The sequence below is a fragment of the Tympanuchus pallidicinctus genome, unplaced genomic scaffold (genome assembly GCF_026119805.1).
Source record: "Tympanuchus pallidicinctus isolate F22 unplaced genomic scaffold, pur_lepc_1.0 scaffold5, whole genome shotgun sequence".
NCBI classification, from domain to species: Eukaryota; Metazoa; Chordata; class Aves; order Galliformes; family Phasianidae; genus Tympanuchus; species Tympanuchus pallidicinctus.
This window is the reverse complement of record NW_026294769.1, coordinates 15,742,138-15,806,659: the sequence shown is the minus strand read 5'-3', so window position 1 is coordinate 15,806,659 and position 64,522 is coordinate 15,742,138. Positions and strand designations below refer to the sequence as shown.

Genomic DNA, 64,522 nt, shown 5'->3' with positions numbered 1-64,522 from the left:
GTTAATATAAAACATTGATCTTATTAACTTTACATCATGTACCTTTTAATTCAAATAATATGAGCAGAATCAGAATCGAACTATTCATGTCTATTTCTTCTGTAACGCCAGAACCGAAAAAGGAGTGTTTCCCTTAACTCCTGGATACTACTGTTACTTATCCTAACACCATTTTGTAATCTATATTCTCAACAGGAGCGTATTCTTGTCTCACATATGAGATGCAGCTGTCCTTACTTCAGAAGGAAGGGCTTTGTCTTCTGCAGTGTAGCAAACATTGTCCTTTTTGATGACTAAGCAAGGGATTTTGAAGATTAGCTTCAGAATCTTCTTTATGAACGCCCAGTGCTGAACCTTTTTAAGAGGAAAGGAATTTGAAAGACAAACCTTGAACTTTCTGGCTTCTGGCCTATGGTCATGCACAGTATGAGAAAACTAAGTTCAATAACAACAGAAACAACAACCAAAAGATCACTTTTAGTTTATTTTCCAGTTTCGCTAAAATACCTTTTCTGCTCTCTGTGTCCATCCTGTGCCATTCAATATGTAGTTAACTATATCTTCTGCTACTGAAAGATACCATATTGATACAGATTCACGGAATGGAATTTTAGATCATCTAGACCTATTAGACTCCTGGAGATGCCTGAATCTACAAGTTGTTTAAGAGGTAAGCATTTTTGATATTTACATTTTCTTAATTCACAAATGACAAGAATAATTGTCACACACACACGCAGAGAATTTGCTTGATTTCAGCTTCCAGCAATTGATTCTTTTTGTACCAACTAAGCCCTTGAAAATACTCCTTCTTCATGAAGATAGTATGGTCTAATCAAGCCATATCACAAATAGTTTTTGGGTGAGTTTTCCAGGTCACCTGCTAAAAGATCTTCTGTTGTTTCTGTGTAGCTCTTGTTTCTTTGACAAGCAGTCACAGAATCACAGTAAGGCTGAGATTATAAGGGACCTATGGAGGTCATCTTTTTCAGCTTTCCTGCTTCTGCAAGCTCACCTAGACCATGCTGTCCAGCACAATGTCCAAACATCTGGTGAACGTTTGCAAGAATGGAGACATCCCAACCTCTCTGGCCAACCTGTGCTAGTGCTCTATCATGCTCACAGTAAAAAATGCTTTCCACATATTCAGATGCAACTTCTTGCGTTCCAGTTTGTACCTACTACCTTTTCTGTCACTGTCACAATGACTGAATTATGTTAAAGATGGAAAGAGTAGTTCTCTTTTCAGTGTATAAGTATGCAATATGCAATAGGGAATAAAAATAACAAAATAGACGCCTCTACTTCCGTGCGATATTCCCTGGTATCTACAACTTGAATTCACCATAGCTGGCCCTTTCCGTGAATCTGTTACTGGGGACTGCTGCTCAGTTTGTTAATTATTGGGTTCTACATTCTTTCCATAACATAGTTCCCCAGTCTGTACCTCTAGTCTTCATATTAAAGTATATGATAAACTATGGTGATGTGCTAGTACGTGACCTCATATTATTTGTACTATAGTTAGGAAAACGTAGGCTTGGGTACAGAAAATATGCTAGTGATTCTTTCAAAAATTATATACAACTATTTCAGTAAAGGTCACAAGATTTTCAGAAATGTCTTCTGCTGCAGTGGACTGGTGGTAACCCAAGCCCAATATTTTTTGGAATTGCTTGCGGTCTGTCAGCACAGACTAAGTTATTGAGCAGGGACATGTGCTGAGACTGCATGGGCTGAAGTTTCTGTCTCCAGTGAGCAGAGCCTGGGCAATTTGTATGAGTGACAGATCTGATTCTCAGAGAAAGTTCAAACTTATGCTAGCTCTATGACATATATATATAGATATATGTATATACGTACTTGTACATTTACATATACATATATATATAAAGATAGCTTAGCAAAATAGCTTGACTTATGAAATCTTACAGGTGCTCCTAATTAGTACATTTTTCTGCCAGATAACTTAGTTCGCAGAGAATTAGAGTGCTCAAAACATAAAAATATGATGCTTTTTTCCTTCTCTACATTAGTATGTGGCTAATATGTAGCCTGGCCTTACTGAGAGAAACTACTAGACAGTCAGAAATGCAGAGTTACGTTATATCACACTTATGCAATAGAGTTGTATTACATTTTAATAACTTTGGGCTTTGTACATTTTCGTTTATTTACTTGACATTGCAATGGAAATTTTGGTATTTATTTATACACTGAACATGTATGTATGTATGTCCCAAACCCTGTGTAGTCAATCCATAGGATTGATAAAGGAAGGAAAGTAATATAAAATAAGAGCATCAGCTAAGGCTTTCACTTCAGACTTAAATCGTACCCTTTTATTTTGAAAGTACAGGAGTTTGAGATTGATGTTATATGCCACATTTGCTACAATAAGTACAAGAGAAAGATAAAGATGGAACTCTTCATTATATTTTAACATTATTTTGTGCATTAGAAATGGGTAGACCTCTAAATGGCTGGTTTGGGGAGTAGGGACCAAAATGCCGATAAGAACATGCAAGTATGCACACAGTTGGTTTCTCACTTGGTTATGTTAGCAGTTTTTTTTTGAGAAAGTATGCTCTACTCGCACATACAACACAGCATTTACTATAACCAACTAAAATCTTTGAAGATGTTTAATAAGAGTTATGACTTATGATGTCATTGCAGTAACTGAGTTTTTACTTTCTTGATTTTCATAATTTGAGGATTTCTTTTTCCCTTTGGCTTTTTAAATTTTTTTTTTTTCTCTAATTCACAGATTTCTTATATCTGTTAATCACTGTATGATCAGAATTCCCTGTATTGCCTGTTTTGTTTGGGACTCAATGACTGATGCCTGCATGAGTTACTGAGTGTTACTGAGCTACTTTGCGAAAATGAGTGGTATGACTGGTTTGGGGTTTTTTTTTTTTTTTTTTAAGCAATGAACTGCCATGGTGGTGGAGTCACTACTTCTGGAGGTGTTCAAGAAACATGTAGATGTGAGACTAAGGGACATGGTTTAGTGGTCATGGTGGGGATGGGTCAGTGGTTAGACAAGATGATCTTAGTGGTCTATTCCAGCATTTATGATGATTCTATGATTGCATGGTATGACATATCTGAAAAAGGAGGATTTAACTGTTTCTGATGTGATCCCTGGCCTTTATTAGTACTTTATTTAATACTGTTAGAATTCAAACCCATAGTCCAAAATTTTACAGTTGTGCTATACGTATGAGCAGGACAGTGCAAAACTACATGGGGATGTAAATACTCTATTGCTCCTGGTGAAACTAAGGCTCATAAAAAGACTTTGTAGTACTGACATTATGGAACCATGGTAAGAATCCACAGACAAAGATCAGTTTTCTTGAAGATGTATTTAAATCCTGACAAGTCAGTCCAATTGCAAATTGTCTTCACATGCCAGTTATTATCTGGTGTTTTGTTTGTTTTTTTTTTTACTTAAGAATTAGATATGATAAGGAGCCTGAAGAAATATCCTTCTTTAAAAATGGTTATAAAATATGTTTTATTTATTCCCAACGTAGTTATTTTAACAGACAGTAGTCCAAAAAGTCTTAGGATGCTTTCAGAAAGAGTGTCAAATAGGAGCACTTATGAATTTAATTTACCTTTCAGACAAACCTTGACAGACATTCTCTGAGAGTGAATACTTAACACTTAGGTTTTGGTGTGACGTTTAATCAGACTAACCTTTCTAATCAGCGTGTGCTGAGTGGTGCTGTTATAGCAAATTGATTACCAATACAGAGAATGCTGTAATGCCACATTCAGAACCTGGTAGTAGGGTCATGAAGCTTAGAAGCTGTTGGGGAAAGGTAATGGTAAAAGAAGAGGAAAGGATGACGTGCTTCCTAGAAGGCTGCCTGGCAACATCATCCCTCTTGATTCACACAGACTTTACAGCTCTTCAGAATTGGACAGGAGTTTCCTACCTCCGACATGTCTTTCATTGCAAGGAACTGTCCTTGAAAATCTTTAGGATGTTAATTCATAAGCTTCTTGCTGTTTTGATGGTAGACTTGTCTTTTTCATCAGGGAACAACACTTGTGTTCAACTGGTGAGCACATAGGAGACAAAACCCTTGAGTAAAGACTAAAACATTCTGCATTATAAACAGAGTCTTCAGCTTGATTTCATCTTTTCTGCCTTCACTGATGTCAATCATTAGTCTTCTATAGAGACTTTTCTCAGTTGTTGATAAGGCAAGAGTTAACTGGTATATCAGAAGCTTTTAGCAGAATAGAAAGTTCTGAGAAAAAGATTGGTATGTGAAGTCAGAAACTCAGAAATAGGTGATTGCAAAATATTTTGCAGCCTTAAGGAAACTGTTACTATCTCATGATACCAGTATCCAGAATTCACCTTGTTATTTATTTTAAACAAGTCTGCTTGAGGTTGGAAAAGCAGGACATTAAAGATGAAAGATTGTCTAGGTTTATATCTTTTTCAAAGAATTTTTCTTTATATCTCATGCTACTTATTCATGGGGGAGAATGTATCTTCTAGATGAAAGAACTTGATCTATTTCGTTCATGATATTTCATGTCCCTGTCATTCTTTGGTGATGATGTACATTTCATTCATGTACATGTAGTAGATGACAAATGGTACAGCTACAGCATGCCATTATCTTTACATCCCAGCAAAAACAGACTCCACAACAAAGTGTGGAAGGAATGACGCAATGAAACAGTCCAGTTATCTTCCACAGCAAAGTGCGTTCGATATTGTGTGACAGATCAAAGTCAGGTCTGTATCAGCAATTGTAAAGCACCATGTTCTGTCCTACCCTACCTGGTAACTGTGCTTTATAGCAGTGGTTGGAGAGCATCACATAACACAAGAACAGGAGTTAGATTCATTCATGCCAAATGAGTGGTTGCACTGAGAGCATGGCAAGCAACTGTTTCTACCACGGAAGCTGGATGGTAAAGCTTGAGACAGATGTAGAATAGCAAGAAAATATCAGAACCAAAACAACTGTATAGTTTGATGCAGTAACAATTTGACTATCCATTACTGCTTTTGGTTGCATAATCAGCACAACACAGCAGTGACTCCTCTTCATGGCAGTGCAGGCATTGCACTACAATGATTCCTTATGCTTTGCTGTCCATACACTGATCATTACTTCTCTTTCAAGCATTTTCTCATTCTATCACTGATTCCATTCAGCCAGTACATCCTTTATAGATGGAAAAACAAAAGGGAAATGTTCTTGTTTTGAAAGAGAAGCCTGTAGTTAGCATGCTGAAGAGTGATTCCATATTCATTTTACAACTTCATCACTTGTTCTGTATATAGCAACGTTACATCCCATTCGCAAAAGAATCATAGAATGGCTTAGGTTGGAAGATACCTTAAAGACTGTCTAGGTCCAGCCCCTCTGTACCTCCAGGGATGGGGCAACACAGCTTCTCTGGGCATCTTGTACCAATGCCTCACCACTCTTAGAGTAAAGGATTTCCACCTAACAAAGAGTATAATTTTACCTTCTTTTAGTTTAAAGCCATCCCCTTTTGTCCTATCACTATCAGACCATATAAAAAGTCAGTCTCCATTCTGTTTATAAGATCCTCTCAAATACTGGAAGTCTGCAATGAGGTCTCACCTCACAGAAACAAACTGTATGATAAAAGTTAAGCAGTATAGTTTCTGACTTACAGATATTTACACAGAATGCTCATTAACTTCTCAGCAGAGTATCTAGAAACTGAAATCTTTACACAAGAGAAAGTGAAGACTGGAGATACCCCTCAAAGTAGATCAGTCTTCTAGTTATTTCACAAGTTCTTTTTATTTTCCATCTTAATACGGGACATCATTTCTTAGCTTTATCAGCCTTTTATTTTCAAACACATAATATTTTCAAAAGTCATGCAAAAATATTCTATTCATCATATAGGTACAGAGACAGAATATAGATAGGAGAGTATGTAGTTTTTCTTTTTTCACAATTTATAGGGCACTGGTTAAATATTTTTTTTTGCTACTTAATAATACAAAATAAAATACTTGCACATGAGATATGGTGTAGAGTAGCAACCACTTCAGTACAAGCAGAATGAAAACTCAGGCAAAAAGTGTAAAAAAAGCATAGTGTGTATTGAAGAGGTGCTAAAAAAACCTGTGAAATGGAAAATATCTATTATTATGTAGATAAAGTAATATATGTTACAACACCCTAGAGAAGTAACCCATGTGTAAAACCAGGAAGAAAAACTACTTGCAGATAAAGGCTGTTTTGCTAAGCCCAGTGAACGTTTAGCCCTATATTTGTGTGTGTGTTCCTGTGTTTATCCACACAAGTCACCAACGGAAATGACTTCTGTGTAAAGTGGAACAACAATTATGCAGGTCATATCCTCAGATTTTGGTCTTCAAGGCTGAATAAAGAAGTTTGGAGCTAAACTTGAGTGGAACCAATAATACAGTGGACAGAAAGGTTTCACTCATAGACTATAATAATTAATTTTAAACATGAACAATATATTACCCAAAGTTTATCTTGGAATAAAATGAGAATAAAAAAATAGAGGTTGGTAATGAAATTGCATATTAATTGGGATAAAAATATCATATAAGGAAGTTGAAGGATACTTTCTATTCCCTGTGAAGGAAAACAATATGAAACAAAATAAAGCATTTTGCCATGTACTTTAAGCCAGATGTTTACACTGGCTTATTCATTATCACGTTCATTATTGCATTTATTTTGCATCGATTATTCATAATGATTGACTATGAATGTCTTCCTGTTTAAATTTTATGGATGGTTTATCCCTTACTATCTTCTATCATCCATAATGTTGTCTTTTTGGGGCATAATAATGATACTCTTTATGAAATAAGAAACAGATAGATGACCTGATCTTTAAAATGCTTCAAGAAAATAAAATCACTTTAAATGAAACTGTAAAAATAAATGTAACCTATTTCAATGACTTTAGAAACTGTTCTTAGAATTTCAATTAAAATAAAAGTTTCAGTATTTTAGATCCAATTAATAGTTTAATCGGTTTTAAACGTGACAGTAGTAAACAGAATTTTTCATTCTTATATTTATTTATTGTTATCTAGAGACTAATCACAGAACTTATAATAGATAATTTTTGAAATAAAAGAAACCACACTGGAGGTAGGATTGAAATGACAATGATAAAGGGCTTGGGTATCAAAATTAAACATTCATACATCTGTTTCCAATAAGCTGACAAGAAACCTTTTCTAACATTTTCTAACAGTCTATCTTTCGGCCACCTCTCTACCAATGAAACCAGAATTAAAAGTATATTTTCCATAACTCTGGTGATGATATATGTTGTCCTGTAAAAAACCAAAACAACAAAACAAGGGACAAAGAGTAAGTAAGACATGAAACATTACTTCAGATTATTCACAAAACTGTTTTTCACAACACTAGGGACAAGGAGCTATTTAAGTTACTTTGTTAAGTAACTGAAAACTTAGAGCATTTTAGGAACTTTGGTGGTTCCTTGCCTAAAATAATAGATTTACAGTCAGTTTATGACCTCTCCAGCTTTTACATACACTGTTTGTCTTGCCTGTGTTCTGTTAAACAAGAAAAGTGTTGTGACCCATAATTGCAGGCAGATTCACAGCAGGTTTTGAGGAGCTTTTTTTGCTGCAGTGTCCAAGCTATCTCCATCTGCTGCTGTCTTGTGTGCTTCCCACAGGGGGACCTGGCTAATTTTTCAGTCAATTAGCAGAAGGGTTGCTTTTGTTCTCCAAGTGCACCCCCATGGGCTCCTCTTACACCCTGGACATAGCATTCAGATGCTGGGAGTTTTCAAAAAGCATATCATGTTATTTTTTTTCTGCTGACCTTTGTGACATTGTTGGACAAATGCTGTCTCTTGTAATCATAGGCACCTAAATTAAACTGTGTAGACTAACTTTGGAATGCTTTTAATACGAATATTAATAATACATGTAGCAATATCTTTTCTTGAATGATTTCTGAAATCTTGTATGGAAGCCTAGTGTTACTTTTTTTTTCCTTCAAGAAGGAACCATTAGATGTACTAATACTTCATCATTATAATTATTTCCTATATATTTCACCCTCTTAATTAAGAAGTTTTCTAACAATTGCTGTGCCATGCATGTTCTAAGAGAGAACATTTAATTGTTGACTGCAAACCTCACACATCTCATTTCAGTGAAAAGTTCTTATACACTGAATGAAACAAAGAGCTTTATGTGGCAGATTTAATTGTTCGCATGCATGTTTATATCCTTGTGTAGATAGAGGATGGATAATACAAAAATTATATAGTGGTTAGATAATAACCTGATAGCCAGGCTCCTTGTGTATTCTTTGTGTTGCTTTCTATGAATTTTAATCAGGGTTTGGCAAACATGCACTCTTTGTAAGATAGAAAATGCTGTTATTTCTCTATAATGAAATATTACTAGATCTCTGGAAAAAAAAAAAAAAAAAGTCAGTTTTTTCTTCTGGAAGAATATAGTTCGGCAAACAGAAAGCAATATGCTTTAAGTCCCCAATTTATGCACATTTCCTAGGGAATGCTATCTTGCCTAGGCATTCCTGAGCCTAATCGGCTTCAAGAAATTTTGAACATCAGTTTGCATATGATATTCTCCATGTCCTGTAGAGACCATTCTTTACAGTGAGAGCATATAGAATTCTTTTTAATTGCAGTGCTGAGTGCTTTAACTCTGATTTCCATCTCTGATGCAAATGTGGATCAGCGAGGGTATTTTTTCTTCTCTTCAGTTCCACAATCAAGCTGCTACTCTTTGCAGTAGGATATCGAGTGAGTTCGTTTTCCAGTAACCTTTCATCTGCCCAGCCTCTAGGCTATATCTTTCTATAGCTAATAAATATACTTTTTCTCAGTGTTAAGCAATAAAATATTCACTGGGTCTGAGCTGGGGTTAACAGATTTCTGAAAATTTTATTGCGTGACAGCCTGTCCTGCATAATCCCCTCAGCTGTCTCATGTTCTGGGGCAGAAATGATCTTATGTGTCACTCTAATAGTCTAGAATTACACTTGTATCACTGTCACCAGCATATGGGGCTGTGTATACCCCTAGGCCCAGCTCCCTCTCTTTCACGGCATTTAAAATGATAACATTTGGCAAAGCCAGTTTTGACAGAAAGTGAACTCTCCTTTCCGCGTGTGTGACAAAGCTGGCCACCGGAGGCCTGACACTGAGCAGCCAATCATCGTACTCTTTACTGGGTAATGATCGCAGCTTTCGCTCCCCTTAATAACTGTCTCGGTGCGATGGGAGGCCTGAGTGCACGCCTGCACTTAATTATACAGTCTTCATCTTAAGTGCCTTATTCATGTGAGGGCTTTGGCTGTTCAGGCGGTAACATAGCTTTTCCTTTTTCCACGCTGCCACAGCATACTGATTGCTGGACAGGCGATAGCAGAGGGAAGGACCTCAGGGAAGTCATGGGCAGAAAAGCAAAACACTGTATACACTCAAAAGCAAAATAATTTTACAGAATTTATCATCGTGATGAACCATCATAATAAATCTCTGAATGTACTGCACTGCTAAAGGCAGCTGTTAAAGGTGGTATACCTCCTGCTTACAAAAGCTTGAGAGCAGAAAAAAAAGAACTCATGGCAAAAGAAAAGAAATTAAAAATGAAGAATTAGCTCTCTTAGTGTGATGCCTGAAAGGTCATCTTTTAACACAAGGAAAATAAAATGTAGTAACTCAGCAACATGGTGCTCAGATGAGCCTCTAAGATATGTCTGCTAAACTAGCAGGTAGACAATTCTGCAATGCAAAACTTGTGCAAATAGCTGTTCTTGGCAGCAGGTAAGATGAGGATGTTAGGCACCGCTAGGCAGATCAGATCCATATTTTTTTTCCCATCCAGTCAATTTTAATACAGAAGTTGAATTTGGAGAATATTTTCTTCCTGAAGTTTACTTTCATGGTTCTAAATTGCTGTGCTTGTGCAGGAAGACTTGACTCATTTTCCCATTTCCCCTTTCCTTCTCCCATAATGCATCTTGTTTGAAGCTTGGACCATTCTCACTGGATAATTTTACTCAGCTGTGTTTTGATCTGATCTTAATGTGTATGAATTTCAGACTGGCAATTATAAAAGAAGAGTAAAGCTTCTTTTTTTCTTCTTTTCTCTTTTCTTTTCTTTTCTTTTCTTTTCTTTTCTTTTCTTTTCTTTTCTTTTCTTTTCTTTTCTTTTCTTTTCTTTTCTTTTCTTTTCTTTTCTTTTCTTTTCTTTTCTTTTCTTTTCTTTTTCCTTTTTTTTCTTTTTCCTTTTTTCTTTTTTCTTTAATTTTTTTTTAACCCCCCAGTTTATTTGTTTGTTTTTATCCAGTGGTCTTAGCACAATTTTATTTTCAACCTTTTTCAGTATATTTGTACATAGCTCTGTCTGATTTTTTCCATGCCAAGGAAATGACCCCTGTCATTTTACTTATTTCCAGGCGTTGAGTTTGGAAGCATCTGGGGAGGTTCCTCATTTTTCTTGAATTCCTGTTTTGAAAAAGGAAGAATTGTCTTTACTGAGCTGTTTTTCATTACTAACAGACAGTGAAATGAGCTCCATAGCCAACTACTTTCAGGGTCTCATTTGAACTTGGAAAAATGAGACATGTCCAGGATTACGACAATTTCATGGAGGTCTGGCAAACCGAATCATCTCAAACGGTGGAAGGATAAAAAAATTGTTGTAGAAAATTAACTTGCAAAGATATTGAGTAATCATCTGAACTGTCTGAAATCTGATTTTAACCAAATTCCAGATCTTTTTTGTTTCAGAAAATTCTTTTTCTACAATGGCAATCTCTCAGGGCTTGAAACCCAACCTGAAACCCAATGATATGGCTGCATGAAGTACGATACTGAATGACCTCTTTTGTAGGACTATAGAGATCTCATTAACATTAATAACATTTGTGCAGAACCTTAGGACAATGTGAAGCAGAGCCTTAAAAAACATGCATTCATTCACAGATGTGCACTGAAATTTTAAAGACGTGTACTGGATTGTTAGGAATATGCACACTGAATTTTAAGCAAATCCCTGAAGTTACTGGTGCCACTGCTTAGCACTACTTTCTGTGCTATATGTGCCGATTTTCATGAAGAGTTTAATGCAATGGTATGAACTATCAACCTGGCACAACTCAGCACATAATTCTACCCACTGATACACAAGGAATCCCTCTGCACACTCATTAATTCTCCTTATTGTGATTAATAATCCTCAGCTAAATTGTGATGGTGAAACTAACATATGCATGACTCTGAATGCAGATTCCCACTACTATGCTACCCTGTCAAGCTTTGTACAATTTTTACTGTTATTGAAAAAAAAAATGATGAATTCAGACCATTACTCTTTGTGATAAAGTCAAACATTCCTTTGTCTTATAGTGGAGAAAGTAGTAACTTTAAGTTAAGATTATGCATCCTGAACTTGTCCTTTCTATCACCTGGTGCCTGTGTATGATTGTGTGTGTTCATCTAGATACATGTAGGTGGCTCCAAAAGTAATGTTTCCTATTTATTTCCATGGGAACTACAACAGATACAAAAAGCACAATAATATTATTTGACAGAGAAAATTCTCAACTACAAAACTATTTTTCAACACAGTCACAGTCATTAACTACACATTTTCACCAGCAATGAATAAGACCCTGCATGTTGCACTTGTAAAAGTTTGCAAGGCTGTCAAAATGTGGCTTGTCTGTCATGCTGATGTTGCCACTGCTGAAGCACAGTACACACTGACTCACTATGCTCACATCCACTAGTTGATCTCAGCAAATGTCAATGAATGCCAAAGGATACAATTTTTTCCACATGGAGCAATTCAGTGCCACACTTTTGGTTCATCTGCATTCCCATGTCAGACAACAATTTGTCTGGCCACCTCTCTGCTGCAATCTGTCACATGTCACAAAATGTAATGGAATACTGGTGGGAAGATCCTACTGCCATACCAACATCTACCTCTGATATTGTGGGTGAGTACAATAGGAGGCATTACTTTCAGAGCAGCCCTTGTAATTTTGGATTCAGTTTTTGAAAACTGGGTTTTCTAAAGAATCTTTGCTATGTGACATAATATCTCTGTCTTTTTCAGAAGCAAAATGGAGCCTTTTTTTTTTCTTCATCTCCTTAGACAGTGAATGTTTACTTGGGGTCTGTTGTTTACTGCTATTGTTTACTACATGAATAAATAGAACTTGGAAGCTTTGTAAAGTGTTAAAAGGAGAGGGAAGAATGTAAGGCAATTAGAATGAATTTTACATTTGTCTTTTTAATATTGTTTTTTTTTCTGCTATTTAGTATGGACGCAAAAAAGTGGCCGAGAGGAAATGGAATCATTTGATTGGGTGTGTAGTCAGAAACTATGATGTCCAATGACATGTAATTGAAGTTACTATTTAAAGAACAACACAACATGCTTGAATATTGGTACATGGAGTATCAGAAAAAGCTAAAAGCAATAGTTTTTATATTAATGAATGATCAAACAAGAAATATAAATAATCCTCAGAAACAAAACATGAGATTACACAGACTTCTTACAAGCTAATTTTTAACTAAAATAATGGTAGGAGGAGTAAGCAATCATTTTTGGAATAATGAATTAGTAGGTTAGTATAATATACTAAACAGTTTGTTTTGGCTTCTATACACTGATGTAAACAATACTAAACAAAAGATTGTTGTAAATTCTTGTAAATATTGGCTTTAAAAATGTAGTGTAGGATACGCTGATTAAGCCTAAAGAAGCTGAGAAAGAGATATGTGAGAACCTCTGATTTTTTAAATTTTGTTTTTAAATTCAACTGCGTATCATTTCTAATTTTCTGGAAAACTTTCGCAACATTTTATGGAATTTTTTTGACGCTCAGTTGATACTGAGGCTTAACTCACACTATGGTGTTCCCATTAAACTATCCATAGCTTTTTAAAAAAGTCAGATTAACATAAATAATATCCAGATAGTCTGAAATTTAGTATTAATATCAAAGCGTGATTGTGTTGCAGTGAGATTTTTACAGTTATTTTTGACTCATTAAGTGACGGTGCTTAGCAGTGTAATTCAATACCAGTTCTATTCTGTTGTCTTTTTCCACGTCATGTCAAATCCAAAATGAATCTCAATAAAGCAAAAAGAGAAAGAAAAAAAAAAAAAAAAGCCTTGAAGGAAGGAGAGGACCTATAAAAATAACTAAACAGTTATATCTGGGTCAAACCTGGGACAAAACTTTTAATATTTTAATGAATCAACCTGAATTCACCCACTGAATTTAGTATGACACACGCTTTCATGTGTCACTGGGTCTGAGCTAATATACTCTGCTGAAAGATGAAGCATATGGTTTGGACTGCCTTGTGCTCATACCTCTGTTCTGGACTAGAGCTAACTTTTGTCTGGGCAGGCTGAGAATGGGCAGATTGAAGCTGGCTCTGTTTTTATTCATTCATGCGTACATGCCTGCTGAAAACTTTTAGGAATTAGAAATCATGTCAGTTACATCATGGGAAAAGCGACACTATTGGGGAGCTCCAGACTAGAAGCCAGTATTTACCTGACAACATTTTTCAGAAAGCACAATCATATTTTGAATGGACCACGAAGATGACAAAAAATGTTGTTATTCAAGTTTTCAAGTAAAAATAAAGTCAAAAAGGCAGAGGCTGCATGAGAAAGGAGGAAAAAAAAATGAAAGGAAAGGAACAGATAAATGCTCCTAAATTAACATTACTCTTTCATCCATCTGGGAAACTTCACATGTCTTTCCAGCACCATGTGCATTTGCAGGAAGAAGAATAAGCAAACGGTAAACATCTGTGAGAGGGATAGGGCAGTTTTCAATTAAAGCAGACTTCAAGCATTCAAATCTGAGTTGGATTTCTTTAACCTGTGCTCTTCATGGTCAAAAAAGCACTATCACTCACTTCCTGGCAGAAAGGGTCACTATAAGTCTCTCAGCTGATCTTTGCAATTTTGCATGAGTAAAATCCAGGAGGAACAGACTGTTTTTTAAAGTATTCTTTGCTAAAGTCTTCAGCATGTATATTCAGCATTTATGCTGTATAGCTGAGGGTCTGGCACCACTTATGTACTGGATGGGTGTGATCCTTCCTGTGATTCTTCTTGTGTAAAGAAGCTCTTTGTATCCAGGCAGATTTCCCATTTCCATTTTTTCAGGTCTGAAGAATCATAGAATTTTTAAAGTTGTGCCTGCTGCATTTGTCAATGACTTTTACCTAATCTGAGGTTGAGAGAGTGTTGCCTAACAATATGGAAACTCTTTCAGGCATTCAAAGCTTTTCATCTGAATTTTTGGTTTCACTTTAGTTCAGAATGCAATGTGAAATGCAGAGGTCTTAAAAGGTGCAAACTGAGCATCAGTAATTTTCTCTCAACCTCATTCAGACTGAAGCTAGCAGGTTTCAAAGACCTTACCAAAGGCTTGTCTGATCCTATATTTGTAACTTAGTGCAGCATTCGAACCCACTTTCACACTCTCTGTAGCCAAATTAAGAGTGCTTAGACAATGATGGATGGCAAGTTTACCACACTCTGACTTTAAAGAAGTTGAAATAAAGTACCAGTTGGAAAGAAATAATGGAAATGTGGATGGGCTGTTCACGACACATGTAAATGTAAATAACACATGTCAGTGACAGTGGAACTGAAAAGAAAACCTTCACAATTTGAGTTTTTGCAGTCCTCATATAAAGTATTGGAATTCTAAGCTTTAGACCAATACATTTCTTTACCAGAAAGGAAGCATTTCAAATATGAAAAGGGAGTTAACATAAATCTATAATAGAAACATAAAGAAATAAAAGAATTACTGTCTTTACAACCACCTCTAGGTTGCCCTCCTTCAGCAGGTAAGTTGGACCAGATGACTTCCAGAGTTGCCTTCCAACCTCACCCATACTGTGACTCCGTGATTCTCAGATACAGAAATTTAAATACAGGACTCTGATAACAAAAAAGAAGGAAACTCTTTTGAAGACAATAAATTTGGTTTTCGTGTACAATGGTGCAATATTGTAGGAGCAGGAAAAGACATGCCTCTGAAGGTCTTTGTACCTTCCCCCTCTATTGAGAATCACTCAATCACAGTGACTGTAATCATACCACTAGTCTCCTACAGAAGAACCTAGAGGAAAGGACCCTGCTTGAGTTTAGTGGCTTTGAAAGTAATGCCTCCTATTTATTTCCATGGAAACTACAACAGATACAAAGAGCACAATAGCGCTATTCAATAGAGAATATTCTCAGTTACAAAACACTATTTTTCAACATAATAACCACTATTAGCTATGCATTTTCACCAGTGATGAACAGCAGCCTGCATGCTGTGCTTGTTAACTCTGCACTAGAGGAGGTGACCCACTTCACTGTTGCCACTGCTGAAACACACCACTGATTCACTGTGCTCACATCCACTGCTTGGTCTCCATAAATACTTAGCAAGTGCCAGTGAACGTCAATAGATACATTTTTTTTCCACATGGAGGAATTCAACGCCACACAGTTGCTTCATCTGCAATTCCATGTCAGATGCCATTTTGTCAGACTGGCCATTTGCTGCCATCTCTTCCACAGCAGGAAAATGTAATGGAATGTTAGTGGGAAGGTTCAGCCTCTACTGCAGTACCACCAACATTCACCTCTGATATTGTAGGCCAACATAATAACATAGGAGGCATTACTTTCAGAGCATTCTTTGTTCATTTGTCCAGTAAGAGTGACTGGCAGGTGATATGCTGGACTACTGTGTCTGCTGCTCAGCTTGAGCATGTATTCTTGTCACCACCATTCTTCATTTTCAGCAGTAAGAAATTTGAAGACAGGTTCTTGTTATATGACAGGTACTGAACTCTTACTTCATGGTATACCTGTTGCTAGGAGCCTTTGCTCTCAATTTGTATAAATGCATTTTTTTTTTTAGGTTAAAGTCAGTGAACTAACTACAGATTTTCTGACACCATGTGAGTGGGATCTAAATGTTCCTTCTAATTGTAATAATTCTAATTTTGTTGCAAAACTACATATCCTACCCTGATGTCAGATATTCAGAGGAGTGTGACTATTGACATAGCCAAGCTCTAATCTGCAGTTATCTATATATCTTTCCAAAAAATAGTCCTGAATGTAATATGTGGTAAGTGTTGGAAAGAAGTGAAGAACCCAGAACTATCAAAGGGAGCATCATTCTGAGTTGCTTAAAATTTTTTTGTGAATAAGGAAATGAAGTAAAACATCACTGTTTAATTTCACTGACATCAGAAGTGTTCCATGAAAGACTGAATTTGTGCAGAAAGAGATAGACAAACCGAAAGACAAGACAGAGTGAGATAACGAGAAAAGAGTGATAATCAGCAAGGTAGATGGCATGTCTAAAATCATAAATTCTTTCAGTTATGGAAATATGTATCTATACATAAACAATTCTACAATATCTTAAATTTTAAGCCCTGAAAACCATCATCTGGAATATTTATATTTTTTTAGCAGCAAACCAAAAAATGCTCAAGCTGCTTTAATAAAATGAATTTTCACAGACATCTGACCTTGAACAAGAGTTGATTGATTAGATTTGAATCCAGCTGGATAACAGCAACTCGTTTATACAATCCCAGATTTTTATTTTTATTTTTATTATTTTTATTATTTTTATTTTTATTTTTATTTTTATTTTTTTAATCCATATCCTTCATCAGTTTTTAAAGTATGGTTTTAAAGACCATGCTGCCATTGGAGAAAGAAAATATCTTGCATGTTTCAAAGTTCAGAGGGCATTACAGAACTATTTGGTATGTCTTCACTGAACTAAGACATTATGTTTTTTTCAAAAAAGCCAAAACAAGACCTGAATTGCATTAGGAAGTACAGCTATCTGTCATAGGGACTCAGTATAGAAATTCATGATAAGGGAAGATTTATTTTTCATTCTATATTTAAATCGTTTTCTTTTTTGAAAGTATAAATCTTATGTTTTCTGCCTTCTGTGCAAGTGGCTGTGATCAATTTATCTCTGCTTTGGTTCTGGACAAAGAGTATGCATCTGTTGCAAGTTCATTTGAATAACTTGATGCATGTATATCCTCATAAAACACTAATAGACATAGTGTAGCCACACTACACAGGGACACTAATATGTTTGCTAGATTGATCAGTAATAAGATTGATCAGTCTTTTGCTTGGTCAAGTTAATCATGGTATTGATCAGTTTAGCAAACACATCACTTTCCTTGTGTGCTATTGCTATACAAACTACCTTCCCACCACCATCAGCTGTACACCAGGAGATTCCAGAGAATGAGAAACAGCAGCATTTCCTACATTAATTGGTCCTATTACTTCAGGCTCATCTTCTGAAGATAACTATCGCATTTCATGATTAAAGAGGTTAGAATTTTTAATTCTGTCTTGCAAGTCAGAGTGCCACTGTTAAAAACCTGGGAAAATTTCAGAATCGTTTTTTTTCTGTGTATAAGTTACTCACCTCAGACTCTTCCTGTAATTAGTTCCTCTTTCTGATATTAAATATTTGAGATTCCCTTAACCCTTATGCATGCTCTGAGAGAAAGTATCACTTTAGAGACTTTGGGCTTTCTAAGAGAAATCATTAATTGTAGAGAATGATTTAAAGCAATTGGAGGATATGGGTCTGGAGGTGTATTATTAGCACAGTACATGAAGATTTAACTTTGGAACTGTACAGCAAGATACATACTCAACAGTATCAATTCAGCATTAAAGGAAATTTCACAGTTATATCTTATACATGATGGCAAAAAAAGGTTATTGAGGATACAAATAGGTGTATAATATTTAAGCTACATCTCTGCACTTTTTACAGAGCTTGTTTACTTCTGCATCTTGCTTTGAAAGTCTGAGATTCTGCCAGTCTAACATGTCAAGATAATTGCTCTCAAACACTTTTTGCAGCTTGAAGCACAATGTAATGTAAAAAATTTTTCATACAAAGCATTAAAAGAACTATTCTTCTGAAACTACAAAACAGCAATGGAAATGGTTGCTGTTTTCTGGTGTGTATCTTAATGTAGATACAGCAAAAAAAACAGTCTTAAACCCAGACTTCTCCCTCTAACCATTAGCAAATATCAGTAGTTGGAGGAGGATATATATGGTGGAAATACTCACAAATATGGGTTTTTATATTGCATACTGTCAAGAATATATGTCCTTGGAACCCTAATATTAATAAAATACACATAAGCAGATATTCAGCTGTTGGAAACTGGCTTTGCTCAATTCATATGTGTCCCATACAGTTCTTCATAGAGAATACCAAAAAATAGTTCTATAGGATTAGTTTAGGGATGCAGACTCAGAGATTTCAAGGAAGTTATTTCTTAAAGACCTAGGCTATAAAGACCTGGGCTATAAAATCCTCAGCATATTGTATAATGTTATTAACATTTTTGGAAATCTCATTTTCACAGTGTTATAATTGGTAATTGGAAAAAAAAATCAAAAGATTTGTCATTTTTTTTTTTAACATTTGAAAATATCCAGTGCAAAATTGAAACTGAAAATCAGGAAAGTCTGTATTTTCCACTGAAGTTAAATGAAATTGACGCTGTAGATGACCAGATCAGATCAGGGTGTTTGCTTGGCAAACAAAAAAGAACACCTCGAAGCCACTAGCAATTATAAAAATGCCAGACTAAATCAGTTTTTAAAAGTCAAAGCATTGAGTCTATTTTAATAGATGCCACCAGGCTATTCTGGATAAATTCTTATTAGATAAGGGTGAGTCCCTAAGATCAAGGAATTTTTTTAGGGATTGGTGAATTATCTGATTTTTCTATGAGTAAAAGGAATGAGACTAAAAGCCCTGGAGGCACAGTCTTGTATCTAGTCTTTGGAATAGACAGAGTTCTCTTGCTGCCCTGTTTATGTACTTGAACTTTAACTGAAAAGATGAAAGAAGAGCTTCATCTGCATTTGTACAGCAGAGAGGCTAATGACTGAACAACAGCTAAAGTGAGCATTTTCACAGAAATACATTTTTAAGTTGAAAGAAAATAACTTGCTAGTCTCACTGCTTCACTTTTAATCTTTCCTTAATATTTCCTCATATCTTAAGCAGAAAATCCTTGTGGGAAGCTGTTCAGTACATTGTATATGAGTTGGATACAGGACAAGAAATGTCTTCTTTAGTCTCTGACTGACACACAGGGATGATTTTTAAGTACACCTTCCACAGACATGATGCTTTTTCCTTCTTGCACTGTGTGGCAACTGTCAAAAACACGGAGGGTCCAGGACTACAAAGAAGGTCATTTGTAATGAGGAGAGAAGGTGGAGTCTAAGCTGTGGGTGTCATACTGGCATTGCCAATAACTACAGCTTAGAGAAAGAAGGGTCATACTGCCGCAGGGCCCTGACTGTAAATGGTGCTTCTATTGCTTTAAAGACTAGATAATTTCATTCCACTTAAGTCAGCAGACTAGAAATATATGTAATGATCCTCTCTTCACCCTCCAGGGTGTGAGCAAGAATGGTTCCAAGACCAAGTTTTCTGGCTGCCACAAAGATTTAAAAAGAAGAGTTTAAATCTGTGTGCAAGAATATTGGAGGTGCTATTAATGCTTTTTTTGAGCTTCAGGAATGCCCTTTGACATCCTCCATCTCTATTCCAAGAAAGTAATACAGCTATTTCAACTTAAATAACTGAAACCAATTCTTACTTTTGCAGCAAGTGTGAAGAGATGATTTTAACACTATGTTGCCCACATAAAGCAAAATTTAGCGGCTGATGTAAGGAATGCCTTGCCACAGTGCTCCTGATTTTTTTTTTTTTTTGGTGCTTTTTTTTTTTTTTTTTTTGAGTGACAGGAAAGTTTATTATTTTTTCTTTTATTTTAAATGTGGTGAGTTTTTGTATGCTTTCTCCATTTCAGAAATATATATATATACACATATATATAACTTAGTCTATTATTAGCACTTTGGGATATTGTCTCCACAACATCTGCAATAGAAACTTTAGCTCTGCCTCTGCTTGTCCCTCAAAATATGATTCAGAGTATGACAACTGGATCTAAGCACCAACATAGAATTAGTGAGAGGGGATTAATATAAAACTAGTCTACATCTTTTCCCCTAAATCTCCTATAATATATCAGAGCTTGCAACTTACTATGCACTATATGGAAAATAGAAAATAAGAGTCAAAGAGTTAATAAAGAAAGTATAATAACAGATACAGGGACTAGCAGAAAAGTGAGAATATTTAAAATATATTAACAATTAAAGGAATTGTACAATGACAATTCAATCTTATTAGTTTTGCTGCAGTAATACTAAAAAAAAAAAAAAAGAAATTTATTACTTGATATTTCTGTCCCTGAAATAAGGAGTTTCAGTTTTCAGTTACGTGGGTTTTGGGAGAGCAGCATCACAAGTTTCTGCTTAATATAAAGCTCAAAATATTTAAAACAAGTATCTGTGCAACCTTTGATTCTGTTCAGTAGATCTCCCTTGCAATCCAACCAGAGAGCAAGGTACACCCTCAAGTCCAGGGAAAAATAGAAATATCATAAAGGATATTTCTGCCACCCAGTTTAAGTGTCTTTTAAAGTTCACAATGATTAGCACATCAGTAATAACTTCTTTATCACATCATACAACCACATTCTGCTTATACAGGAATATCAGCTTCAAATAATTTAGTTTAAAGGGAAATAGGGTAAAAGAAATAATAAAATAAATTAGATGTCAGATTTATTTTTTTTTTTAAATTAAATATGGTAACTAGAAAATATTGTAATATCATAAAAGAGTAAGAGAGAAGATTTTGTGAAAAATAAGTAAATAATGTGTAATTGTGATCACCTCTAGAAATACTCTGGACAATGTGAAGATCCAATTTTTGGGATGATTGCCAAGAGTTATACACTCTTAATGAAAGTAACGAAAGAATGAGAAAATTACATGATTACAGAGATCTCAGTGCAAAATAATCCAATGTTTTTCATAAACATTGTGAAAGAATACATTATGTAATTGGATTGATTTTAGAAAGCCAGAAATGAACATAGGTATGATTTTGAAGAAAAGATTACAATCACATTATGAAAGCAATTATATTTTAATTATATGACCATAAAGTGTGGGAAAGTGCATATTAAGAAAGTTTATGCTTTTTCATTTGTTACTTATGGAAGTATTTATGTTGAGGAAAGACTTATTCGCTTTAATTCATAAAACATTCCATTATAGTTTTCCTGAGATGTCTTCTGAGCAACTGTAGAAGTAAATCCAGAATTATATATTTTCCAAAGTTTTAGGATGTGTGTTGAAGCCTCGTTCATATGTTATGCAATATGGAATGTTCTAAGTGTCCAGAAAACAGTTTTTTTAAGAACCAATTGCATAGAAGGAATATTTTGTATGTTCTGAAGCTTAAGTAGATTAGTGAAAAATGAAAAACACCATGTAAATATATCTATCACATCTTGTCACAACTGAAAAAGTAAATCATTTGCTAGATCTTTGCTGATCCATAACAATTCTAAGCTGTGTTTTGACATAGATTGAAAGGTATAGTTTAATAATTTTATTCTACTTATAGATTGAACGGTAATATTTCTGTATTTCACAGGCTAGTTGAGTAACCTGAACTACTCCAACATATTAATTAATATTAGGAGAATCCATGAAAAAAAATATATACATCTCTTTAAAGTGGTTTCCCAATATATATTTTACAACCTTCTTCTATTTTCACTCATGGATTCTCTCATTCCTTCTGAAAAGAACATACAAACAAGCAGAAAAGACTCCAGGGATTCAGTCCCCAGCTGCTGTTCTTACAATTTTATTTTAACAAAATAATAAAATAATACTTAAATTTCATTTTTGGCCCTCATTAATATGTAGTCATTTTTTGGATTTTCTTTTCTTCCTATTGGAATAATCTGGATCTTAAATTATTGCCACTGCTTCTTCTTTCAGCCCTCCATCCATCCCTTTCCTCCTGCCTCTCCCACTGTAACCAATTTTTGGAAGGCTTGGTGGCTAATTGGAGCCAGCTGTAGAGATTTTCCTCCCATGTGACAGTTTACTCTGTCACAACCCACCATTCAAAAATTCACAAGAAGATTCAGGCAGGAGCAGTGAGTAACCCTTGTAGTCCTCTACAGAAATTTCCCCAGATTGTTTTCTTGGCTTATTCTGTTTTTCAGCAAAGCAACCACTAATGAAACTACTGCCGCCTCTCATATTAACCACACATAGTTCCCAATCAGTCTGCCATCTTAACTCTACATTAGTTTTTTCCTATGGAAAGCATTTTTGCATAGCTGAGGCATTTTTCTCATGATATAACGCAGTCTGAGCCCTCCTTGGTGACAAATATTACATCTGGCAAGAGACCATTTGGCCACCTTCATGTAGAAGCTCTGTTATACAAGTAACTCTTTTAGTTCTTGTCTAGGAAGAAGATTTTTTCATGGTACCTGTTCACTCTCTCATTGCTCGCTGGTTGAATGGAATTGTGAGCATGTAATAATAATACATCTTCCTAGGCCTCAAAACAATCTACATATTTGTAAAGGATTATAAGAGTATAAATCCTCCCCCCCAAAAATATAATTAATAACAGATACTGCATTGAGACATCATAAATTTCTACATTCTTAAATCTGTCTATGATGTTGAAATTAAAAATATCAGAGGAAAATGTGAAATTTTACTTTTTTATTGTCTTGTAAACTATGAATTTTTACTTTTGACAATGAGGATTTAAGTCATTTCATATTTTCTAAGATATTAAAAATATGAGTGCTATTATAAATAAAAATTTAAATATCTGAAATGAATGTATTTATAGTGACACGTGGATTCTATATTATAAAGGAACAGTTGCTTGATTTTCACATGGATCTGTTAATAACCTAATAATGTAACTTTTTTCTATCAAATTTTTATACAATATAAACTAAGAGCAAGAAGATCTGTTCTGATCTGTTTAGCAAGAAAGTGCTGTGTTTCAATCATCATGCGCACCTCCATGGAAAGAGATGAGTATGATGAAGAATATCCAAGGGAGATACTTCTTGTTTGTAGAAATAGGTTGGATTCCTTCCACATGAGTCATAAGAAAACAATTGTGTCCCCATAGCATTGAGTTTAAAGCCCAAAAGAGACAATTAAATAATCTGACTTGTTATATGTTACAGTCCAAACAACCCAAACAATCATGTTTATATAAAAAATATCTACACTGAAGGCCCAAAGCTGGGTGGATCATTCAGTACTGGAGTTAGTGCAAGCCAGGCTACCTAGACTTTGGTGTGCAAACTGTGAGGGGGAGAGAAAGAAAGGATAGCATCAGCGACTGTTTTCACTGGGGATTCCTGTTTTATTACCCCTGCAGGGTCGTTCTAGCAATTATGTATCCACTATGTTAAAATTTAGTGTCAAATTTCTAATTTGAATTTAAATCATTTCTGATTTTAGCTCACAGCCAATCTTTTTTTTCTTTCTTTTCTTTCTTTTATTTTTTCTTCCTCCTCCCCCCCCCCCCCCCCCCCAACCACTTACATAGTGTAAGGCTGTAATCCTATGATTTTTGGTGGTGGTACAAGATAAATTGCAAATATAATTGGGCTACATGTGCAACAGATAATCTTTTTTTTTTTTTTTTTTTTTTTTTTTTTTTTTTTTTTTTTTTACCTCATCCTTTACTCATCTTATTTAGGTTTGATGATTTAAAATTTTTATTGCTGCTAGGTGTAGCTTTTCATTTACTAATGGACCATCAGTCAAACCGTGCATGTATTTTCAAGCCAATTAGCAAGATTACTTGAGTCAGGTATACTAAAGGGCCTTAACAATGTCTTACATTGACATAACAACATCAGTCTGAAAGGTAATCAAATCTACATATATATATTTAAAAGATTATCTGCATGAAGATTTCTCTTATTTGGCCACTTTGAAGAGTTATCTTTCTCTCCTGCCTATTGGAATTACATGATCATGATCTCCAATAAATAGAATGAGTTCAGAATTAGTGATGTAAAAACTGCACTTTTGACATAATTGCATTCAACCATCCACCCTCTTCTTGTGTAAATACGGTGAACCTGCTAAATTGCAAAGTTGAGACAAGTTATAGGCGTTAGCTGTGCTCTGAGTACTAGTATTAAACGTCTTGCTGAATCCATAAGTCCACATGCTTCCTCAGAGCTATTCTACAAATAGGATGACAAAAAGAGCTTTTATGATATGATATGATATGATATGATATGATACGATATAATATGTTTTTATTTTATTTTATTAAATAAAAAAAACTTTTATTTGGGTAAGAGTAACTGATTATGTACTCATTCTTAAAGAATCAACAGTAGCTAATGTATTATAAGAAATGATAAAAGCAATTGGGAAAAGAAATGCCAGGATAACCAGAAAAATAACTGGACAAAGGTGATGTTTTTGCCCTCAGCAAAGAAAAGACAGCATAGCAAAGTGTTGTAACAATCATAACATCTTCCAGATTCTGCCTAAGAACAAAGTCCTTGTCTATATGATGAAAGATCACATGAAGTTAAAGGGCGGATTCAGAGAGAAGAAAGGCACATATGACTAATCACAACCATCTGTAACATTTTTGATAAAAGGAGGGCAGTATAATCATACATGGATCATTTTTTCAGCTTCTCAAAAATTATGACACCATCTGACTTGACCAGTTCTAGGCATCCAGATGTGGGAACTCTAAGCTCTCTCATTGAACTCATCACAAATTTCTGTCAGCAACAGCAGAGAAGAGTGTGAATAGAAAGACTCTACAGCAAATGGTTTTCTGTCAGACAGAGGATGAGAAAAGGATTCAGCATGTATGTAGTACTTCTGGAACAAGTGTGGGAAAAATTTGTAAGAACAGAAATTGCTAGGTCTGCTATTTTTTGACATCTCTACAATAACTTCAGATACACTAATGGAATGACAGACCAACACTGTAAATGTAACTTACTCCTAAATGTGATGAGAGTAGAAAGAAATTAATTGAGCGTGTTTGCTGACTCATCAAAAAGGAAGCAGGCAAAAATCTTTATCTAGTTCTTCACAAAGTGAATGACTAAATATTGAGGATCTGAAACATGACTTCTCCCTCATCTTTCCTGCATGTTTTTATGTATGTATGCATAAAGATTAAGAATACTTCTTCTATGGAGTCTTAAGAATACTTCATTCTTCCGTGGAGTCAGTCACAAAAATGCAAAAGATTTTGGTATCTTAAATTGTTTATAGCTTTGATTTCTGAAAAACTTCTTTTTCTTTTCTTCATTTTTTCTCCCCCAAATTTGTTAATGAGTATTCATCATGGAAATTTAACTACTGCTGATAGAACATCAGTTCAAACTTAGTTATAGCTGGAGATCACAACATTTCTGCTGTAGTGTCATGTGAAACTATAGCACATGTGGCATGATTTCTTTTCTCCCAGATCCTCTCTGCTTTTTAGTAGGTATTCAATTTGAACACAGGGTCATCAATGTATTCATCTCACAGACCCTTGAGAGTACAGTAAGAATGTCATTCTGTAGGGGCATAGTGGCTTTCTTTGTGGATATCATCAGGTGTTTCAGGTTTTTTTTACTCAACAAGGCTTTCTTTTAGAAGGGATTTGTCTTTTAGGTGTCAAGGAAAAGCAAACATCTTCCACACTGTAGGCAAACCACACTCTTTTTCACACAAGTTGATGTCAGTAGGGTTCACAGCACAGAGGAAAGGATATTACTGCTTTAGTGACTTACCTACAGGCAGGGTAGAAGGGTGAGCTCAAAATCACTCTCTTACTCTTACCCTTCACATACATGATGGAGGAGATGACACTACTACTTTCTGACTGTTCAACTTTGCCAGTAGCTTAGAGGTTTTCTGAGATTATGGAATACATGAAATATTTCACTCAGCAATTCTACCTAAGATGGCAGAGTTTGCCATTCACTGCATTCTTGACCTATAAGAATTGAGAAATTACTAGAATGGGGTGTAACTGAAAGTGCATAGTGAAAGAACCATAGAATCATAGAATTGCTCAGGTTGGAAAAGTCCTTAAAGATCATCAAGTCCAACTGCAACCTAACCATAGTACCCTAACTCTAACGGCTCACTGCTGAATCATGTCCCTGAGCACATTTTGATGATTTATAATTCCAAGAATTCGGTGTAAGAATGAGTTTATCTGTTAGGAAAGGTATCTAAGGGTATATAAAACCAGGAAATTATTTCATGAAGTATTTCAATGCATTTTACATTAATCTTTTTTTTGTATATGTGAAATAAATATGAATAAAATATGATGCTTGAAATCTTCACTAAACAACTTTTTATTTTTTTCTTGTTCTTTCTTTCTGCTTTCAAATTAATCATAACTTTCCTTTGGTTACTTTTGAGGTCTCAGGGAATAACAGGAATGTCACTAGTGAAATTTTAAAATTCACAGGAATTATGTCAGAACATTATATTACTTAATGGAAAACAACCTATGTGAAAGAATATCTTTTCCTGAGACAAAACTTGTATAACTCTATTTACACTGTTTTAGCTAGATTGAAGAAGGCTTTCACATATTTTGAGCACTTTGGATTTTGAACTTCAGTAGGTAGGTCAAAAAATAAGTTTTCTGTAATATTTGCCTGAAGATTCAAAGCAGAATTGTCAGCTATTGTCAGGCTTTTTTTTTCCCACTATTCTGTTTTTCAGGGTTATTCCAATGAGGGGAAGAACTTAAATATCATAATATATTATTATTATTATTATTATTATTATTATTTACCTCTGCACTACAGGGTTTTACAAAGAATATCCATTTTTATTCTTCTCCTTATTTCAGCTGGGATTAAATTGACTTTTCCTTCATAGTGCTTAATAGGATGCTATGTTTAGAAGAAAAATAGTGTAGACAACACACCAATGTTTTGGTTGTTACTAGCAGTGTTGGTTAGAACCAAGGATATTTCAGTTCCTCAGCTTCTCACACTGTCCTGGTGGGGGGGAGGGGGCACTGAGGGGGCTCAAGGAGTTGGGAGGGAATAGAACCACAGCAGCTGACCTAATCTGGCCAATGGGATATTCCATACCATATGAAACGAAGAAAACACCTTGAAAAAGTTTGGAGAGTTGGTCTGATGGGCAGCCACTGTTTGAGGACTGGCTGGGTGCTGGTTGGTGGGTGGAGAGCAATTGCCCATGCTTATTTCATCTTCCTTTTCTGTCTTAGTAAATAGTTTTCTTGTAATTCTCTCTCTCATCTCACTGCGAGGGTGGGGAGAACAAGTAACTGTGTGGTGCTTCCTTGCCTTTCCCTTTTCCCTTTTCCCTTCTCCCTTTTCCCTTTTCCCTTTTCCCTTTTCCCTTTTCCCTTTTCCCTTTTCCCTTTTGCCCTTTCCCTTCCCTTTCCCCCTTCCCTCCCCTTTCAAATCCTTTACTCTAGCAAATAAATGGCACTGGAGGGAGAGCAGCTGGTACAAACACATCGGTACTTCTGAGTGCTGTATTCTCTTAGATTAAACTTAGGAGTAGCACAAGGAGTTTACCACACTGAGAAATTACACATATATTCTCCCCACTAATAATACAGCTGTCAGTTCTCATCACATAATTAAGTTCTGGGATCCAATAAATTTTCCAACAATACTTTCTCTATTCCCTGCCAAGTAAGAACTATTGCTTTATGGGAGTATGATATTGTCACAAAGCTTAAGCAGTTCATGTACACCATAAGATACATTTTTGTATTTATGCCTAAAATTCTAACAGCAGCAGCTTTCCAGGACTGGCAAAACATATTAGGTTTAGCTGTTCCAACAGTAAATAATAAAAACTGTTATTATAAAGTAATGCACTTCAGGTTGACACAAGTTTTAGGAGTACCTGTTATATAATACAGTATATATTCTAGCTGAAACAGGTAGTTTGCATAATCCTTCCAGAACACAACTGAAGGGAAAAGTGACCATACTTTTCACATTCTTGACTGCTTCTAAGAAAGCCTGAATCTGAAAAAAAAAGAAATGCAGTGCCCCATTATTTCATTTGATTTCTGCTTTGACTGAGTTTTTGAGCAAATCTTACTATGTGTTTTACACCACCAATCTTTAACATGAGAATAAGAGAATAAGGAATAAGACTTTACAATTAACCTGATTGCTTTCACAGTGTTAATGCCAGATTCAAAATATAGGAAAGGTTTTTAATTATCACTACTCAAAACAATAGCAAAGTTGTTAAATTCTTTTGTTGTTAACAAAGAGATCCAAAAATTACAGAAGTAGGAAAATAGCTAGGAAAATCCAGGAATTATGAACATAACCATTTACTCTGAAGTGTTTCTATCCAAAGCTAATTCCCCAAAGACTCAAGTCTGCTCTGATCTAAATTCCAAGGAGGAATATCAAGTAGGAACAAGATCTAAAAACTATCTCCACAGTAGTGTTGCCTCTTTGGAGCACTGGTGTCCTCTCAGAAACCCTTCACAGAATCACAGAATCACAGAATCACAGAATCATAGAATCACAGAATCACCCGGGTTGGAAGGGACCTCAAGGATCATGTAGTTCCAACCCCCCTGCCTAGCAGGGCCACCAAACGTACACATTCAGTGTTCAATGATATTGCAAGTCAGAATAGACCACACAGAAGTTTCAACATTTTTGGATAAAGTGATGGCATTAACTTACATGCACAAACGAAACAAAGAAACATGAACAGTGTGTTGTCTCCTCTTCTACTGGAAGACAAAATGAAACATTATTGCAAATGATGACATTAGACTACAGGGGGCTGTTGCATTCCATAGTATTTATAGCCTGTTAAACTACTGAAATTATTACAACTTGGTTAGATTCTGTAAAATACAACACAAGCAGAACTCTTCACACTATACAAAGTTCTCCTTCTTCACTGTCTCCAACATTTGATCTCATCTAATTTCCAGCTCAGAAATCATAAAAGCTCTCTTACCTGCAAGTAATCACTCCCTCATGTTATGGGAACCATCCTAAACCTGGAAATTTTCTTTGTTTCTTTGAATCTCTTGGTAGTCCCACAGCTTGCCTTTGAACTGAAAAGCCATCCATGTGTTCCCAATCTTTGCGAGCAGAAGAATATTTGTGAGTACAATTCAGAATATGTGTTTGTATCAAATTTTAAAACCAATTCACAAAATTTATAGTTTGAGGCCTCATGACAATATTTATATTTTCTAATATCAAACCAAAAATTCAGTTCTATATTTTATAAATTTAATATCATTGCAACTTAAATTCCTTTGTTAGAAGATCATTTGGATCACTGCTTGATTTGGTGTCAGCCAGTCTTTTTTATTACCATGGAAGATTTAAAAATAACTGCATTTATTCTATAACATTTCCATTTGGAGTACATTAACCATAAAATCTCTAGTTAACATTTCATGCTTATATTTATTTTCCTGTTTTGTAACCTAAGCTTGATTCCAAATTTTCAGTACATGATATGAGTACTGAGGACTTTAAAACAATCTGCATTAGCCTTGCATACCTTATCAGATTAAAAATTAAACAATATGCACTGCTGAATCTGTCAACACATATGCAGAGCCTTTGAATTCCACAGTAATTCCTCTTGATGTCATCAGTGTTGCAAGGTGAGTTTCTTACAAACAAAAACTAAATCATAACAAAACAGGATTACCTGTTTATAAACTCATATATATTTGTCTCTAGGCAGAATGACATTGCAAAGCATTGAAAGTAGTTGCTAATCAAAGTGACAGTCATATATAGAAACAGTAACTAAACTTTAGAAATATCAAGTGTAGTTAATTCACAAAGAGTGAATAAGAAAAGCATACATGGCTACATTTTCTTTCTTATGCATTTCGCCCTCTCTTGGTGCTGTTTTAGTTGGTTCCTTTCTAAACATTTTCTTAACATTATAGAAAATAATCACTCATCCTAAATGGACTGTACCACTGGATGCAAGCGTAAAGGCTGTGGTTCTCAACGTAAAAACATTTTTTATAGTGTCAAAGTCTCAGTGTAAAAATATTTTTAAAATGCATATAGTTACAGTTATCAAATATTCTGAATTCATTTTTACACATTTCTCTGAAATAAGGTTTTGAACTATGTCCACCAGCTTGCCAAGTTTCAGATATGCCAAAGTTTTTTCCTCTTTACTGCATGGACATCAGCCCCATACATCTGTGAAGGGTTAAACTAATGCGTATGTAAACACTTCTGGGTAAAGAACCTTTTTTCTTTTTCTTGCCTGTTGTTTCTAGAGAATTGCTGTGGCCAACAAATTTCTCCCTAATTCAAAAGGATGAGAAAGAGAGATGAGATTAGGAAATGCATGGCGAAATAGAAGAAGGAGGGAAAACTAGAAATGATTGTAGAGAAAAACAGAAAGGGGAAGAAAATGAAAATAATACAAATGAATTAAGATTTATTAAAGCAAGAGAAAGAAAAAAGAATGATAGGGGAGGGAGTAATTGGTCAAACTTTATGGCTGTATGAGGAAGTAAAATCTTACATTAGGAAATAAAGGTTCTTAATCTAGACCTGGAGATAATATGGCTGTGATAAATATGCCAAACACAAAATATATTTGCAGAACTAAAAAGTAGATTACATCCTTAGAAAAACTGTAATGAAAATGTGAAATTCAACAGAATTCATTAATATTATAGTAAAGATTCTTTTATAATTTTGATGCTTTTTTTGTTGGCACAAAAGAATAATATAAAACTATTTTATCCACAAAAGCATTACTACCTGGCAGCACACTAATTCAATTCTACAGCAATGCTCTCTGGTTTATGTTACAAAGTAGTTCTGAATTTTGAAGACATTGACATATCTGTAAGAAGTGGATTCTAAAACAGTGTGGTTTTGTTGAATTAAATATGAAAAGGAATAATGCAATCAGTACAGAATTCCTTTACTTATTTATATTTATGTGGAGTTCAATACAATTCTCAACTAATACAAGTTTTACTTATCAGTATTACCAAGTTTTCCATTTTTTAATGTTACAGAATATTCTAGCGTTGCTGCATGACTGTGAAACGTACCAGCAAAGCCAGAAGTACTACACAAGGAATCAGATAAACTGCTCTGAATGACATGCACTTGTCATCCTCATAGAGTCTTCAAAACAATGGTATCTAGTAGTCTAGCTACTCCTGCTGATTTCTGGTTGACCAGAGTAGAGAGTTAGAGTAAAGTATTCCAGCCTTTCTGGAACTATTCTGTGGAGTAAGCAGAATAACTGAAAGAAAATATGTGAAAATATTCGCCCTCCTGTTCGATCTTTTATTCCCTTTCTATTTCCGGTCCAGTAGCTGTCACTGTGTTCCCAGTCTCTCACTGATCCCACTGCAATTGGTAGTACAATTATAAAAGTCTGAGAATTTTCCATCACTGCTCACACTATGGATTTGTCTTCTGCTGGAAGTAGGGACCCTGCTCCTTCCACAGTCACCAGCATGTACAACTGTTTCACGCTTCTTGTTCTGCTTCTCTTTTATTCTCATCCTCTGCTACACACCCTTCAAGCAAAACCTAACATACCACATACAAGCAGAAAACTGGATACTCAGAAACTCATCACCATGAGCAGGCTATATCTACTTAGATCTCCATTTAAACTGGAGTCCACAAAATGGAAAACCTTTGAATAACTTCCAGTGTAGCTTTCAATAAGAAATGTTAGGCTTCAGAGAGTTGTTGTTTGTAACCAGTTATTTAGTTCAGTGTTTAGTGTTTAATTCTGAAACCAATAAAAAGAAAAAAAAATCTGCAGAAAAAATCAGATGGTTCACATATTTTTGTATATTGTGGGTACAAATCAAATGTAGAAACTCAAAAATCAATCAGACTGCATTTAACAGGTCTGTCAATGAATATTTTAGCAGCCAGAAATTTAGGTTCTTTTCTTGCTATTTTTTTTTCCCTCCTTCCCACAGCATTTGATCATTTTTTGAATGGAAGAATAACTACAAAATTATCTTAATCACCAATCTGATAACTCAATCATATTGCTCATTCATTATCAATTTTTCTGGCTTTTCTATATAGTACTTGCTGTCTAAAGAAACTTAGTAACATCCCGCAGTACGTTTATGTGTGTAAGACCTTTTTAAAGTTATAAGAATATAACAGAACTAGCAAAAATCTGGAAGAAAGCTATGAAGCTCACTGGAGATTTAATTGACAGTCCATCTCAAGGAAAGTAGCATTTCTCTTTCATGTAGAGGTATTCACTTCTGTAGTAGAAAGCTAATGGACAATTTTTCTTATTAAAGAATTCCCATGGATCTCAATGGGATGGAACAGAGCTTTATGTTCACTAGGGACCACATGTCCAGTGTTAGGCCAAAAGCAATAAATGCAGAATAGGCAGTGACTTGTAAGGAGTCACTTAGGTAAGTGCAAAGGTAAAAAATACAAATATTTTGTGGTTACCTTCTTGCCCATACTAACCATGGGTGATTAATCCAAATATCATTAATGTTTTTGTCAGAATAAAACTGTCACAGATTATTGTTAACACAACCCTTCTCTTTCAGAGAGAGTCAAGGAAGGAGACCAAACAATTAATAGACAGTTTCAAGGCCAAATCAAATCTAAAGACAAATTTTCACAGTAGTTCAAAATGTATGTGGTCATGATCAGTGGTTCACAAATTAACAGCTTGATAAATCATGACATAGTAGTGGCAATCAGATTATCAAGCTAGTTGAAAGCAAATCTATGATCTGCTACTAGAGAAAAAGGTTTGCTAGTAAAGGCTGAGAAATGAGACCATACCGCTGAATATTTCAGTAATCGGAGTAAATTTCACAGTCTGGAATTAGAAAATACTGTAACATATTTTACTTTGGCCTGATAGACTAATCTGCATTTCGTGGGAAAAAACTAAAAATAGAAAGATATTGTCCTTCAGATCTCTTCCCTTTTCACTTGTGCTCCCTATGAAAATTTCAGTGCTAAAAAAGCTGAGGTGCTGCCACTATTGTTTTTCAAGCTGTTATAGATCAGTGTTACTTTGCATTCAATCTGTTTGTTTTTAATACTATCTTTTTTTTCTTCTATTTACAGAGTAAGCTCTTCTGGACAAGGAACCATTCTTTTATTAGAATATATTTGTGCTGTAATTATGTATTTAGGTATTCTATATATACATCTGCAGTATATCACATATCCTTTCTGTAACTGTATTTCTATTACATCAATATATAAAATCTCTGAAATTAGGTCTCTCATCCATGAAGAGGAATTCAAAAGCTTTCTACTATACAACAAATAGGCTTAGAGCAAATGATAGAAGAGGGAGAAAAATGAATCTAGCTGACAAATTTCTAAATTATACAGTGTCAGAATTTGTCCATATCTAAAGAATATTATGTTTATAATAGTTATGAAGTAGCTTTGAAAATATTTTGTGCTATCATTTAAGCTCATCTAAAGAAAAAAACTGTGGTTAACTACTTGCGTAGAATGTCTTTGTTGCTCCAGAATTTATTAAATTCCTAGGGATGCTTCATAAAGATATTGAAAAGTGCATGTGGTGCAGCTCAACATTTAAGAAGTTTTATGCATCCATAGATATCCTGCATGTCATAGAAGAACTCCAGAGATCTAGGTGCATTGTAACCCAAAACAGCAATGAATGAGTTAAAGCTGAGTAAAGAGTGACACATTTAATTTGAAGCACTGTTTTGCAGTGCCACTGGACCAAATGCTGCAAGCACAGAGTTCTGGCACTCGGGTCCTGGGTTTCAGAGATCCAATATCTTCCTACCTACTCAGTGAGGCCCAAGACATGTTCAGATCAGAGAAAAATGTGACCTTTAAACATATGAATGGCATAATAAAATCTGCTGTTGCACCACTGGGATACTTGCTTTCTGTTACTGATAACCAGCTGAACCTGTGTATTTATACAGTTACATGCCCTCCTAGATCTAAATATAACTTCTCCTATTCAGTTAGGAATCAGACAGATGCATTTTCATTGCTCTTTCCTGAAACAAAACTTCATTGCAGAGAGATGAACGTTATGGTCTCAAGGTTAGTATAAAGATGCAGTCAGTCTTCAGTCAACTGACCCAATGGGAAATTGCTATTGGGATAGTTCCCTCACTAGAAGACAGATCAGGAAGTACTGTACCCTTGTTCTGCTTTTTATTCTTCTCCAAGGATCTGCTCACTGCTGCTAAAGAAATTATATTGAGCTATATGGATAAAGGATATTTAAAGCACATCAACAGTCTTTTTAATAACATCTTGCTCTACAGTAAAATAGCATAAATGATTCTCTTTTAAAAATCTTACTATCTTAAAGTACATCTGTATGTTTTGGGAAAAGAATAAATCTTGAGACAAGGACTACTTCAGCACATTGTGTTGCGTATTTAATGGATTCTGAAATCAGCTGGTTCAGCACATGAGCTGAAAAAACTTGCATGCAGTTAAACATGGAGATGTAGGAGAAAGGAAAGTTAAAAGAGGAGAGGAATAGACATCTGAGGCATAAAAAAGGAGGACTATAGAAATAAGAGAAGGTAGGCTGGGAAAACAGCCTTATTAGGAAAAAAAGGAGAAAGGCCTAGGAGAATGTGAAACATCTACTTATGAGTGTAACAAAGAAGTAAATAAATACAGAGGGAGAAAAAATGCACATGTAGAGAGGTAAAGTGCAGGGACAGACTAAAAGGTACATGAACAGCAAAAAACTTCAGAGTAAGTTAGGTAGATGGTCTGAAAGTGTTAAACTCAGTGGGGTAAGGGATTAAGAGGAACACTAGGAAAGAAGGTTTCCCAGGAGGAGCCTAGGTGAAAAGTTCTGATAGCAGTGTTTAGATTGTCCTTCCTAAATGTAAAAATATCATATAACTTTGATAGTATATGTAATGACAAAACTCTTCAAATTTGTGCAGAAGAAATGAAAACGAACGTTTTCTCAAGGGAAACCTGGGTAGTGAGTTCACTTTGGGGTGAGTTTAAAGGACTGAGAAGCAATGTCAGTGTGCTGTGTAATCAGAAGGAAATTCACGTTTGTGTGTTTACCTGCTTTGTAAGGGAATGCTGTGAAGACAAGAGGCAGTACCGAGGGAATTTGTGATGAAATAATTACTACAACTTTAAAGAGAAAGGGTAAAATATAATTTAGGTTTAGAAATCTGCCTGAGGATAGTCTTGTCTAGACATATTCCTCAATACTAATTTTGCTTTTTGTGTATATGTGTGTATAACAAAATTCCTCCTTCTAATACCCTTCAGCTTTTTTTTTTTTTTTTTTTTTTTGCTTTTTTCTTTTTTCTTGTGATGGCACTTAGGATTACTGATTAAAATAAGGTGCATATGGTTTGAGACAAACATATAATCTACTGGTGAGCCTGAAATATAATTTTTTTGCTTTCCCTCTTCATCTCTTGAACATTCCTCTGGGACTTTGGAGATACAACTGTATACATCAACTCCAAATATTTGGACTATTTTTTTACTGCTGGATTACAAGAAATTGTCTACCTGTGTGTAAGTGTTGACATTTTAAATAAAGAGGCAGCTCCCTACTTAAGATTTTGTTTTATTTTGTTTAATTTGCCTTGCTACTGTGTTTTCTGAATCCCAGATATTCTGGGGTCTGAATCTCAGGGAGGATTTCAATCCTCATTTTACAAAGCAATTTTCAAGCACTAGGTAATCACAGAATCATAGAATGGCAACTGTTGGAAGAAATTTTAAAGATCATCTAGTTCCAACCCTCTGCCATGAGCAAGGTTGCCCCACACCAGCTCAGGCAGCGCAGGGCCCCATCCAGCATGGTCTTGAACACCTCCAGGGATGGGGCACCCACAGCTGTTCCAGTGTCTCACTACCCTCTGAATAAAGAATTTGCTCCTGATATCTAATCCAAATCTCCACTCTTTTAGTTTAAAATTGATTCCCCTTGTTCCAATCACTATCAGACCATACAAAAAAGTCAGCTTCCTTTATAAGTGCGTTTGAGTAATGGAAGGCCACAACAAGGTCTCACTAGAGCTTTCTCCAAGTTTAACAAGCCCAGTCATCTAAACTCTCCTGTTATCTAAAGATAAATGGAGAAGGAATGGGAGGTCCTCTGTTCTTCCTAAGATCCCTAATACGCCAGAAAGGTTAGTCATAACCAAATCACACTTTCATCAGTCAGATTACGATGAGATCATTTACAAAGGTCAGGGTAATGGGTGATCATACATGTGTTTCTGGTCCCTGTTAGCTGGATTTTGTTCTGCTTCTGTCTATTGACTGCATACACGAATGAACAAATAATCAGATCAATAATGACCAGAAATTTGTCTGCTTCTTCCCACTAGAATTTTTTTACTCTAGCAGAAGGATTGTGATTGGGAAATGGGAACTGTGAGACAGAGCATTTTCTTGCTCAGTAGATACCCTGATATCTCTGACAGTGCCTAGCATTACTGAGAACTGTTAAGAGCAGATTTGTAGACTGAAACAGTTAGTGCTAAGGATTCCTTTACAAATTATTCCTGTGGATTTAAAGCAGTTTTTCCTCTTAAGTGGAATCAGTGCTTGCACAAAAAGTTGTTCTTTCCATAGAATCTTATTCCTAGGAGATATTTCCTAAATTCTCTTTTATATATATATATATATATATATATATATATATTTACTTCTGTTATCTGTGGAAGTTATGAATTTGTTTGGAAGGAATATTCTGTAAATGTAGTATTCTAATATCTGATAATATTTCCCTATAATACTGTTACTTAATTCTCAAAAATATATTTAAATGTACAATAAGAATGATATTTTTTCCTAATTTGTATTATGTTGCAGAGATATTTTGCACGATTAAGAACATAATTTTCCCTAGCTTTTCAAAACTTATTTTTCCATAAGTCTAGTGTATGGGAACTGCTGAGTCATGGCCTGAACTACTGATTGATCACCTGAGGTGAGCAATGAGTCAGCCACAGGAGCACAGGTGAAGGCTGCCAGAAGGGGTGGAGCCTGGCTCCATATCTCCTAGACCTATTTCAGAGCTGGCTACGAGAGGGGGAAGAATCTCTTCTGGAGATCCACTCTACTGGAGTTTTGTAAGTGAGCCCAGGATATAGGTAAGCTTTCTATCTATTCTCTTTTTGTTATTATAATCTGCTTTGCCTAACTCTCTTGTTTATTTTGTAATTATAACATCTTAATATTCATTGATTATACACTTGGTGAACCAGGCAGTCCAAATTTACTAAAATTTACATTATGTCTTTTCTCTGGAATTTTTATAAACGGGTCAAGGGGGAGAAAAATACCCCTCTAGATAAAATAATTCCAGGGCAGATCCCAGGATCTGTGGGATTTCCCTATTATGAACTAGTGGTTATCATTGAAAAATGAGGTCCGTTATGTGTCGCATGGCAGATTACTTTCAGGGACTTAGCAAGGATATACTGATCACTAAAGAAAGAAAATTGTCTGCCTCTGCAGTGACATAGCCTCTACTAAATGCTTTAAATCATGCTGAAATGAGGAATAATACTTTAGAGAATGAAAATCAACTTTTGAAAGACCATATCGAAAAGTTAGAGCAAGAACTTGGCATGTTAACAGGGAAGAAACCAATTCTGCATCTTCCAATAGGTCAAGTTCATAACATTTTGGTAAACAATGACCAGACTCCTGAATCAACAGAATTCATTGATCAGTAAAATAAAAAAATCCAAATTAGATCTCGAATATCTGATTTTGACAGATCCACTAGAAGTCTGTCCTATCATAACTCAGAAAACAAAAAAAGTACAGGACAGACTGACAGGGGTGCCGCCTGATCAGTGGCCCCCTGCCAGACTCATTTGCATGTAACAGCCTGGCCATACACGGCAACAGAATTGATGGATTTAGTACAGTGATTTTGGCTGTAAGAGAAATTGTGCCAGCTTGGTTATTAAAACTGTGGGATTCTGGGGCAGAAAGTGTTTTGGTGAATGGCCTGGAAATAGCCAAGTTGGCCACCATGGCTGTTCATCCTGCTCTCAGGCAGAGGTTATATGCGGGTAATCAATATCTTGATGAAAGGCATTCTATAATAGAATGGTTAATGGTGGCCTGCAGTATGGTATGGCTGAATAAATCTGATATACCTCTCCATACGGGGATGTGGTCCTCCATGGAGGCATAAGGGAAGCAATTTATGAAGATACATTTGATGGCCCTAATATGTTCAAATTCTCATCAGGGATGAGAGACTTGATTCTACAGCAAGCTCACACTCATTTGTATGGTACTTCAGTCTCTATATTAAATCCCCTGGTGGCCTCAGAAGCTGTAGGCCAGCAGGCTGCCCAGTTAGTGACTGAGCAAGGAGAAACAGAATGCCTGCAGACTAGGCACAATATTTGAACATTGGAAGAAGCTGAGGTCCTGCTAGTGACTAAAACCAAGATGCTGGCCACTCAAGCTCTTCAATTGGGACCCATAAGGGTCTCTCGAAAACAAATGTTTAATGATTTAATTTGGGCTGGGGTCCAATTTGCTAAGATTGACCGCCAGCCCAACCTTGTCCTTCTTCAGCTTTGGAGACAACTAAAGGACAATCAAAAATTTCAGAACTGCCCTAATAAATCAAAGGTAAGGGTTATAGAGAGAATATCAACAATGAGATGGAACCTAGAAGATTTCATTGTTCCTAATGGGGGGAAAAAAAAAGCTGCCTCAGGTGTCTCAGGCCATGATGCCAGAGCCACTGGAAGGAAAAGAATTGGCCATAGCACAATTCATGGCATGATGAGGGATGTTAGTTCCCCTAGGGCCTCCAGATGGGACTCGAGGAGGCTTTATGTAGAATTAACGATTTATTGGTCCTGAAAAAATATTCAGAGAGTTATGGCATTAGTGGACACCAGAGTAGAAACATCAACTATCTGTGGAGATATCTCCAAATTTGATGGAGACAGAGTGATGACTGTCGGTTTCAGGGGACAGACAGACTATTCCTGTCACCCAAACATGATTGAAACGGGGTTGGGCATCTCCCACCCTGGGACTATAAGGTGTCTATTGCCCCAGTCCAAGAATGCATCCTGAGCATAGATATTCTATGGGCTCTGGCTCTCCAGACAACCGTGGGAGATTTCAGACTTTGACAGAGACGTATCAGTATCTGGGAGGTGCAGGCAATATTAAGAGGCCAGGTGAAACATGGGCCTATTTACCTGCTGAACCCATGCAGGATTACTAATGTAAGACAGTAAGACTCCTGGGTGGGCAAGATGAAATATCGAGAATGGTGCAGGAATTAGAAAAAGTGGGCATTATAAGACTTGCACACAGCCCATATAATTTCCCCATATGGCCAGTGCAAAAGTCCGATGGCATGTAGAAAATGACAGTGGATTACAGAGAATTAAATAAGGTCACGCCATCTATTCATGCAGCCGTACCCAATATTGCCTCCCTAATGGGCACATTAAGTAGGGAGATAAAAACCTATCATTGTGTCCTAGATTTAGCAAACATGTTCTTCAGTATCCCACCCACTTTCCTAAGATAAGGGTGGCCCAAGCATGAACAGTGACACGATGGGTCGCCTACCTCAGCCAAAAGAGCAGTTTGTCTTCATAACCCTTAAAAGAAGAACTGCAGAAGATCCTAGACTCAGTAACGTGTCATGGTGATGCATCAGAAGAAACATTGGTCGCTCCACCAGAGAAGAGTCCCATTCGGGAGGGAAAATATCCTATCCCTGAAAATGCCTGGTACACAGATGGGTCCAGCAAGGGCAACCCAAGCAAGTGGAGAGCAATAGCATAAATTCCTTCCAATGCGACAATCTGGTTTGATGAGGGGGATGATCAGAGCAGCCAATGAGCAGAACTGTGAGCCATGTGGATGGTTATAACCAAGGAACCTGGTGACAGTATCCTGAATATCTGTACAGATAGTTGGGCTGTGTACCGGGGGCTCATTCTTTGGATTACGCAGTGGGCCACCCAGGAATGGACTATCCACTCCTGGCCAATCTGGGGCAAAGACATGTGGTTAGACATATGGAATACAGTCAAACACAGGACTATATGTGTCTAGTCATTAGCCCCTACAGTCACCGGGAAACGATGAAGCTGACGCACTGGCCCAAGTTCGATGGATTGAGAATTCGCCATCTGAGAACACTGCCTGTTGGTTACATCAGAAGCTACGGCATGCTGGACAAAAGGCAATGTGGGCAGCTGCTAAAGCATGGGGACTGCCCATACAGCTACCTGACATCATCCAGGTATGCCGGAATTGTGACGTTTGCTTCAAGATGAGACCGAGATCGTTGCCCAAAACAGCCCATCTTGCTAGGGGACACAATCCTCTCCAGCAATGGCAGGTCAATTATGTTGGGCATGATGTACCAAGGCATTCCTTGGTATGAGGGGCAAGATATGCCCTGACCTGTGTCGACACTATCCAGTACCGAGAGCAAACGAGGCATATACCATCAGGGAACTCACTAAACTGATGTCTGCCTATGGGACACCTCAAGTCATCAAGAGTGACCAAGGGACTCATTTTACTGGTGCAATTATACAGCACTGGGAAAAAGAAAATAACATCGAATGGCGATTCCACCTGCCATATAATCCAATGAGGGCAGGCCTCATTGAACATTATAATGGTATTCTTAAGGCTGCCCTGAAGACAGACTCTCAGTCCCTGCAAGAGTGGATGAAAAGACTGTACAAAATCTTGAGGGACCTGAATGAAAGACCCCCAGACAGCAGACCCAGTGCCCTGAGAATGTTGCAGACAACATGGGCCACCCTGCTAAGAATACAAGTTATAAGCACTGATCATCAGGTAAGACCCCAGATTGGTAATGAAAATATTCTTCTGCTCCCTGCCTCTGAGAATTTAGGTCTGGGCACCCAAGGTGGAAGGTGCAGGTAGGACCCAAATGGTGTGGCCTACTTGCACCTTGGGGAGATGGTTGGAGGTGGGAGGCTCCGGCCAGAAGGTGTGGTACAGGCAGCCAGGATGTGCCCCACTACAAGTAGAAGTGTTGATCCAGGATAGAAATACAGCCTGTATCTTGCCCTGGGGAGCAGACCTTCCCCTCTTGGTACCTCTGAAACATCTGTATTACTCCTCATGAGTCTTTGAGCCTTCAGGATCACCAGGAGGAATGAAATGCCATCAAAGCGTTCCAGTGTTACTGTCACATCATGTGCAACACCTGGTTGATGATCTACATGGGACTGATGGAACATAGGACAGACCTGCACCTCACAACCGCATGCCTCCAGTAACATCATTGAGCAGTGGCCCATAAAAGAGTGTGGACATTCACTCATCATCACTGTCTTGAATTGTACCAACATGCGTCATGATGAAAAGTGTATAAGCATTGTGATATAGCAGATCTCTGTATCAGGGAAAGCTTACCCTTTAGTCATCCTGATCGTTGGTTCATGCTTTGAAGGGGTAATTATCTGCTTTGCCTAACTCCCTTGTTTATTTCATAATTATAACATCTTCATATTCATTGATTATACAGTCTATTTTATTATGTGTCCAATGATTTGGTGACTCAGATTTTGATGCAGGTGATCTTTATTGCCTCATCTACATGCTTTTCAAGACTTAGAACATAAGATTATGAAACTGTACGACGTCCTGAAGAAAATAGCACACATGGTAGATCTATCTAGACTAATAGTGTTTGCTCGTGCTTTTAAAAGCATAAAGAAACTCTTCATTCATTAAATAGTAAAATAAATCCTTGTTACTAAGCCTCAGGATAGGTATACTACTTTTTGTGTACTCTTCTTGCTATTATTTCCTCTTCAGTATTCACTTGTCTTCAGGTCTACTAAAAATCACACCTTTCCGCAAATATGTATTGGATCCTGTAAACATGTCAGGAAACTGTTTGAGAAATGCAAATGTAACTTATAACTGTTGCTTCTTCAATGTTTCTCAGCCTTCCTTCTGTCATAGCAAGTGCCCCTTTATCACTCACCATCCAGATTAGCATGAGTTACAAATGTTTAGATCAAGGAGTCTCCAGGGTTGTAGAAATATAAACATTGATTTACTATGCCATCCCTTGGGTGAAATGTCTGTCTATAAGCCTTGCAAAGTGATAGGGAAAGAGATTCTCTGCTTTGAGGATTTCAGTTGTCAGTGAATATTTTCAAATATTTAGAGATCAAAAATTTTTTACTATTGCAACTGTAAATGACAATAAGTAATTCTCACAATAGCATTTCAAAGTGTTGGTCAGGTTGCTTACTGTTTCTTAAATTTCATTGGAGCTTATTCTCAACATATCAAAATACTGTAGAGTCTAAGACACCTTGAATGTAAGTGCTTATCTTTGTTCAACTAATGTAACCTAAAAAGCTTAACTAATCTAGAGACTTATTTGAAATAACATAACTGAAAATTGGATTTTGAAAACAAAAGGAAAAAACAGGAGTGGAAGAAATTGATTTTTACTCCATTATTTACCTTTATTTGATTCTTACCAATGACTTTGATATTATTTGCATGGAAGAAAGTTTACCAGCTCTACAGCTTATTTTTAATGAGAACCAGAAAACAAAAAAGAAAAAATCCCACAAAGAAATTAGAAACATTTATTACTTTCCATTTCAAGATACCAAAGCACATACAAAACGTTCATTAGTTGAACTTCATCCCCAATCTTAAGACAATTAAAAAAAATAGATTTCTATTTGTAGATAGGAAGACTAAGCCACAGAACATTAAAATCAGTTTGCTGCCACCACACACATCAGTCTTTAACAAGCAGTAGAAACCTGGGGCCTGATTCTTTACTGAGTTATCTATGTAATTACTGACCAATTTGCTGCATATGCCTGTGGAACTATTGGTTTGGGAAATGAGCCTCTTGAAAATGTTTCATATATTTCAGACTTGTGTAAGCAATTACATTGAAGTACACAATGTTGCAGAATTAGGACTCCAACCACTAAGCACATTGTCTACCACCAACCAGTTCCTCACTGCTTTGAATCCTGCACACTGGACAGTGTCCACTCTTTACAATGCTTTTTTCATTATAAAAGTGGGAAAATACTGCAGAGCTCTTATTCCTGCATTGATTTTTTTTTTTTTTTTACCTATTTAATATTTTCCTCTGTATGAAGCTTTTCAGAGAAAAGAAAAGGAAAAAAAAAGTTCAAAACAATTCCACTATCTGTAAGTTTTTAATGTTCCAGGAATATGATATTTTCTAGGTTTTTGTTTGTTTGGGCTGTTTTTAAATCAAGAGATTTATAAATGGTCATTATTATACAATAAGGTAGTTTAACTCAATTTAGAAGAGAAGTCTTTTCAAGCTATCAAGCTAGTGCCTTATTAAAATCCCAGTGGCACTAGAGTATCTGAGGTGGGTAAAAAAAGGTTAAACTGCATATCAACTACTGAAGGGAGCTGAAAGGATGTGGAGACCAATTAAACCTTCAGCACTGCTCTCTCTCATAAACACTTGCTACTTTATTCCCCCTGGAACACATTTCGAGCAGCTAAAGTGGGAACCCAGCAAGAACCTTTTCATGAGAGCTCTGTTATTGAGCTCCAGGTCCAGCCCAGTCCTTCTGGGTGAAAGGCTTCATACTCCCTCTCTATTAATCATCATCTGGCCTTCTAACACCTGGGACTGACTCCAACTCCCACTGTTGCTATATTGACAATATTCCCTGTTGATTTCCTCATTTTCTCAGCCAAGGCTAGAATGACCTCTTTAAAATTCTTTATAAACGTCAGTAATTGCTGCATCAAACTTCAATTCATTACTTTCCCAGGCCTCATGTATTTTGATGATATGAAAGTTGACCACATTTACATGCAAATTGAAGTTTTATATTAATAAGGGCCAGTAAAAAGAGATTGCATGGTAATACTCCATTATGACTTTTAAATACATTTGCCCATGTCTCGACTTGGCATTAGCATGGTCAGACCATGAGGAAATCATGTTGGTCTGATTGCAATTTTGTTTTCCAATTGAAAGTACAATTTCATCAGGTTTCCCTGTCATTTCTAATAATGACTTAAGTTTGCTTGCTAAATTGAAGAATTTCTCCAGGCCTCTGGATGGACTGGGAAACAGGTGAGGAGACAGCTGCTTCTATACGAAGTGCTTCATTATGAACTACCACTATATTCAATGCCATAAGGCTTGTTTGATGATAGAAACAGAATTACCAAAAGGTCTAGTGCAGCTGAGATTATCTTAAGCATATTAAGTTATAACATAAAACTTTGGAAGCACAACAGTTTTTCTGTGAATAACCTCTAATACCCTGATCAAAGGGTCTTTAGCCTTTTAGATCACTATTTCATTGTTTGGCCTGAGACATTATATGTTGTTTTTGTGTTATCATGAAAATAAATAGAAGCATTCTGCAGAAGGGGAATTGTGTAGGTTAATGGAAAAACTAAAGAAATCACTTTCATAAACATATTCAGTTAGGAATCCTCAAGAACACATAGTCACAAAATCATATTCATGGCTCCTGCCCTGGTGTCATTCAAATAACATTTGTGTTATTGATTATAAAAATCTGATTACATTTCTCACTGAAAATAAGGGTACTGAAAACAAAACTTGTGTATCAGAATGACAGTCACATAACAAGTGCTAACTCCAAAACCCTCTTTGCCTTCACAAATATTCCTTGTGCTGCATGAGTCACTAAAAAAGCTCAGGATGAGAAATCCTATGCTACAATACCAAGTTACTCCTTTATTACCAAATATTGCATGCACCATCTCTGCTTTTTCGCTGTTCCTGGGAACAACTGGGAAATGGGTTTCTTGTCTCTGAAACATCAGTTCATTAGGTCTTTGAGAGGTGTTTATTTGCCTGTTAAGACTATTATGGTAACTGAATTTATAGAGACAATATAGGTGCAGGAGTTTTTCTTTAGGAAAATATGGAGAATGTAATTATGTTTGATTTCTGCTGAACGTGAGCTCCTTGCGTAAATGGAATGTAACGTATCTTGAAAATACCTGAAAGTGGATAAGTATATATGTGTATTTATATAAGGGCTAAAAATCCTTGGAAATCTTCTACCCAAGGAAATAAAGCATGTGGATGACATTTAAACCAGAAAAAAAAAAAAAGAATAGCACTAAATAGAGTGGTTGCCAGAAATTTCTGCAGAGGGTCACAGTGGACTTCAGGAAATCAGGAAGGTTGTACTGTTATTATTAAAAAGATGAAATGGGAAAAAAATAAAGAAGATTATGGAATTTCAAGAAAAGCTAATGAAGATGATAGCTAAGACTGATTATTTCTCTCATGCCTTCCCTCTCCTCATCTACTATATAAGACTATAAGACTAGAAACAGGAATCTAAAAAGTACAAGTTGTCTATGTAAGAACTTGGACCATAGTAGGATCAGGTAAGTGTTTCAGAGCCTGAAGAAAGGAAGACTTAGCTTATCTTCGCAATTGCAGACTGTTATTAATAGCATAAGTATATTCAGATATCATGAGTGAAGCTGTAGTTAATATGATACAAAAAAATTAAATTCTCCTTGAAATTCTCCTTGAAATTCTCCTGCAAGTAGCGAAAGGCAGAAGGACTTGCTCAGACTTCTCCAAAGCTACATGTTAGTACTCAAGAGTGTTGGCACAAAGTTAATTTCTTCCAAAATTTTTGCCTTGGACACATTTTTGATGTTTGTGAGACTTTTATGGAGATTCAGATGTTATGATAAAGTTGTAGCAACTTAAGTCCAATAAGAAATAGAAATAATACTCAAGTATGTAAAAAATTAGAGGAAGATGTGAAAAAGAATGGAGAGATGAATCTCAGTAACTGGAACTGAAAGAAGAGTATCCAAGCTCATACCAAACTCTAAACTGCTTAACTGGGTAAAAAAAAGAGGTTTTTTTTTTTTTTATTTTTTTATTTTTTAACATATATATGCTTTGGTTTAGTTTGCTTTTATTTTTTACATTTTAATTTTTTTTAAGAGGTCAAGAAGACTAATAAGAATACTAGTTCCTTTGTGGAGGAAGGTAAAAAAAGATTTTTCATTGTCTTAAATAAACCATGTACATAAACATAGTGTCAAAGTTAACTGCTGATATGGTCAACAAGGCACTTCATTTCCACTTGAATCAGAGAAAAGTTGCTTTAAGAGCAGTAAGTGTGGGCCATAGCAGTTCTTCATTTAGTTTAATTAGGCTTTGTTCTCCACCTCGTAATAGCTATGGGTGAGGCAGCGCTCTACTACAATCCCTGTAGTTTTATTCTGTGCTAGTATTTGATTTTCCACTGTGTTCCATCCGCATAATTCTGGAATGTGGAGTGATTCTGAAAAAAAAAAAATTCTAAGAAATAGTTGAAATTCTTGCTTATAATATTGCAGTCACTTTTTCTCTTTTGTGGTATAGAGAAAGATCAAACTTGCAGCTGCTCTTTGGTAGTTTTTTTTTTTTTAAAAAAAATTTACTTATTCCTTTATTCTGTGTGGAAAAGGAGAGAAAGCTTGTAGATATATTATTTACCAATTAAACAAGACAGAAATATGCTCATATGCTTTATGATATGTACAGCTTTAAATTATTTTGCAAAGGCTATGACTGTGATTTCTCACTTCATTATGAGCTGCAAAGGACTTTATTAAATACTATCTCATCATTTGTTGTTTTCATATGAAAGTAGTAAACAATTACTATTTCATACATATCTTTCAATACTGTACAAAGAGATGGCTGAAGTATGTTGTTGTTCCTATTTAGACATGGTTGCATTGCTGTAATGCCACATCTTGTTTATACTTTGGGTTTGATGGGAGACAAATCATTAGAGGTGGAACACTGAGAAAAATATGAGACTCATTAGTCACAAGCATAAAAGTAGTTACAGAGAAAGAGACATGCTAATGCACATACAGCTTCTGTAATAAAACAGAATAGGACTGCACTGAGGAATGCACAAAGGTAGAAAGTTTAGAGGAGAGTTACCACTACACTGAATTGTCAAGCTTGAGTCAAATGGTATTATTTCTGACACCTCTGACTATGGCACACTGCTTCTGGATTTAGTTTCTCCACCTTTTCTTGGTTGTTTCAGGACAGGCAATTCCCCTGTGCTGATTGTTGTAATTATCCACTTTTATATAGGTTCCCTTTATCCTTCTTCTCTTTTCTGCAGTAGCATTATGGATGTGACTAAAGTTTATGCAGACTGCTATAATGTGGAGTCTAGTTTTGAAGTCAGTTATTGGCTTAGGTAGACAGTCAAAAGCAAACAGAATACTGTACTATTTGCATATTTCTTTGATTACATGAGTAGCAATATTAATCAAGGATATCCATATATAGAAAGGCTAACTTCAGTAGAGACCCTATTTCTGTGTGCCTGTATGCTCACATAGAATCCATAAGTGTCAACAGAAGTACAACTAGCTACCTAATTTCCAAGACTTTTTAAAACATAAGTGTCTATCTATCCAAGACTGCTGTTTCAGACCAGAAAAGCTTATGACAAATAGAGAACGTGCCCAGGTTTCAAGACTTACAGGAGAACCATAAGCGCACACATACTGTAGTCAGCTACATAATATTGTGGCTTAATTAAGTAGGTAGTATCAGCTTATACTGAACAAGTCCCATGTAACTTCCATGCTGCAAGTATGACTGAACCCTATTAGTATGGCTCTCCTACCTTACAGGGTGTATAATCAATGAATATTAAGATGTTATAATTATGAAATAAAGAAGAGAGTTAGACAAAACAGATTATAATAACAAAAAGAGAATAAATAGGACACTTACCCATATCCTGAAGTTGTTTATGAAACTTCAGCAGACCAGATCTCCAAAAGAGATCCTTCCATACTCGTAGTCAGCTCTTGAATGGGGTCTAGAAGAGGTGGAGCCAGGCTCCACCCCTTCCGGCAGCACAGCTGAATTGCCTTCACCTGTACTCCCATGGCTTGCCTCAGGTGATCAATCAGTGGTTCAGGCCATGATTCAGCAATTCCCATACACAAGGGGTGACATGGTGAGATCAGAATGTAGCTGAGTGTGCTTATTCTTCAGCTGGTAAAAGTTATCAGACAGCCTCCGTCCAATCTTCAGTTAAAACAAGACGTCAAAACCATACGTGACCAAAAAACAGAAGAAAAAATATACCTTTAAGCACGACTGGTAATCTAGATGAACAGTCCCTCTTCTGCAACTGGAGATGGGAGAACAGCAAAAAGGCTAATAAACCAGAGGCAAGACAGTCAGAAGATAGAGCACAGTTATGACAAAGGACTCTATATCTAAGCTTGCATTACTTGATGTTTTCTCTGTATCAGCTACAATCTGGCTTTACACTAACCTCTACAGAAGGCTGAGCTATGTCAGAATTGTTCCTGAGACAATCCTCTGATTGTCTCTACCATGATCTTGGTTCTCTTAATGTAGTATGAGTAGAAAACAGAATATATTGCATTACTAGAACTGAGGATGGACAGAAATGTGAATTTTGTACTTCACTGAACCACTTCAAATGAGTAATTTTACCTTTTTTGCCTTTCTACATTACATGGTAAGTTAAAATAGAATTATTTAGAAATTAAAACAGGCTTTGATTTTTAGGATATCACTGAATTAGTTTGCCAGAGGTTGGTTTGTTCATTCCTCAAAATATGTAACCCAAAATAATGGTGAGTTTTTGTTGTTTTTATGATCTAATAAGTAATGAGAATTTTCTGTTTTGTTTATACTTCTTTAGTAAGACATTCTTGAAAATCATATTAATAATCAGAAGGACAAGAAAAGCTATTTGACACATCCAAATTCTAGAGTTCTGTTTCCCTAACACAAATGCTATATTATATAAATTTTCTCATTTAATTATTGATATCATACAAATAATCTACATTGCTGTGACTCAAATGGGATATTGCTAATGGTTACTGATGTTTGCTAATTTCTGGATGAAATACACTCCTTTTCTGTTATTTATTCCACCATCATCATTTCTATTCTGTATTACTCTTTAACATAAGCAGCTCTACTTCTTCCTTTTCTTATTAGCACTCTAACTGTCCTGGCTCATGCTGGTAAACTGGATAAACTAAACTCCAATGCACTGGGCAATGGATCTAGAAACAAAACTCCCCAAACTACCTCTGCACAGTGCTCTTGTCTTCCAGTAGGAAATTGACTGTATATCCCAAGGGTCAAATATTAGTTAAAAAAACTAAATAATCAATTATGTTTATAAGGCAATGTTGTTTTCATCTTATGGTTATGTTTTTTTTTTTTCCAGTTTTATAAACCTAGCATAATGCACCCTATATCAATTTTGGTTTTCATTGTTTGTTTTGGGTCACATTGATTACACCCTAAAGTAATATTCAGGCCCTGCCATCTTCAGTGATATTTATTCTGCAAATGAGTTGTAGTACACACAAATAGTGAAAAAATCTTGGTAGTCGAGTTATTCAAAATCAATTTATATGACGTATATATTTATATAACATATGCTGTTGCAAAATATCTGCAGTTTTCCAAAATAATGAACTCTTTAGGGAATAAAGAGTAGAAAGGAGGAGTAGTCTTTCAGTGTAGCCATTGCATACACACTGTCTGGGCTTTGGCCTGTTGGTGTGATGTTCTAGGTGCTTGCCTTTGCATCAATGTTTTGTGAGTGTTTTCTACACTTATTTAATTTCTTTCATCTTGAAGTATGAATTTATTTTACTTCTGCCTTTCTCATTCTTTTCCATACCCTGCTGGGGATGAGTGAGCAAGCAACTGGATTGTAACTCAGCTACTGGCCACATTCAAGACGCCACAAATCCCAACATGCTTAGCTTGGCAGTCATCTATAAATCAACTTTCATATTTTCATAGCTCAAAAGTGACATAGGTATAAGACACAAAATGCATGATTCTCTGTTTGAAATATAATTTTCAAATAATAACATAAATATATTTGAACTTCAGAATATATAGTTTGGAAATACAGAGTCATCTTTCTAAACAACCATACCATGCAGCAGGGTTGATGCTTATTCCCCTTCAGTTACTTCTTCGTCATTCTCTAGTGTAAAAACTAACCGAGGAAATATAGAGCATCTAGCATAATATTTCCATTATAAAATTGTTCAGACTGGGAAGGACTACTCTATTGGTAACAGGCCTTCCAGATATTAGAAAGAAAAGTAGTTTAGCAATTCCATTTTATTTCCTCAAACATAAACACTAAGTTGCTAATTCCATTAATATTAACATTATGATTCTCATGGCTACAAGTACTGCAATGAAAAAAATTATATAAGAATCCTAGAATTTCCTACTTAAAATATGTATTTATTTGTAATGTTAGGTGATTTTGGCACTGAAGTTTGAGGAACAAGTAATATAAAAATCTTCCAATTTCTATCTTTTTTTTCCTGGCATTTTGAAAAATTTGCTATGAACAATACTAGAAGCTAGTTAGAAAAATATGTTGCCATATTTTTTGTGTCTTAACAGAAAGTCTTGTTTCTATAAAAGTATTCTTTGAACAGTGAGGCAAAATTTTTGATGAGGTGTCACTGTTGGCATGTTCTTCTATACTTTAAGTATGTGTTTTCACTCCTTAAAATTGTAAAGATAATTTAAAAACCCAAACCAAATGAATTTTCTTATTTATGGTACTGTTGTGATGCTCATGCGAATATTTTAGTATGAAAAGTTACTTTGACATATGTTTTTCCTATTGTCATTTGTAAGGAGAAAAAGGAGAAATAGACCTAAGTATAACTACTGAACCCATCTCATTTTGGACTTCAAAACGTCCATCTTTATTTTTGAAAGAAAAGGAAGTCTCTTCTGTCTTTGCTATCAACAATAATAGGTGTGTAAACTCTCAGCCTTAGGATGATCTCTGATGTGCTCAAAGTCTGGGAACGTTTCTTTCTCCAGCATCAGTATAGCTCCTTCTAACTTGACTTGTTATGTGTCTGCACAGGAGGATGAGATACAGTCTTGATATTGTAGACAAATTGGTATGGTTAAAACAGTGGACACCTGGCTGTATTCCCACAGTGCAATGGCTATGGCTGTATTCCCAAGCATTCTGTCTGTACTAGCCTACTTTGACACCTTTGGATAGCTGGAAGGGCTTTTTAACATCATACAAATTAATCCAGCCTGGGGCTGGATTAGCTGTGGTAATGGACAGTGTATAAGGGTTTTCAGGCACAGAGCCATCTACACCTTGACAGGCTTGCTGCACTTCTAGTAGTTTATTAAATCTTTGACAAATTTAAAAGAGGCTGTCAAGATGTTTCATCATTTTTTCTTCTTATGCCATTTTTAGTATATTTATTGCACATGAAAAAAAGACATCCCTAGGCATAGCCCAGGAGCACTAGGGCAAGTTTCCTCACTCTTCTGCCAACATGTTTCTGTCGTGCCCTGGAGGTAGCACGTGGATCGAGAAGGTAGTTCTGTTCTTCATTTCCTAGGCCTCTCCACTGACAGCATTAACCAGATAATTAGCAATGAGAGGAGGGTTTTTTTATTATGCAGAGACTTTTTATTTCACAGAGGATTTGTTTTCTTTTATTTCATTTTACAATTGTTTATAATACTCTTTACTGTCTTGCAATTGAAACTACCTTTTTCTTATCAATCTATCACATGCATGTTATGCTTTATAGTGCTGCTTGTAAGTGTAAGACTTCTAGTAAAATCACTGTGATGCTGTCTGTCTTAGACAGAAGGACATTTGGAGTGTTTGGGAACAAAAACTGAAGAACTGAAGAATTAAACGCATGGGTGCAAAGGGCAATAGAGCTGAGTTTACTGTACTATGCATTACAACATCTCTTCTTGCTTCTAAACTGTGTCTAGCTAAACAAGTTCTTTGCTGGTTTTTTTTTCTTTTGTTGTTATTGTTGTTTTCCTGTGTGTGTGTACTTGCAGGTATTTTTCCAGCACAACCAGAGCTGTTGCTGCTTGTAAAGCATTGTTAGCTTTGTTGACTTTGGAACTTTGATACAAGTCCATTGCCTGATGCTGTTTCAGGGAACGAGGTTTGAGCTTCATATTCAGTTTTTGTCTTTTCTAAGACATGTCTGAATTCTTCTTTTTTGTTCAGAAGAAAAAGTGAATTCCTCACGATTTCCTGCCAGGAATCTGGAACTTTATCCACACCCTCAGCAAAATCAAGGAAATGTTGTCTACTTACAGTTTTTGGTTGTTATAACTATTAAAGGAAGTTTTCATATCCAAATAAACTGCGTGTTTTCATTCATCCAAATATTTATTATTGTTTGTTGAAGAAGTGCAGAACAGACAAAAGATTGACTCTAGGATTGTCATGGAATATTTCATATAAATCACTGAATGTGTAGAGGAGGGTACAAAATTATGACATAGTTAATATATTTATGTCTTTAGTTGTGTACACATAGATGAAAGCATGTGCTGCCTTCTTAATGTTCGCATAATGCCTGAAGACAGGGAAGAAAAAGAAGGAAATGAAAGAAGAGGAGAGGAAGAATGCAAATTGGCTGTAAAATTGGCAAGTTGGTGGTTCATGATCCTTGCTTTAACTCTGATCTGGTCTAATTAATGAGAAATTTAACAGAAATATTTTTGATTGCAAGACAGATTCAGCTTATGTTGGCTATGCAGGTATCCATATGAAGGAACAGCACCACAAGTCCTTCAGAACTTATACATTCTTCCAAAAATCTTTCCAACATTTCATCTTAATAACTTAAACCATTGCAGCTGCATATCACTTCAAGGAATGAAAGATCAGATATTAATAAAAGTTTTGAAATGTATTGCTTAAATCAAAAGAGAAGAAAGAGTCCTGGATCCTTTCCATTTTGAAATGAACAGCTTTTCTGAGAAGAAGCAAGACACAGTGGCTGATAGTATTGTACGTTACTGTTTTTCAGTCATCTACATCAGGGTTGCAGGAACTTGCTTGCTGGTGAAAACTGCTGAAATTATCAACAACCTTCAATTTATGAAAAATAGATATTTCTTTGATAGGAATAATCACAAGAATACTACTTGGGAAATTTCCCTTGTCTTTAACTCAAAACGTACTACTTATTGTCTGGAATATTACATTTATAGATCATGAGCAACTAGTGTCATCACGATTCTCATAAGAAGTTTAATCTCATTATCTCATTTGAAGATGAGTTATGTTTAATACACAATATTCATTAGCTATCTTTAGTCTTTCTTTTATCTAAATCAGTTCCTGAAGTTTAACATTGTTGACTAAAATGTTGTGCAGGCCCTTGCTAGAAATTCATATTAAAAGTATCTCTTATTCTGCTCCCCCCCCCCCCCCCCCCCCTTAGTCTAGAGAAAATTATCTCCTTTGAGACATCAGTTTTGAGGAAACGAGTAAGATCTTGTATGTCTGTGAGGATGGCCAGATAAAACTGAAAAAACTTTTTTTGTGCAGTGAAAGATTTTGGCATAAGACTGGAAATGGAATCTGTGAAAAAGCTTATCTGATTCAAGTAGAGGCGTAGGTGGTAGGTATCAGTATATGCATCTATATACTTGGCATAGAAAAACAGGAGTGAGTGTGTGCAAGAATGGAGTTGTCTGATGTTTCCTGGGTATTTTTATTCATACAAATTAGCATAATTAAACACTGAATTAAAAAAAAATCTACACTAAAGAAGAGTCATTGTCAAAATTTCCTACACACAATCCAACATCTAAAAGCAAACAAGGCACATATCCCACAATAATAGTTTTCATTGTACAGATCTGATTTTCTCAGGTATTTTTCATCATGTGCATTGTAAAAGACAAGACATTTTAGAAAAAAACTATGATGAGATCCTTTAATAATCAAAAGGTGTTTGTAGCATAAAAGGAGGGAAAAGTTGTATGTTTGTGAAATATCACCCTCAGAAGTAATTCCAGTTCTGGCCTTTCAATAATTGAACTTGAAATAATACTAATATTTTTACAGTTTTTAATTATTATTCATATTATATTAATATGCTTGCTTTTAGAATTTTAAAATTATCTTTTTGTTAATAACATTTGTAGCACTTTTCCATTATAGTGCATTTTATAACTTAATCATCTATAGTTAGTCAGAACATCACGTTATATGCATAGATCAAATTAACATACTTTTATCAGACCACTATTTTTTCAGAATTGCATACTTTAGACTAATTTGATATTGTTCATATGCGCTAAGATAAACTTAACAGGCTTGTAACACCAATTCTTTTGCCACCTAGAATAGCGCACATAAGCAAGAGATAGAAAGAACTATTGAATTTCACTGTGTTAGCACGACAGATAAAATTTCTTTCTACTTTTTTTGACTGATCTTTTAAAAGTAAGAGACTAGAGTGAAAGTGCACAAATATGATTTTACCTATAGTGCCAGAACTTATAGTGCTACCTTACAGATCATTTTTTCTAGTTCTATTATATGTGGAGATATCCAAATGAAAAAAATATGACAGCATATTCAATAAAAATATTTTATTTCCTCAAAGGGCTGGAAACTGATACTCATGTTGAGCTGCTATATGTGCCTTAATTCTGCAAGAGCTAAGCATCTTGGCTGTACTTCTCCACATATTTAACTTAGATTTCATAGTCATACAAGCAGACTATCCGGAAAACACTATCAGCTAAGTGACTGAGATATGAACTGCATTATTACACAGCTTTAACTCACAATGTATGATTTTAATTATGAAGAAGAATCTAAAATGCAACTATAATTTTTATGAAATTGAACAATATTCCTTATTTGAATAGATGACTTAATAATTGACTGAGGTTACTGAAATATTGAAATGGAAACTGCAGTATTAAATTCAATTTCCTTCACAGCAAATAGGAACTGCTGAAAAAGAGATGTTAATTCTAGCCAATCTTATCAATAGTTAGTGAATAACATACGTTATACTCCACAGTGTCTGAAGGAGTATGGAAAACCTTCAAGTTTTAGGTGGTCATGTGTGAACTAGGTAGTGACACAGCATCATCTGTAGGCAAGTTTAAAGAAGAGGAGTAGATTTTTTAAACAGAAATGTTAGGAAATCAAAGGTAAATGAACTAATTACATGACAATTTTGTGGGAATAATCTGTCAGGACTCACACTAATCTAGAAAGATAGGTCTTGAGCTTCGAAATGCGTCTTCCAGACTCAAATAATAGAGGAAAACCATAAAGGTCCTACCCCCAGCTGCTCTACCACTGAAATGAATAGCAACAACAGGATTTTTTTCTGCTGTTTTTGTTCCCAGAACTTTCCTTGCTCATAACGCCATCTGCTAGCTGATCTGTGAATTGTACTAAGCAAGGACAGGTGGTCCTCCAGAAGACAGTCCTTTTCCGATACTAGCAAGAACAATCACCAAGACATGCAGCTAGTCATTTGGGAAAAAAAAAAGAAAAAAAAAAAAAAGAAAACCCATTCTATTAATTCATGGATCACTAGAGGTCTACACAAGACTGTGAGGGCCATGAAGTGCTGATATTGCTGATATAGTGAGCATAATGCACACGTTCTATGGAAAGTCCTTAAGAGAGATATCATTTCAGATTTGCTCAGTTACTGAGGATATTACTCCTAAGATTGGAAGGGATGGTGTCAACACATCTATTTCCTTCTTTATTGGTCTCACATCAATTAATTAAAATTGCTTTATATGTGTGACATGCAATAACTCCCGAAACCTTAGAGAGTTAGCCATTAACTACAGTGCTTTCCTTTTTCACTTTTACTGCTAAAATATTAAAATGATGAGAGTGCCAGGGTGAATAATCAATAGGTGTTTGAGTATCTGCCTTCAGTAAGAAGTATAGAATAAATTGCAGTTATCTCTCAGTACAAAAATTGCCAGATTAAAAACAGCCAATGTAGGAGTTCCTTTTCAAAGAAAAAGCTATTTATTAGTGTACTGTTTCCTAAACAGATTATGATTACTCTTCTGAATAATTTATATTGCATTTTCAGCATGAAAAATCTCACCGAACCAAGTGATGATACACTCCTCTTGTTGTAACGTAAAAGTATTGCTATTATTAATCTTTATTTTGGCACCTGATGAGTTTAAATGCTTATCTAGGAAACGTATGGCTAATGGCTGTATTGGGAAAGATTGACAACAGCTATAATCTGTATTCAATTTAGTTTACATGTTACCTAGTTGTAAGTTAACTAATCCGGCTTTAATAAGTTTGTTTGTAACTTCATTGAGATGGGCAGGATAGGCTTGTTGAATACAAGGACTTCCTGAACTCTTGTTTAGGAGAGTCCTTGAAAGAAGTAGTCCCACCTGGACAAAGTTCAAAATCTCTTCCTGGACAAATCCAAGGGGAATGTATCCATATCTAACAGATTCCCTGCATTTTCTCAGGGCACCAAGGGGGATCAGAAAATCTTAATTGTGGTGGCAGTCCATTGTGTCATCCCTGATATACACCACCATAGTTTCTGAGCACTGTTAGGTCCCTTTGGGTTCCCACTGGAAACATTTTTTCTCCTGTTAAATATGGCTGACTATCAAGAGTGCAAATTGACTTAGTCCCAGAATAAACATTTTCCAGTCAATTACAAAGTAGGTAATACAAGAAATGACTTCATCTATTCAGGCTAAAATCTCTTAAGCTCCTCACCTGATTTCAAATTTCATGATTGCCCATCCTCTCTCAAACAAAAAGAAAACTCCACTTGGATTTTTAGGATGCTTTACCAGGTGATGAATCCTTCCAGATGCCTGGCCAGATTTGTGAGCATAATTGTCTGTATAATAACCTTACTAGTTTTCCATTCATAATTTATTGTAACTTCAAGGTTACCTGCTCCGTGGCTTAACCTGGCATGCAGCAAAACACCACATACCTGTTCACTCACTGCCCCCAGGGTGGGATGAGGGAAAAAAACTGAAAACAAAATAGAACTTATGACTTGAGACAAAAACTATTCAATAAGACAGAAGAGGAAAATAGAAATGAAAATGTAGTTATAACAATATGTATATATGAAGGCTGCTCCAAAAGTAATGCCTTCTACTTTATTGTGTTGACTCATGATGTCAGAGGTGGATGTTGGTGGTATGACAGTAGAGTTTGAATCTTTCCACCAATATTCCATTACATTGTGTTGCTGTGAGACAGATGGCAGCAGAGGGATAATCTGAAAGAATGATGTCTGACATGAAAGCGTGTATGAAGCAAAGATGTGTCACTGAATTCCTCCATGTGGAAAAAATGGCATATTCATCAGTGCTTGCTGAACACTGATGGAGACCAAACAGTGGATGTGAGCACAGTAAAAGCTGGAATGCTTGGGCAACATTTTCCTATCAAAATGTCAACATAGCAGCTGTGAAATAATAGGTTTCTTCCACTGGTGCACACTTGTACAAATGTGGCATGTAAGCTCTTGTGCAACACTGGTGAAAATGCATAGCTAATGGTGATGACTAAAAAATAGTGTTTTGTAGCTGAGAATTTGCTCAATCAAATAATGCTATTGTCCTCTTTGTATCTCTTGTAGTTTCCATGGAGATAAATAAGAGGCATTACTTTGGAAATGAACTGCATACTTAAATTTGGTGATAGACCTAATTGCTGACAGTTAATTGTGGTAAAAATGATTATTGAAATGGTCATATTTTGTGAACACAAAATCTTTATTTTTTAACTAGAATTTATTCTTACTTTAATTCACTATTATCATTCTGCCTGCCTTTTTTTTTTTATTATTTTTTAAAATTTTTTTAACTTTCTTGATGTATAATTAGTTTGACTAGAGCATAAAGGTATACATGCCCACAACATGTCAATTTTAAGAAAACAAAAATGGAAGGTCAGATTGCATTTCTCTTTTCCCTCTGGCCTTGGGAAAATTAAATGTTTCTTCCTCATCAGTCACAAATAGGCATTAAAACTAAATTAAAACTAAAGAAAACAAACTATATTTTTTCTTCAGAGATTATTCATTACTAACTAAATATAACCATAGTGTTTTATTTTGTGAAATTTAGTTTATTAATATAATGCTTCTGACTGGTTCCTTATATTTTCATGTGTTTATGCAGTGCTTTAAAATGGTTCAATAAGAGGAAAATATTTGACTGACTAGCTTATTTCAATATAATTAAACTTACAGAGTGGAGTGGCCACTATTTTTAAGAATACATATATTTTTGAATAAAATTCTAGAACAAACTAATTTTTTTTTTTTTTTTGTCATAGGTATCAATAGTAAAAATGTTCATGTCAATTAGTATTTCTCTTTCTTTTCTCCTATTCCTAGTTTTGGTATGCATTACATTTCACATTTTTCCCAAGTGAAAAGGTAATCTTTTTTTTTTTTTTTTTTTTTTTTGCTTGCCTATTGATTAAGTTGAATCTTATTTTTAAGTAGAAAGGAATGCTTGCTGGAAATTTTCATGGAAGAATAATAGCACAGGTTTTCACATGTACTATTTTGGCATGTGTTATACAGATAGTTTAGAACATGTCCTTACATTCATCCCATGGGCTGATTTAGGATTTGTGCTGAATAGACATCTTTTGGTGTTTCAGCTAAATAGAATTGAACCTTTACCAAAGACAAAGTGCTGCATGCAGAGTTTGCATACAGTGCAGCAGTTTATACAAACTGGCTTTATGAAGATTGATCTGATAAGAATAGAAGAAGATATGAATCAACTGTCATTCCATCTCAGATAGGAGAAATGTGGAAAGTTTAATGTCGAACTGTGAAAAGATTCAGTAAGTCACCACAAATCACTTCTACTAAGCCCAAACTGGGTAATTTACACAGCACTTTGTGATCTTCAAACAGTTTGCAGTGTGCAATTATTCATGCCACAACATGGGGCCACCGCGTCCAAGCTGCCTGTTTGTTCTACGGCTGAAGCAGAGGTGTTTGAAAACTGCAAGAGACTACCAAAGGCCCAGAGATCATGGCTAATGTGACACCCCAGGCCTAATCTTCTTAGAGCACCGGGATAAAATAAGTATCCATTACAAAATCAGCCTTCATCCTGCCCCCTTCTGTGCTCTGCCACTCTGATAGCCAACACGGAGACAATTGCATGATTCGGGGCTTAATCAGGTATTAGGAGCTAATGCTGTACAAGAAGAGGCTAATCTCCATATTTACTCCATCTGTACTTATGGCCCTGACTTGCCTGCCCCTGATAGATGAAAAGGAATTGGCAAAAACCAGATTAGAGATGAAGAAAGGGGAGAGAGAAGTCCAAGAGGCAAAATTCTCTGCTTTCCTCACTTGTGTATATGTGTTAAAGCCATGTGGTCTAATCCCATGGAAACATTTTCCATTGTATTTCTGCTTATTTTTCTCCCCATCCCCCGTATCTGATCTCATCTTTAAAAATGGAAATTACCATTGCAATTAAAATAATTGATAGTGTACCATACCATTTTAAGAATCAACACTTAACACAATTACAGTTAAACTGTTTGTTTGTTCTTGTTTTTTTATGTGGATTTTTTCCATTCTCACATTAGCTCAGTTTATTAAAGCACTTGTTTATTATAAATATCCATATGGAGCTCTCTTCTGGGTCCATTAGGAAGTCTGATGAAAAGTCCCATAGTTAAATAGAACTCATTAATTCAAGGGCTTTGTAAGTGCTTCATAGATAATGACCTTCTGTGACCTTAAGTTAAAATGTCTATGACAAACAAAACAAATAAAGTGCCTGTAAAATAACTATTTTCCTTTTAGTCACATGGAAGTAGCTGGTTACTTCCTTTCTGTACCTTCTTATCACCTTTTCATCTTTTCTGAAGCTCTTTTGTACTGAAGCTCTTTAGTTACTTACAATTCTAGAAAACAGACAGATGGGTAAGGAAAAGAGAGCAAAGGAAATTCACACACTCACCACTGTTGGCAGTCACCTGCTGTTTGTAAACAGTGACATGTGGCCACCAATAATGACCTTCAAGCTAGGAGAGGCATGTGCAAAACTAGCTCAAGTACTCTGATCACTTTGGGTTGGCGTTAACAGTGACCAAGTTTTAAGAAGATGGGATGAATTCCTCAGCAAGTGTGGAAGAAGCATGTACTCTAAAGAGAGCTCAGAAAAGATGAGAAGATTTCAAAAGGTGCACTGTCTTCTCTTTTGGAAAACTGACAGACTCTATTTTTTGACTCCTTACAAACCCCAAGTGGTGCCAAAAGAGAGCTGTGCTGCTGATGATTTTTGGCAATAGAGCTCATCTCATTAGAGTGGATTAAGTCATGATGCTGAGAAGGATAAAAGGTGAAAAGCAAAAACAGTGAATGGTGAACACAGAAACCTCAGTGTCATTTGTATGCTGACGCTATTATTGACTAGAGCCCATGTGGTTCACACTTTTCAATTATCGTCTGCTAGAAAGGTGGCCTGTAATTGCAAAGGCTGATGCCAGTGCACCAAATGTCAAGGGAGCCTCCCTAACCCTCATCACCTTTTCTTGATGCTTGACTTGAGGATGTTCAAAGGCAAAAAGCCACAGCCTCCAGATCTCCCTGAGGAAGAAAAAGATGCCACTTTAAAAAATAAAAAATAAAAAAGATAAGACAGAATCCTGACAACTCAACCTCCCTCATTTGAGTTAAATTCATTATCCTGTGACCTTATCCTTTACCCTCTGTACAGCTAGGATGCCCACCAGTATCAGTGAGAATTACACAGTGAAGAGCCAGTGCAGGACTGCTTTTTTCAATGTGGTGCTGAAGTTGCCCAGATGCTCAATAACAATCTGTAGTAGTACTGGTAGAAATCACTAGAGATATTCTTCCAAGAGATTTTTAAAAGATGGAAAAAAGTGTAATCTTGTTTTTCACCTGAACTTCAACTGTGATTTTCACTGACAATATGCAGTGTCACCCTTCCTGGAACACATCACTTGAGCTAGTATTGTATCATTCCTTGGGTTCTAGAACAGTCTGTACTCAATTGCCGCCATTTACTTAAAACTTCAAATACTCAAATATTTGAGTCAAACTCATTCAGAAAAATTTTAGCAGATCCAGAAAATAAGATTTTTTTCATTGTTAGCAATATGATTACAAAATTTAACTGATAAGTAATAACTTACTTAATTATTTCAAACATTATTTTGATTACTTCTTCTTAATGGCAGATAAATGGTGGAAAGTTGTGTATACTCCACTAGAAAATGTATAGAACATTCCTAAGATCAATTTTTTACCACAAATTACTGTCTCTGTTTACAAAAAATATATTCTCAGTGCTCAGGAAATAATATTCTGTTGTTTCTAATTATTCAAAATGCAGATTTAGATACTTTTTATTATTTACATATTTTTATATTTAAATAAACCCTTTTAAAATACAGCTTTTTTTTTTTTTTTTTTTTTTCCTTTTTAAAATACTTACTGGAATCATTGGGCCAAACCCTTGGATCAGTTTGAAGAATATTTAGGTATTTAAAATGTTAGTGTTAACATCATTGGCTTTTGAAAAAGTGTGATACATTACTTTTGTAATAGAATAGCACTCATCTTACTTTTTCTCTACTAAAGCATGACACACTGGTAATGATCAGTTTGATTCAGTTCTCAATAATATAAGCCAAAATTACCTCTGAAACTTTTTTTCCCCCCTCAAATTAATTAATGAAATTCTATTGGAATAATAGATTTCTTGACTCAGCATCATACCGAGATTTTTCTAGATCCTTATTTCAAAGATCAGAGACATCAAGTCAGTATTCTTTCCTCATGAGAGAGAAATCAGATTTTATTCACACCTTACCTGCCAAAGATTTAACTAGTTATAAATAACTACACAGATTTGGTGAACTGGAATTGACTCTAAATTGTGTTGAAATCTTCACCCAGTTCTATGAACAGCTTGAATTTGTATATATTTGTTGTTTGTTAATTAAAAATAATTCATGATGCACTTCAAAGGCATAATTTTATCGCTATATGAGAGAGCAGCAGATAAAAATTTCCCACCAAACTCAGATTATACTGTACAATTTTTTTCAACAGTCAGATTACTTGCCCAACTTTCTCAGACCTCAACTCCTTCCATAAACTTATCTCTAGTCTAATTTAACATGCATAATTTTCTCTCCAAGGTAAAGATCTAACCTAGCAGCCTCCTGTCTTTGCTCCTTGGCAAGAACATCTCTGTAAATATGCTGGAGGTAGGAAATACTATTAATTCTCTTATTTATAAACATGTTTCAAAATAATACATTATATAATACATCAGAATAATACAATTTCACAATACAGATAGTCTACGATGTTTGTCATCAAGAATATGGTGTGAACTGGGCTACTAATAGTCCTCTAAGTTCTTTGAGTCAATTATCAGAGACGAAAATCTATCAGAAAGACAAGTGAAAAAAATGAAAATATGTATAGTTACCCGTTGGATATTTAGTTAAATGACCCCTGTAACAAAAAACCCAGATGCTTTACCCTTATTCTTAAGTTTTTCTGGGTACTTTGCTAAAGATCAAGAATGAGTTCAAGTTATAAATTGTGGTTTCAGTTTAAGTGTTAAAATCGCATAAAAAATATTACCATATTTGAAAGCTATCCAATCTCAAATAAATGCATCTCTTCTTTACTATTAAGTATTTTTCCTGATAAGAAGGCCAAATAAATAATTTCCGGGACATAAATTGCAAATAGGCTTTTATTTCTTTCATTCATTCTTTGTTTATGCAAAATAAATTTTATTATTTTTAAATTGACTTCTAATAACTTCAGTGATTAAATCTCGGCCTACCTGCAACAAATGACGTATAATTTTGCTCTGAAGTTAGGCTTTTCTATATCTGCTCCTTGAATAAGTGAGTATAACTCCTGGTTTGCCACTCTTGTGTTTTCATACACAGATTCAAAAGGTGATCCTAGTTTAGGTGGGGAAACTGATTAAGTATTGAATCCATTGAGAGGCTATCAGGAAGTGTACTCAAAATGGCTAAGTTTCAGCTTGGAAGTATTCAATGAAAGTAAATTCTATAACTTTCTTCATCAAAATTTTTCTAAACATTTTTGATGCACTTTATTTTTTTTCTGGTTTACACAATTGCACTACTAGCTAGCCCAATAGTTTGCTCATTCATTCCTGCTCTGTTAATTTCCAGACTTCAAAATTTAGGTGCTGTAAAATTTGATCCTGAGTCCAAGTTTAGCTACCAATGTATTTGACTATTAGAGATGCTGAGGGCATTCAATCACTACAGAAGCACTTATGAATCTAGAATTTCTAAGATTCTGGCAATGTTCAGATGTTGCATGGCCCTAACTCTTGAATTGTCATGCTTCACTCTCTGCATAGCAGTAGATAAACAGGCAAGAAAAAACAGAAAAGTCTTGTTGAGTTTAATAGGGAAGAAATACATAGATTTCTCTGGAAAAATAATACAGTTTCATAAGATTGCATTGAAAATTAGTAACTGAGTGAAATTTGTGCTATAGATACTGTTTAAAATTAACTTATAGAGGGGATATGTCTAATTTGCCATTCAGATCTTGACTATGGTTCAAAAGGTTTTTTACAAGTTTGTTCTCTTTTCAGTTTTTAGTGGTGAAGTCATTAGGCCTGAAAAACAACATATTTCACTCTCTTTTTTCCAAACTCCCAGTTTAGCACTTTTGAATAATTGAAGATTCTTCTGCTTTGAGATTGCTGTACTGATACTACGCGAATACAGAAAGGACAGTTTTCAAAGGAAGGTCACTGCCAGTAAAAAGGTTTACTATTGCATGTATTTACCCCTAATATTTTTCCCTTTTAGATACTAGAAGCAGTGTCATATTAAATGACTTCCCCCTTTAAACTGTTAAGTGGTGCAAGTTCAGTTTTAGCGGTAAGTCGCCAGCAAGCTCGGGGGAGAACTGCTATCTCCTATGGCCCTGAAAATTGATATTGAACATGGAAGGAAAAATCTCACAAGCTGATAGCAATTAGCTAAAAAGGATTTGCGACTCCATGATTCATCACACTAGGGGATCAAAGTCATTTACAGAGAGTGTTTCTACAGTCCCTGCCTGCTGCTCTAAAGATATACCTCTGTTTATCTCTCACACTGCGGTGTGACATTTCCTTTTTTAAGAGCCCATTTTCTTAGAAACATAGCAGTGGGCTGCTGCAGCACAGGCAGCCTTTGATTCTCCACTGACTGTCTAAATGACACGATGGCTCTAATGGCACAGCTTTAGCAGGAGCTCTCAATGGGAATTGGACTTATTATTTACATAAATGGACTAACGGGTCAGGTTTGGCACTTGCTTGTAAAAATGAGGACAAGCCTTATTGTAGCAAGTGGTGTAAGTCAGTCCTCTGGTTCTGGAGATTTGCAGACATTTTATAAACCTTTTATAGCTTTTTCCTGTGAGGATCACATATAATCATAAATGAATGTCACTCACTATACAT

The 64,522-nt window shown here is 35.6% G+C and overlaps 1 long non-coding RNA gene across 1 annotated transcript; it reads right to left on the bottom strand.

The window, feature by feature from the left end:
* Nucleotides 1-10,354: 10,354 nt before the first annotated feature.
* On the bottom strand, nt 10,355-47,969 carry LOC128091180 (uncharacterized). Its single transcript, XR_008211286.1, has 5 exons — nt 47,900-47,969; nt 29,060-29,186; nt 28,777-28,823; nt 27,971-28,095; nt 10,355-10,533 (listed from the first exon to the last, which is right to left on the bottom strand). It is a non-coding gene; the product is annotated as an uncharacterized LOC128091180 (long non-coding RNA).
* Nucleotides 47,970-64,522: the final 16,553 nt, after the last annotated feature.